The sequence below is a fragment of the Capsicum annuum genome, chromosome 12 (assembly GCF_002878395.1).
Source record: "Capsicum annuum cultivar UCD-10X-F1 chromosome 12, UCD10Xv1.1, whole genome shotgun sequence".
NCBI lineage: Eukaryota > Viridiplantae > Streptophyta > Magnoliopsida > Solanales > Solanaceae > Capsicum > Capsicum annuum.
This window is the reverse complement of record NC_061122.1, coordinates 153,493,961-153,566,049: the sequence shown is the minus strand read 5'-3', so window position 1 is coordinate 153,566,049 and position 72,089 is coordinate 153,493,961. Positions and strand designations below refer to the sequence as shown.

The 72,089-nt window shown below is 33.2% G+C and overlaps 1 long non-coding RNA gene and 1 other non-coding gene across 2 annotated transcripts; one reads left to right on the top strand and one right to left on the bottom strand.

Annotated features, from left to right (window-relative positions):
- Nucleotides 1-24,284: 24,284 nt before the first annotated feature.
- On the bottom strand, nucleotides 24,285-24,389 carry LOC124889923. Its single transcript, XR_007048835.1, has one exon. It is a non-coding gene; the product is annotated as a small nucleolar RNA R71 (small nucleolar RNA).
- Nucleotides 24,390-29,435: 5,046 nt separating this feature from the next.
- Nucleotides 29,436-69,770, top strand: LOC107872601. The gene is made up of 4 exons (XR_007047963.1): nucleotides 29,436-29,824; nucleotides 41,738-41,846; nucleotides 54,442-54,519; nucleotides 69,407-69,770. It is a non-coding gene; the product is annotated as an uncharacterized LOC107872601 (long non-coding RNA).
- Nucleotides 69,771-72,089: the final 2,319 nt, after the last annotated feature.

The following is a 72,089-nucleotide window of genomic DNA, read 5'->3' as shown; positions in this document are numbered from 1 at the left end:
TAACCCACATAGAATTTATCACCCAACATCGAGTAGAATTCAATTTCTCATCATCCACATGAACAAGAGCAGCCCAATTATGAAATTCATAAGAAAATCCATAAACTTGAATTTAGAAAAGGGATTCTTGGGCTTCATCGACGAAAGGAGTCCATGAATAAACACTATGCATACCTTGGTTTGTAAATACATGAAGATTGACGGAGGAAATTCTTGATTTTGAATCTTTTATGAAAAGCCCTAGGTTGTTCTTGAGAGGTTTTTGAGAGAAGAGAGTGTATTTTAGGTGAAAAGTGGTTGAATCACGTGTTAAAGGGATTAAATAGATGTAGGAAATTGACCCTTTTAACCTTGAACATGTCTTGTAATTTCAGTAAAAATTTCCCGAATGGGACCTCTGGCGCGATGCGGTGCTATCGCGCCGTGTCACTGGAATTTGATAATTGGGAAACTGAGAGATGGCGTGACGCAGAGCCATTGCGTTGCCCCTTCTTTTATGACCTGGAACTTTGGTGCGATATGGATAAAATCGCACTGAGACACTGGAAAAGGACAATTTCCATTTTAGCTTGTGGCGCGGTGCGCCACTGACCAATATGGCGCTGTTTTACGATGGGAACTTGAAATAGTCATAACTTCTTACCCGATTATCGAATTTAGGCAGATTTTATATCGATGGAAAGCTTATTGAATTTCTCACATGATAACAAATAAAAATCTTTAAAATACCACATGTACAAAAGTGGATTCATCTTTCAAAGAAGGCTCCTAACATTTTTTAGACGATTTCAAGCTAGGAAAAGGTACGGGGTATTACAGAGAACCTCATGTATTACATCATCATAATCATCATCATTATCATAATTCTTATTGTATTTACTATATTATGATTGTGATGTGATTGTATATTCTATTTGACTTGTTATCTAGCCATTGTTCTATCTTCCCCTACTTGTACTTAATATTCCCCTACATGTTGTCTCTTTCCTTGCTCATATGTGGCATAAATGTATTCTTGTATTCCCTTATGGTGTTTTCTTGTGTTACATGTACATATTATAAAACTATTAGTGCAAGCGATATGGGCTACCATTGTGGGATATTTTTTGATTGCAAGTAACATGCCCTTGTTTGTACGTTGTATGTTTTATTTTCTACTTTGCTCGGTTGGCCTATTATACCTACTGAGTAAAAGTGGACCATATTCACTCCTGCCATACCCTTTCAGTGCAGATTCAAGTTCAGGTGCACCTCACGATATTTGATCTCGGGCATTATTTGGAACTTTTCAAGGTAGTGGTTGATTTTAGGCATCCGGAGTCTACTTCTATCATTCCTTATTAGACTATGTCTTTATTGTATTCAGAGACAGATTTATATCTTATTTTGGATGTCTTTTGTATTTGACTTTGACTTGCACAAGATATGTTCTTACACTGTGACACTAGATTTTAGAATTTTATATTTTTGATTATGTTTCTTTCCGCATTTGTTATAATTGTATAGTTTGTCCTTGCCTTGTGATCATTATTGTCTTTTCCCCCTTGTGTACCAGTTTGGATAATAAGGCTTACTTGTCAAGGTTCGTTGTGACAAATACCATAATGACCCTTATATTTTGGGTCGTGACATAAAGTGCAACTTTTGTTGAACTCAAAAAAGAAAAAACAGGGATAAACATCATAAACTATATCAAGTGCACGTCCAACTATAAGAAGGCATCAATGTACATATATGAAATTTAAAATTATTTAATATTTATTTATTTTTCCCCTAAAAATATTAAATATTCATAGTTCAAATAAGATATATGACAAACTACTTTTAGCTAAAGAAGACATACACATGTTTTAATGTATATAACTAAATCCAAAAGAAATAGTTAAAAGGCCTCATCTCTAGAAGCCTCATTCGTGAGACATCCTTGTAGTAGAGTTCAAACCCGCTTCACTCTTGTGACATGTTGGGTGTATGTTTTTCCTCTTATAGGTATATCTTATTAGTCTATTTGTAGATTGTGATCTCATACATTTATTCATATAGGTACCCGTGGTAGGCCGACCAAGTATAGTAATTAGCATAACATCATTGTTGTAATCATAATAGATGCACGCGTCAAGCGATCATTGATAATAACATATTCTTCCTTCGGACAAAACGACTTGTTAGGAGGTAAATCTATCAAAATTTGATCAATCAAACACACTTACTTGTGCATATATTATACTAATTATATCCTGTACACATTAATTATCATAAAGAAGGAAGTGATGCATATATGCAATACAATACTCTATATTTACTAACTTAATATGTTAATCCTGTTTGAAAACAACTGGCCGCTTCTCTAATAGAAGTGCTAGATTATACCTTTGGATTACCCTAAGAAATATGAAGCAATCTGAAGGAATATCGTGTTAACGCCGCCTATTACTCTAAAGAAAGAAGAGAAAAAGTCTATATAGAGGTTTGTGCTTACCACATGCAAATTACATAACCTAGAAGCTAACCGGATACAATAAGCTGATTGCTTTACCCAAAACCAAACCAAGTCTAGTTAAAACCTGTTACGAATATGGACTACTTAGTACCATATATACCCAAGACGGAAATGAAATATCCAATATACCAGAAATATATGATTCATTTAACCTATTTTTTATAAAATTTTACACGGCACCAGTAGAGATATTGTATGATGAAGTTAAATCACCTATACAAGTTGTAAAAATAGAAATAACCCGAGATATGATTATACCAAAAGATATTATTCCATAACCAAAAATACCTAGAATTGAGATACCAAATTTTTATGCAAATAAGAGAATTATCGGACTTTTCACAATTCTTGAAGAGTTAGCAAACACTTATCGCAACAGAAATCCCAAATGGAGTTATTATTCAAGAGGTAATGTAATAGTATATTCAAATTCAAAGGAACTGCGAGAAGTAGATATGGAAGATGTTAGGCAATGGATCTTGACGTTACTCAATCCAGAGAAAAAACCTATCGCCAGAGCCATTAGAGAAAAATTTATTTTGGAAGAATTATTAACCAGATATTGCAAGTTAGTTGGACATAAATATCCAGACCATCAATGTTCAAAATGTAATGGAGAGGATAATATTGCTCCAGAAGTTCAACTGGAATAGAAGAAGAAATCAACAGCTGGAAGATGCAAGTATGAAGCAATAATGGAGATACAGAGCAATAAAAAGAAGACGGAGCAATAATAAAAAGAAGACAAGTTAATGAAGTGACATAAAGAAGTTAATGATAGAAAATGACATATGGAAGATTAGATATCTTTCTTAATTCATTTACGTAAATTATTAGTTACTTTTTGACTTTTTGGCAAAATGTCATTACTAAGTTTTGTCCTTTTGTAGAAATAATTTAGGACCTTTGTAAAGTTTTTCTACTTTTATAGATAGGTATAAAAACTTTTGTAAAGTAGGTAGGTAATAGATTAGGACAGATGTAAAAATGTAAAATGTTTACAAGTTTTCTTAAAAATAAAAATAGAAGAGCATTTGCTCAGAGAAAGGCAAGCCTTCATACATTGAAGCAAAAAATCTCTTGTCCACAACAAAAATTTTTGCTTATTTATTAAAAACAGGTATATTTTAATGGAAAAATCTATGGAGGAACAAAGCTTAGAATTATCTAAACTACCAGAAAAGGTATATTCATTTAATATTATGAATAGCTAAATTTATAAATTCCTAACAATCATGATATGATAAAATAAGTTCATGTTAGTTGCTTTATAGTAGAATTATTCAAAAAATAGCATGTTAAGAAGTTTATTAGAAAAGTGGAAAAGGAGAAAAATCCCTAAGAACTATGCCATCCTAAAGGTGAAACCGGTGAGGCAAGAAGGCTGTGATAGGGGAGTAACCAAAGTAGAGGTGTTGTTTAAGGGAAAAGTATCCAAATTACCATGCTAAGAGTGACCGAAGAATATGTTATTTAAGAATAATCTAGTATATAGCAATCTAAAGTGATCATATTTTGTTATGTGCATGATTGAAGGAAATATTTTGAAAATAGCAATTTTATGAAAAATGGATAGTTATTTATCTGACGAACTGGTAGATAAATTTAAAATACTCGTTTTATATATACTTAAGGATATAGAAATAGTGATATAAGAAAAATCATACTGGAAAAAATATTTGATAGATATTTTATGACTAGAATTAATTATATACCACACCTACCGATCTACTCTTATAAATACTTACATGCCAAACCCACACACTAACTATGATAAATTATGTATATTTAGAATTTTGGAAAAAAGATATGAGAAAAATACAATTAGTAGAAAAACAAATAAAAACAAATTTAGACAAATACATGGAAACTAAAGATGTAAAATATATAGAATTCCTTAATGAAAATATGCAAAAATTACTTAGACTAAAACAAACAACTGAAAAATATTATGAAAAAGTATTTAATCAAGCCTAAATGACAGATGATATTAAAATACTTGTTTTATATATACTTAGATATATAGAAATTATAGACATAAAGAAAATAATATGAGAAAAATTACAAGGTTATGAAGAGAAAGAATTATTAAGCAGTATAGAAAACTTACGCATATATTATGAACAACAATATTATTTAGATTCAGATGATATTATACAGACTAAAAATGTCAGGATATATTAAAAAAATAAGAGCAAACCAAGAAAACCTACATAAAGAAATTAATTATAGAAAACAAATTAGAGAAATAATGGAAAATCTAATAGAAAAATTAAAATGGATAGACGAAACCTTAAAAAATCTAGAAAAAAGCAAAAATAAAAGTTTAGATAGTTTAAAAAATTCATTAAAAAGAGAACAAGAAGAAATAGTTAGTAGCATAAATAACCTCAAATAAGATATTAAATATAATACAAATAGAATAGATTATTATACATTTACTTTAGAATAAAATGATAAACTACGAATATCTAAACTATTGGAAACAAGAAATAGAAGAAATAAGGTTAACAGAAAACCTTATAAAAACAAATTTAATTGAATACTTTAAAACAAAAGATATAGAATATTTAGAATATCTTAAAAATAATATAGAAGATTTACAAAAAGTAAGAGAAAAAACTAAAGAATATTATAGCAAAGCATTTAATCAACTAGCATTTAATCACCCCCCAAAATATGAATATCAGTAAAATTAAATATATTAATAAAATATATGAAATTAAAAAATACAAGAATGAAGAAAAATAGTTAATGAATATTACTATAAAGAATTTAACAATTACATAAATTAATGGATACATCTTACGAAAAGAATAAATCATTAAATGAAATCGAAACCCAACTATATACTGTATACCTAGAATACAAAAGGTTACATAATACTAACGAGAATCCTAAAACACTAGATAATTTAATTACGAAAATATTTAATCTAGAATATAAATTGATAAAACATCTTAAGTCAAAAAGATAAAAATGAAAATTATTCCAATCAATAATATTCACAAAATATATTATATAAAAATAAATACTTAGTATGAATTTATTATCTAGTAAACTTACCGCGCCTAATTCGCACCCTCCTACAAATGGTATCAGAGCCAATGCTATTTAAAGTTACGGAAGTAGTATATATTTATATTTAGATGAATAAAGTACAAAAATTACCAAAATATAAAGAATTAAAGCAAATAATATCTAAGAAACGTAAAGAATTAAAAATAAGAATAGAAAGACTACAATATAACATAATTATCGAAGTTAGTAAAAACTCAATAAATGCACAAAAAGAAGAAATATCAAATTTAGAATCGAAAATAGATAGTCTAGAATATACATACCAACATGATCTATTAACAATTAAATAAAAAATGAACAAATAAGAATTTATAATAGATGAAAAATATATGAAAACCATGAAGGATTAAAAATAAAAATAGTATTTTGTAATCTAGGAAGAAGATATAAGAAAATAAGTGGACATTTATATTTAATGTTAGAAAAAGAAGAATTAAAAATAGAAGATAAATTGACAGCTATGGTAAGAATAGAAAAAGAAAATAAAGATATAGAAACAAAAAAGGAAATAGAAAAAATAAAACAACAAACTACCGAAGAAATACGAAAAAATAGAAGAAACTAAAAATAGTAGGATTGCTGAATTAGAAAGAGAACTACAAATGCTAAAAGATTTGTATGAAAAAAGACAGAAAGAAAAAGAAGAAAAAGATAAAGAACAAAAATTATTAAATGAGATAAATCAATTTAAAGAAAAATTAGAAATAAGCAATAAAGAAATAGAAACCAGGGAATTAGAAATAAATACAATAGATGTTGAAGAAACAAATAATTATGATTCGGAAGATAGTGAAACATATACAGAAATTTTAACAAATACAAAAAATTTAGAAATCAATGAAAAACAAGAAGTAATTAATGAAGAAAACTTAGAAAATAAAAACACAGAAATAAATACTCTTGATAAAAAAGAAGATGAAAATATAATACCTAGAACATCAGAAATAAGAAAACCTACATATTATAAGAATAAATTTAAAAGATATAAACTAAAAGATGAATATGGCAAATGGACACCAAAACAAATAGTTAATAAAAATTATAACTTTCTAGACTTAAATTGTGTAATAGATACAGAAAAAACAATACAATTATGGATAGGATATATGCCAAAATAATTATTAGATAATAATATAAATGTAACAGATGCACCAGAATATATAGAAAGAACACTAAAAGGAACAGTGAAATTATGGTTTTCAAATTTAACTAAAAATAGCAAGAAGATATTAAGAACTGATAAACCTACAGAAGGAACATCATCAACAACTACAACTAAATTAACACCGATAGAATTATTAAAAAAATATGAAATAGCTATAAAAGACGAATTTAGCAGCATGACAACAATAAAAGAAGAACAAAATGAAGAGAAAGATACAAATAGGAATTTAATATTAAAATTAGCAATATGTAATATGTGTTACATAGATGAGTATACTTGCGCATTTAAGGAATATTATTATAAATGAACATATAATACAGAAGAAAGTAAAGAAATAAAAAAATTATATTTTAATAAATTACCTGAACCATTTAGTTCAAAAATAATAAAAAATTAGGATGAAGCAAAAATAGTAGATACTTTAGGAGCAAGAATAAAATTTTTACAACAATGATATAGAAACCTATGTGAAAAATATAGAGAAGAAATAAAAATGGAAAAAACATTAATAAGAAATTTAGCATGTTGCAAAGATAAAATAGCACCTCAATTTGGATGCGAAGAAAGATATTATAAGAAAAGAAAAAGACATAAGAAATATAAGAAATACAAAAAATCAAAATATAAATATAAGAAACCAAGAAAAAGATATTATGTAAAAAATTACAAACATAAAAGACCATATAGGAAAAAGAAATCTATAAAAGAATGTACTTGTTATAATTAGGGAAAATTAGGACATTTAGCTAGAGATTGTAAATTACCTAAAAACCCAAAAAATAAACAAATATCAGAAATAAAAATAGAAAATACAGAATATATGCAGATAGATTATATAGATTACGAATTAGAAAGTGAAGACAGTATATATGAAATTTCAGAGAATGAAACAGATAGTGAAATAGATAGTGAATTAGATGAATTAAATGACTGAAGAAGATATAAAAATAATAACAAAGGAAGAATATTTAAGTGAAGAAGGAACAGATCAAAAAATAATATTTGATAGTCACATATTTGATGAAATAAAAGGAAAAGAATTAGATTTAAGTGTAAAAAAATATTTAAAATACCAACAATAAAAACATATTTAGTAAAAGAAAAGAAAAATACTACGTAGTAAGCCAAAAAGAACATGTAATAAACTGTAGATATGCAAAAGGTAAAACTAGTATACCACTAGTAACAAAAAGGATAATTAATAAAGAAATAAATGATATAAAAATTAGAGACCCAATAAAATACGTACACCTAGGAGGTACAGAGATATTAATAAAAGCATGTTTCAGAGAAGGAATAGATACACTAATAGAATTATACCTAGCAGATGATAGAATTATAAAACCTATAGAAAAAAGTATAATAACTGCCACAAAAGAAAATCTAATACACCAAAAATTTAAATTTATAATAAGTGTAAATTATTCAGTAGCAATAATAGATAAAAATATAGATAAATCATTAGTATTATATTGGAAAATATCAGGAATAGAACTAACCCCAGGAAGTAAAATATTTACAGCAAGATGTAAAAATCTATATGTATTAACAACAAAACATAAAATAACGGAAAAAAATAAAATTAACAAAATACAAATAGAAAGTTCTTTCGAACATTTTGTAAAAACAATTGATAATAATGATTATAGTTATAGAGACATAGATAGAAGAAAATTTAGAAATAATAAATGATAGAATAAGCACAACAAAAAGAATAGCTTATGAAAAACCAGAATCATCAAGTTCATCAAAAAGAACAAGTTATGAAACAAGTTCAACAACTAATTTAAACCAATATTACATAACAGGAAAAATAAATAAAAATGAATATTTAATACTCTTAAATACAGGATAAGAAGAAAATTATAGAGCAAGATATCTAATAAAAAATGAGAAAATAAAATATGACAATAATATATGCCCAGATCTACCAAGAAGCTTAATAAACACTAAAAATATAGTAGAAAAAGAAATAACAATAGGAGTTAGAAAAATAAAAATAGAATTTGAAATAAAGGAAGAAATGCAAAAAACAGACATAATATTAGGAATAAAATGGCTAGAACAAGTAAAACCATATAATATAGAGCATACGCAATTCACTATAACATATAATAGAGAGAAATTATTCTTAAGAAAAGCTTTAACGTGATATGAAAATATATGTATTAATGAAGATAGTAGTAGAAGGGTATTACAGTAGATATTATACGCCTATGATAGATACAGGAGTAGAAGCTAATTTATGTAGATATAATTGTTTACCGAAAAAGTAAATGGGATAAATTAAAGACACCAATAATAGTTAAAGGATTTAATAACGAAGGAAGCTTAATTACCTATAAAGCTAAGAATGTAAAAACACAAGTATGGGATAAAATATTAACAATAGAAGAAATCTATAATTATGAGCTAACATCAAAAGATATACTTTTAGGAATGCCATTCTTAGATAAATTATACCCACATATAATAACTAGAATGGATTGGTGGTTTACAACACCATGTAAACAGAAAGTAAGAGCAAAAAAAATTACTAATAATATAAGAAAGAAAACTGATTGGATAGAAGAAAGTGAAAAAATTACACAAAAATTAAAAAATATAAAAATACTAAAGATACAATAGAATTGGTCGTATTTTCAATAAATAAAAAGTAAATAACTATATTTTCAATAAGTAAGATAGAAATAATTAAGAAAAAATTAGAACAATTATATACTGAAGATCCATTAAAAGGATGAGAAAAACATAAAACCACTATAAAAATTGAATTAATAGATAAAAATAGCATAATAACTCAAAAATTACTAACATATAATTTTGACGATTTAAAAGAATTTAAAATTCACATCGAAGAATTATTAGAAAAACAATACATACAAAAAAGTAATAGTAAACATAATAGCCCAACATTTATAGTAAATAAACATAGTGAACAAAAAAGAGGAAAAAGTAGAATGGTTATTGATTATAGAAATTTACATGCAAAAACTATGACATATAATTACCCAATACCAAATAAGATATTAAAAATAAGACAAATACAAGGATATAATTACTTTAGTAAATTTGATTGTAAATCAGGATTTTACCATTTAAAGTTAGAAGAAGAATCTAAGGAATTAACCGCATTTATGGTACCACAAAGATTTTATGAATGGAATGTACTACCATTTGGATATAAAAATGCACCAGGTAGATATCAACATTTTATGGATAGTTATTTTAAACAATTGCCTAATTGTATAGTATATATAGATGATATACTATTATATACAAAGACCAAAGAAGAACATTTAAAATTATTAAAAAAATTTACGGATATAATAGAAAAATCGGGAATAAATTTAAGTGAAAAGAAAGCTGAAATTATGAAAAAACAGATAGAATTTTTAGGAATACAAATAGATAAAAGTGGAGTAAAAATGCAACATCATATAGTACAAAAAATAATAAATTCGAAAGAAGAATTAGATACAAAAAAGAAATTACAATCATTTTTAGGATTAGTAAACCAAGTAAGAGAATATATACCAAAATTAGCAAAAAATCTAAAGCCCTTACAGAAAAAATTAAAAAAGGATGTAGAATATAATTATAACGAAGAAGATAAAAAACAAGTTCAGAAAATAAAAATATTTTGTAAAGAATTACCAAAATTACAATTTCCAGATGAAAATAGAAAATTTATATATATAGTAGAAGCAGATGCTAGTTAATGTAGTTATGGAGGAGTACTTAAATATAGATATGGAGAAGAAAAATTAGAACATCATTGTAAATACTACTCAGGTATGTTTAATGAAACAGAAATAAAATGGGAAATAAATAGAAAAGAATTATGCTCATTATATAAATGTTTATTAGCATTTGAGTCATATATTGTATCTAACAAGTTTATTGTACGAACAGATAATACATTGCTACGTTGGTGGCTAACAAAGAAAAATACAAAACTCAGTTACAACAAAAGAGATTCGGAGACTAGTCTTGAATATATTAAATTTCACATTTACAATTGAAGTAATTAGTACTAACAAAAATGTTATTGCAGATTACATATCAAGACAAAGCTACACAGACTGATATAATAGAAGAAGATATTCTAGAAAAGATATTCAACACCCTAACTACGCTTTCAATGAAAGTGGACAGTATGGGTAATGAAATAGAAAAGCTAAAGACTAATGAAGTTAAACTGAAGTCTATAGCTACAAATCAGCTAACTCAGCATTGTGCAGAGCTATGTCGATCGGAAGACATTAAAATTCCTGAGCTAGAAGGAGACGTTGGGACACTCCATAAAATCCATAACGTTTATCAATCTACTTCTGCTGATACAAGCAAAGGAGTTAGGAAAAACACACATATGAACCTAAACAGACTATTTGATAAACCATTTATTCGAAATACACCAAAAGATCCTATGTTCATACCCTACAAATTACCACATACCGAGATAGTTTAAACCAAGACAAAAAAACCTACAACTATACAGCCCGAACATACATAGAAAATATTTACAAAATACAAATCTTCTTAAATACCAACCCCAGAACTATAAACATCCTCCTTCTGATATTAAATTACTGCAACTAACAAAAAGATAAATTCTCACATGGAAATATTTGATTTCGTGAAAGAATTGTCGATTTTCTATAGTTGGCTTATTTTCTTTTTTATAACTGTGGTGTCCGAACTAACTTTCCTATCAAAGATCCACATTTAGGATAATATTATGTTTTGTTTCTCAATTAAATAGTTGAATATGAAAATAAGCATCATGTATATCTTTGATGATTTAGATGACTAAATTATTATTTATTCCCAAATCAGGAATCTTTTCATTTTGCTAAATTTCCACTTCAATCTTGCATTTCCACAGTTATAAGAAGCCACTAATTATTTTTTTTTTGACATGTACTTTGCATATTAATGTGATTTTTCATATCCACAAACCACATCTGCGTGATTACTTTTCGGCAGTAAGGACAACAAAAAGAGAAGTACAAATTACATCGATGAAAATATGAAAATTTTGAAATAATACAACCTATATAATTAAGAGAAGAACTTACAAAAGCTAGATTTAAAAGCCAATACCACAAAATATTAGAAACGCCATTCCTAAGTTCTCAAGGCCTCTATATTATCTCAAGAGAGGAATCAATTTAACTTACCATGACAATTTCTCATAGCCCCGTTTTTGTTTTCTCTACTAATTGCACCGAAAAATAAACAGACTCAAAATTTATGTTCTTTCCTTCCGTATCATCAAACAGTCTCACACCACAAATTTAAAAATTAAATTAGGTATAGTCAAATCTTTATTAAAACGTTGCAACTCATCTTGTACAATTGTCCTTTGTTCCTCGTTACCTACAATAATTTTTTTTTTTTGAATAACATACTAGGACTAATCCTTCATAAGATCACCAACAGATCTAGTGAATCAACTCTAAGCACACTTTTAATTTCTTGAGTACAGTTGTAATAAACTATTGATCGATAAAGAAGACTTCAAAACAAAACTAAGATAATTAAAAAAAAATGGAGTCACGTGAAAGAGACACCATCTATGTTAGTCTTTCAATCCAATTTCAATGATGACTACCTCCAGTTGAAACAACACTTTTTAATATATATAAAATTAATAAAATAACACACAGTTAGACTCTAGTTCTAACAATAAAGTTCTTATAGTATCCCTATCGGAATTCCGTCATTCTTGTTTTCATTAGACTTATTGATATATATTTTTGGGTATATAGGTTAGTTTAGTTGTTGTTGATGATGTTCCTTCCATAGGTTTATTAGTTCTTAATACTTTTTTGCTATTTTCAGTTAAATTTGAAAACCATAGTTTTACTGATCCTATTAGTGTTCTTTCTATATATTCTGGTGCATCTGTTATATTTATATTATTATCTAATAATTGTTTTGTCATATATCCTATCCATAATTGTATTGTTTTTTCTGTATCTATTACACAGTCTAGGTCTAAAAAGTTATAATTTTTATTAATTATTTGTTTTGGTGTCCATTTGTCATATTCATTATATTTTTTAAACTTATTCTTATAATATATAGGTTTTCTTATTTCTGTTGTTTTAGGTATTATATTTTCATCTTCTTTTTTATCAAGAGTATTTATTTCTGTGTGGGTACTTTCTAAGTTTTCCTCATTAATTTCTTTTTGTTTTTCATTAATTTCTAAATTTTTTGTATTTGTTAATATTTCTGTATATGTTTCACTATCTTCGGAATCATAATTATCTGTCTCTGTCTCTTCGACATCTATATTATTTATTTCTAATTCTTTGTTTTTTATTTCCAATTTTTCCTTAAATTGATTTATCTCGTTTAGTAATTTTTGTTCTCTATCTTTTTCTTCTTTTTCTTTTTGCCTTTGTTCATACAGCTCTTTTAACATTTGTAATTCTTTTTCTAATTCAGCAATCCTATTATTTTTAGTTTCTTCTATTTTTCGTATTTCTTCCGTAGTTTGTTGTTTTATTTTTTCTATTTCTTTTTTCCTATCTATCTCTTCATTTTCTTTTTCTATTCTTACCATTGCTGTTAATTTATCTTCTAATTTTAATTCTTCTTTTTCTAACATTAGATATAAATGTTCACCTATTTTCTTATATCTTCTTCCTAGATTAGAAAATACTAAGCTAAGAAAGGTCAAAATTTACATAAATGCTCTACATAATTGCTAACTTATAATCTTATCGTAAGACTAAAAATCTGTACAATAAATGGTCCAAATATCTTGTCTTCCATTGATTGATGTTATCGTATCTGCTATATCTCCATTATTGCTCCTTATCTTATCTTTCCAGCTGGCATTTTGTCTTCTTAATTTTTATTCTAGATGTACTTCTGGAATAATATTATCTTCTCCATTACACCTTGAACATTGGTGATCTGGATATTTATGTCCAATTATTTTACAATATCTTGTCAGTAGTCCATCTGAAATAAATCCCTTTTTTATTGCTCTTGCGGTAGATTGTTTTTCTGGATTGAGTAGTGTCATTACCCATTGTCTGACGTCTTCCATATCTACTTGTCGTAGTTCTTTTGAATTTGAGTAAATCATTTGATGATCTCTCGAATAATAGCTCCATATTGGGTTTTCATTTGTATAATTATTTGCTAGTTCTTGAATAATCGTAGCTAGTCCAATAAGTCGTTTGTTTGCGTAGAAGTCCGGTATCTCAATTCTAGGTATCTCCGGTTGCTGTGTGATATCTTCTGGTATGATCATGTCTCTAGTTAGTCCTATCTTTACAACTTGTATAACTGGTTTTATTTCATCATATAGTATCTCTGCCGGTGCAGTATAACACTTTATATAAATAAATTTCCTTTCGTTATTCTTTTGTATGTGGTGAATATCTTGTATAATTCTTCCATAGCTATTAATTCTTCTCCGTCTTGGGTATATATGGTGTTTAGTAGTCCATAGTCAAAACAGGTTTTTACTAGGCTTGGGTTAGTTTTGGGTAGTGCAATTAGTTTGTTATATCCTTGTAATTTTTGGGTTATATAGTTGGTATTTGGTTCTTTGATGTTTGTAGCTCTGGGGTTATGGTTTAGAAAGGTTTGTACTCTGTATATATTTTCTATGTATTTCTGAGCGGTGTAGTTGTAAACTTTTTTATTTTGGTTTAGGCTATCTTGGTATGTGTTAACTTGTGGGGTATGAATAAGTGGTCTTTTTGTGTTTTTGGTGTAAATGGTTTCTCAAATATTTTATTCATATTCATATTCTGGTATCTTGGTCTATTAACTCCTTTGCTTGTACCTGCAGAAGTAGATTGATAAATGTTATAGGTTTTATGGAGTATCCCAACGTCTCCTTCTAGCTCTGGAACTTTAATGTCTTCCGATCGACATAGCTCTACACACTGCTGAGTTAGCTGATTTGTAGCTATAGACTTCAGTTTATCTTCATTAGTCTTTAGCTTTTCTATCTCATTACCCATACTGTCCACTTTCATTGAAAGCGTAGTTAGGGTGTTAAGTATTTTTTCTAGAGTATCTTTTTCTATTATTTCAGTTTGTGTAGCTTTGTCTTGATATGTAATCTGCAATAACATTTTTGTTAGTACTGATCACTTCAATTGTAAATGTGAAATTTAATATATTCAAAACTAGTCTCCGAATCTCTTTTGTTGTAACTGAATTTTGTATTTTCTTTGTTAACCACCAGCGTACCTGTGTATTATCTGTTCGTACAATAAATTTGTTATATACAATATATGGCTCAAATGCTAATAAACATTTATATAATGAACATAATTCTTTTCTATTTATTTCCCATTTTATTTCTGTCTCATTGAACGTACCTGAGTAGTATCTACAATGGTGTTCTATTTTTTCTGCTTCATATCGATATTTAAGTACTCCTCCGTAACTATATTCTTAGCTTTTTTAGGGTAGGTAGCTTTTTAGACCTATAGCCTTTTTGACTTTCTTAGTAATAGCTTTTGTTTTTCTTTATGTAAAGATGTAAAGATTGTTTCTTTCGTTCTATAAATAAAGAAAGCAGAAGGCATTGCAAAGGCAAGCCTTCATGCGTTGAAGCAAACATTCTCTCCGTTCTACAATAAATACTTTACTCAGTTAATTAAATAGAAATATTTCAATGGAAAAAGCTATGGAGGAACAAACTTCAGAAATACCAAAACTACCCGAACAGGTATATTTATTTATGATTATGAATAGCTAAATTCATAATTCCCAACAATCATGATGTGATAAAATAAATTCATATTAGTTACTTTATAGTAGAATCATTCGAAGAATAATATGTTAAGAAGTTTATTAACAAAGCGGAATCGGAGAAAGATCCCTAAGGACTATGCCATCCTAAAGGTGAAACCAATGAGGCAAGAAGTCGTGGCGGGGAGTAACCAGAGTAGAGGCGCTGTTTAAGGAAAAAATTATCCGAATTACCATGTTAATAGTGACGGAAGAACATATTATTTAAGAATAATCTAGTATATAGTAACCTAAGATGACAATATTTTGTTATGTACATGGTTGAAGGGAATATTTTGAAAAAAGCAATTTTATGAAAATGAATAATTATTTATCTGATGTGATGGTAGATAAATTTAAAATACTTATTTTGTATGCACTTAAAGCTATAAAAGTAGTAGATATAAGAAAAATCATATTAGAAAAAGCCTTTGGTAAATATTACATGACTAGAGTAAATTATATACCATATCTACCTAATTACTCTTACAAATACTTACCATGACAAATTACATAGAAAATTTAGAAAAAGATATGAAAAACATACAGTTACTAGAAAAATAGATAAAAATAAATATAGACAAATACATGGAAAATAAAGATATAAAAGACATAGAATTTCTTAATAAAAATATGCAAGAACTACTAAGGCTAAAACAAACAACTACAAAATATTATAATAAAACCAATTTTAAAAGATAGATCATTTAGATTATCTTAAAGTTTTAATCTTATATATACTTAAAGATATAGAAATTATAGATATTAAGAAAATAATATTAGAAAACGTAATAGACTACGAAATTGAAACTATGAAATGGCTAGAACAGTTATACGAAGAAATTTACCCAGAAGGATATTATACAGATTAAGAGATGTTAGAATATATTAGAAAAACTAGAGAAAATCAAGAAAATCTAAATAATGAAATTAATTATAGAAACCGAATTAGAAAAATAATGGAAAACCTAAAAGAAAAATTAATATGGATAGAAAAAACCTTAGAAAACTTAGAAAAAAGTACATGTGATAGTTTATATAATTTAAAAAACTCACTACGAGAAGAACAACACAAAATAATAAATAACATTGAAAATCTAGAATTAGATATATATTACAGTACAGATAGGATAAATTATTATACAGAAATTTGTAACTCTGCAATTACTACAGGATAAAATAATAAACAAATTAATGAATATATCTTACGAAAAAAGTAAATCATTAAAAGATATTGAAACAAAATTTAAGGAATATCCACGCACAAATAAAAATAGATTCACTAGAAACCTAATAAATCTATTTGAACTATTAAATATCCGCACCCCCTACAATTGGTATCAGAGCCCAGTAATTCAAAAAATACGAAAGTGAGATATATGTTAGAGTTATTAGAATTGTTAGAATTAATAGAATTTATGTTAGAATTATTAGATTTACCTAATTATTAAATTAATTATGCGAAGACCATTTAAAAATAGAGAAACTTTTAGAAAAATTAAAGAATCTTTAATTAGTAATTATTCAGAATATATAAGTCTAAATAAAATAAAAAAAAACCCACAAAGATTAACCTACTTAATTACATTAATATCTAGTATTGAATCAAAATTAATAATCCATTTAAAATCCAAAAGAATGAAATACATACCACCTAATTATGATAAAATAAGATTTAAATATCCACTAAGATATTATAAATATAATTTAAAATGAATAAAGTACAACAATACAAAGAATTAAAACAAATTATTTCTGAAAAACGTAAAGAATTAAAACTAAGAATAAAAAGACTACATTATAATATATTTGCCGGAGTTAGTAAAAACTCATAGATACATAAAAAGATGAAATATCAAAATTAGAATCACAAATAGATAGTTTAGAATATATATATCAACATGAACTATTCACAATAAAATGAACAAAAAAGAATTTATAATAGATGAAAAAATATATGAAAATCACGAAGGATTTTTAATATCTTATTTGGTATGGGATAATTATATGTTATAGTTTTTGCATTTAAATTTCTATAGTCAATAACAAATCATACTTTTTCCTCTTTTTTGTTCACTATGTTTATTTACTATAAATGCTGGACTATTATGTTTACTATTACTTTTTTGTATATATTGTTTTTCTAATAATTCTTCTATATGCATTTTAAATTCTTTTAAATCGTCAAAATTATATGTTAATGGTTTTTGGGTTATTATGCTATTTTTATCTATGAATTCAATTTTTATAGTAGTTTTATGTTTTTCCCATCCTTTTAATGGATCTTCACTATATAATTGTTCTAATTTTTTCTGAATTATTTCTATTTTATTTATTGAAAATATAGTTATTTCTGTTTTATTTATCGAAAATACTACTAGTTCTATTGTATCTTCAGTATTTTTTATATTTTCTAACTTTTGTGTAATTTTTTCACTTCCTTTTATCCAATCAGTTTTCTTTCTTATTTTATTATTAAGTCTTTTTGCTCTTACTTTCTGCTTACATGGTGTTGTAAACCACCAGTTTGTTTTGGTTATTATATGTGGGTATAATTTATTTAAGAATGACATTCCTAAAAGTATATCTTTTGATGTTAATTCATAATTATAAATTTCTTCTATTGTTAATATCTTATCCCATACTTGTATTTTTACATTCCTAGCTTTATAAGTAATTAAGCTTCCTTCATTATTAAATCATTTAACTATTATTGGTGTTTTTAATTTATCCCATTTACTTTCTGGTAAGCAATTATATCTACATAAATTAGCTTCTGCTCCTGTATCTATCATAGGCGTATAATATCTACTGTAATATCCTTCTACTACTATCTTCATTAATACATATATCTTCATTTCATGTTAAGGCTCTTTTTAAGAATAACTTTTCTTTGTTATATGTTAAGGTTAATTGTGTATGTTCTATATTGTATGGTTTTACTTGTTCTAACCATTTTATTCCTAATATTATATCTGCTTTTTGCATTTCTTCCTTTACTTCGAATTCTATTTTTATTTTTCTAACTCCTATTATTATTTCTTTTTCTGCTATATTTTTATTATTTATTAAACTTCTTGGTAGATCTGGGCACATATCATTATCAGTCTTTATTTCTTCATTTTTTACTAGATATTTTGCTATATAATTTTCTTCTTGTCCTGTATTCAAAAGTATTAGATATTCTTTTTCATTTATTTTTCCTGTTATGTAATATTGGTTTAAATTACTTATTGAGTTTGTTTCATAACTTGTTCTTTTTGATGAGCTTGATGATTCTGGCTTTTCATTAGCTATTCTTTTCGTTGTACTTATTCTATCATTTACTATTTCTAAATTTTCTTCTGTATCTATGTCTCTATAGGTATAATCATTATAATCTATTGTTTTTACTATTTGTTCGAATGGGCTTTCTATTTGTATTTTGTTAATCTTATTTTTTCCTGTTATTTTATGTTTTGTTGTTAATACATATAGATTTTTGCATCTTGCTGTAAATATTTTACTTTCTGGGGTTAATTCTATTCCTGATATTTTCCAATATAATACGAGTGATTTATCTATATTTCTATCTGTTACTGCTACTAAATAATTTGCACTTATTATAAATTAAAATTTTTGGTATATTAGATTTCCTTTTACGGCAGTTATTATACTTTTTTCTATAGGTTTTATAATTCTATCATCTGCTAAATATAATTCTATTGGTGTATCTATTCCTTCTCTAAAACATGCTTTTATTAATATCTCTGTACCTCCAAGGTGTACATATTTTATTGGATCTCCTTTACTTTTTATATCATTTATTTCTGTATTAATTATTCTTTTTGTTACTAGTGGTATACTAGCTTTGCCTTTTGCATATCTGCAATCTATTACATGTTCTTTTTGGCATACTACATAATATTCATCCTTTTTCCTAGTAAAAATATTTTTTATTATTGGTATTTTAAATATTTTCTCTACACTTAAATCTAATTCTTTTCCTTTTATTTCATCAAATATGTTACTATCAAATATTATTTTTTGTTCCGTTCCTTCATCATTTAAATATTCTTCCTTTGTTATTATTTTTCTATCTTCTTCAGTCATTTGATTCATCTATTTCACTATCTATTTCATTATCTGTTTCATTTTCTGAAATTTCATATATACTATCCTCACTTTCTAATTCATAATCTATATAATCTATCTGCATATATTCTGTATTATCTATTTTTATTTCTGATATTTGTTTATTCTTTGGATTTTTGGGTAATTTACAATCTCTAGCTAAATGTCCTAACTTTCCACAATTATAACAAGTACATTCTTTTATAGATTTCTTCTTTTTATATGGTCTTTTGTATTTATAATTTTTTACATAATATCTTTTTCTTGGTTTCTTATATTTATATTTTGATTTTTTATATTTTTTACATTTCTTATGTCGTTTTCTTTTCTTATAATATCTTTCTTCACATCCAAATTGGGGTGCTATTTTATTTTTGCAACATGCTAAATTTCTTATTAATGTTTTTTCCATTTTTAATTCTTCTCTATATTTTTCACATAAGTTTCTATACCATTGTTGTAAAAATTTTATTCTTGCTCCTAACGTATCTACTATTTTTGCTTCTTCCCAACTTTTTATTATTTTTGAACTAAATGGCTCGGGTAATTTATTAAAATATAATTTTCTTATCTCTTTACTTTCTTCTATATTAAATGCGCAAGTATATTCATCTATATAACACATATTACATATTGCTAATTTTAACATTAAATTTCTATTTATATCTCTTTCTTCATCTTGTTCTTCTTCCATTGTTGTCGTACTACCAAATTCATCTTTTATAGCTGTTTCATATTTTTTTAATAATTCTATAGGGGTTAGTTTAGTTGTTGTTGATGATGTTCCTAAGTACTCCTCCGTAACTATATTCACTAGCATCTGCTTCTACTATATATATAAATTTTTTATTTTCATCTGGAAATTGTAATTTTGGTAATTCTTTACAAAGTAATTTTATTTTTTGAACTTGTTTTTTATCTTCTTCATTATAGTTATATTCTACATCCTTTTTTAATTTTTTCTGTAGTGGTTTTAAAGTTTCTGCTAATTTTGGAATATATTCTCTTACTTGGTTTACTAGTCCTAAAAATGATTGTAATTTCTTTTTTGTATCTAATTCTTCTTTCGAATTTATTATTTTTTGTACTATATGTTGTTGCATTTTTACTCCACTTTTATCTATTTGTATTCCTAAAAATTCTATCTGATTTTTCATAATTTCAGCTTTCTTTTCGCTTAGACTTATTCCTGATTTTTCTATTATATCTGTAAACTGTTCTAATAATTTTAAATGTTCTTCTTTAGTTTTTGTATATAATAATATATCATCTATGTATACTATACAATTAGATAATTGTAACAAATAATTATCCATAAAATGTTGATATCTACCTGGTGCATTTTTATATCCAAATGGTAATACGTTCCATTCATAAAATCCTTGTGGTACCGTAAATGCGGTTAATTCTTTAGATTCTTCTTCTAGCTTTAGGTGGTAAAATCCTGATTTACAATCGAATTTGCTAAAATAATTATATCCTTGTATTTGTCTTATTTTTAATATCTTATTTGGTATTGGATAATTATATGTTATAGTTTTTGCATTTAAATTTCTATAGTGAATAGTGAGACCGGAACGTCGAGTTTCATGAATTTCCATCCTCGTGCATCTGTAAGACACCACTCAATAATTCATAATTTATAAATGTTAAAATAATTTAACTCAATTACAGTTTGAGAAGTTTAAAAATCAATACATTTTTGAATGACAATCTTGTATTGGGATCAATATCAATCACCCAAACATCATACTTCTAATATAAAACTCTAATACTAAATGAATAGAAAATTACCTCTAGAGAGATTGACTTATAGTAGATGTTTTGTATTACAATGGTTTCAATACGATGATATCATTTATATAGAAGTATTATTAAACCTAAATACAAAAATTCGATGATTTTTTTTTTCAAAAAAAAGTAGTGCAATTTTGGTGTTATTCATAGGAAAAAAGGACTTTTACAATTTTGGCTAGCCTATTTTAGTTAGGAAGATTTTTTCCAAATTTTAATTGGATGATGTAAAATATATTCATGTTTTTGCGGGAATGGTTTTTATATTTTTGGTTACATTTAATATTTAATATCATTAAAATAATAAAAAATAGTGAAAGCACGATTTTGTCTAAAGCAGAGAGTTTTAATAAAGGACAAAAAATTTAAAAATATTTCTAAGGCCTTCACACTTTTAATAAATTAGAGATAGAGATATATAAGCCATGCCAACTAATATATAAGCTCAAAATGTGTCGAAAAATGATATGGCAAATTGTTAGTTTTTAGGGGTATAAATGGTCTTTTTTATCGACGAGGATATATTTCGTCAATTCACATACAGAGGATATAATTGATGTATTTTTAATAGTTGAGGGGAAAATTTGATTCTTTCCCCTAAAAAAGGTTGACAGTTAATCTAAAATAACTTAACTACCAAAAACCTTTAAATGTTAAACATAAAAAATTCATATATTGATCCTATAAACAATCAATGGTGGATACTAGATCAATTATTTGATGGATACTAATCTTGGTCATATTTATACATCTAAGTGTCAATATTTATACTTATTTTACGAGCTAAAACTTGATAATTGTCATAATTATGAGCAAATAGACGTGAGTAGTGTTGCAAGACTTAATCATGATAAAATCGTACATGCATTGATGCATTAACATGGAGCGATTTGATCATGGTAGCTTTTGGACATGCATGTTGACCACGAAGACACCGGAAAAGGTTCGAAAATCATGAAACTAAACAATGAAGCAAGAAAATATACAGGAGATGAAAAAGGGAGAAAATGATAGAGCTCCATACCACAGACCTTAGGCTCCGCGTTACTCTCCATGGGATGTTGGTGAATTAAAATCAAGTGGAAAATTCCTGTGAAGGTCCACGATAGCCCAATTCTGCGGACCTTAGTGTCCGCGCCACGGAGGCTGGTAAACTTTAGATGGCAATTTCCAATGAAGGTCTACGATAGCTCCGTTCCACGTACCTTAGTGTCCGCGATAAGCTCCATGGCACGGAGCTGAGTAATTTTCATGTTATGCAAGCCAAGTATAAAAGGGACACTTAGGCATAATTGTAAATATCTTGGCATACGTCTAGCAAAGGCAAAAACAATCACAGGGGTTTTATCAGGGTAGTTTCATTTTTCATCTTTGAACATTGACTTTGGTATGATTAGTTTTATTTCTTTGATGTTACTTTCGAACATGAGTGGCTAAACACCTTTTTCTGGGGTTGAGGCCGATAAAATGACTATATTTTGATATTCTTAGAGTGGTTAATGTTGATTTATCGCATGTTTTGTTCTTATTCTCTTGTTTTTTATATTTTAATGAATGACCACCATTAGAATACATCTATAATCCTTTTGTGAACCCGAAAGGAGAATCATTGGGATAGACTAAAAAGTTTAAGGAGCAAGTTCGTATTCTTATGCATAACGAAGGATGTGAAGTAGTAGCTAGGATAGAAATATACCATGAAGCCTTGTTTGGTTCAATTGCAAGAACATAACTTAGAGCATATGAATGGATTATTGCATCCCCGCATTATTGCATCCCCGCTCGACGATATAGTTGCAATGTCCTTTTAGGTAGAAAATTAGAAGCTCGAAAGGCCATGATCATAATCTGAATCCTGCGAATTAATAACCTAATAATCCGCACGACCGCGATAAAGATAGGGATTTATAGGATTTCTAAGAGTGCCTCAATCCTGGAATTCTCTCTCATATTATTTACAACCTAGATTACATTGCGATTATCACACTTTTTTATTTAATTAGTTGTTAAATTATTTAACCCATTTTGATACTCTGAAACACTTGAATACATTATTGTCAAAACTGAAGTTAAGTAAATTACTAATCAAGTAGTCCTTATGGGTATGATATCTGATTCTTTGAGTCACTATATTACTTGTACGATCACGTGTACTTGCGTGTGAGATAGGTCATAATAAGTTTTTGGCATCGTTATTGGGGACCCATATAGTTAGAAATTTTCTAAATTTTTTGCTTTTGATGATAAATTTAAGTGTTAACAACTTGATCTTAGCAGCTAAATTTTGCAGGTTAAGTGACGTATTGGACTGGCACGAGCAAAAAATTGGTTGGGCCTTATTTGAAACCAGAAAGGATATTTCATCAAAGTCAAAGAGCAGTAACACTTCAATATTTAATTTGCAAATTCAAATGGGAGATCAGGTGAATCCTAATTCTGTTGTTCCAGTTGCTCCATCTCCGGTGGCTCCTATAGCTCCTACAAATAGAAAGCAAAATTTAGACTTATTCGTGAAGTGGAAATCCCACTTACGAATATTGCGACTAATAATATCTATAATCCAGATGTGGGTGGTCGGTTTGAATTGAAGCAAAATATACTACAACTCTTGCACACGCTTAGGAAGTTCATATGTTTATCTCATGAGGACCCACATCATTATATACAGAACTTTATTGAGATAAGTAATACCTATATTTCTACTTGGGTATCTACTAATTATGTCAGACTGAATCTCTTCCCCTTTTCTCTGTTGGGGAAAGCAAAGAGGTGGTTGAACTACCAAACTCCATCACTTTCTGGGATGATCTAGCTTGGAAGTTCCTTATTTGATTCTTTCCATCTAGGAAGGCAATATGTTTGAGATATGATATTCTATTTTAGGTAGAAATATGGAGAGAATCCTAACCACGCATGGGAAAGATTTAAGGCTATGCTCAAAATTTGCCCTCATCATTATCAAACTAATGATGTATCAGTACATACTTTCATTGAGGGTCTTGAGCCAAACACCAAGATTATCTTGGATTCATCAGCAGGTGGGTATGCTCTAGAGAAGACATATGATGAGTTATACACACTGCTAAATTAGATTTCACAGATGAATCCTTAGTGGCATGCTGACAAAAGAAGTGCTCCAAAGAAGGTTGCAGGTGTGCTGGAGGTTGATCAATTTATGAATATATCTACATAGATTGCTGCATTACAGAATTAGATAACTACACAGTTTACCAATATGAATATGAGGTCATGCAGTCCACACTAACATCAACAAATATAGTCCATCAGGATCAGACTTGGTTTAGGGTTTGGGGAAATAATGATCATACAGATGATGCTTGTGCAGCTAATCCAGAGTCTGTTAATTAAGTGGGAATGCTAATAGACAAGAACATAAAAACTTTGGTAATACTTACACTCCTAACTAGAGTCATCATCCCAATTTCTCATGGGTGAAAATCAAACATAGAATGTGAATCAATACCGTGGGCTAGTAAACCAAAATCAACAACAACATGCTCCCAGGAATCAATCCATAACTTAAACAAGTACTATTGAAGAGATACTGATGAAGATTACGGCTACTTAGGCACAGTTAGTAGTAGGTGTGAAGAACCAACAGATGATTACAAAGAACTTGAATGTTCAAATGGGTCAGATTGTAGGAGCACAAAATACTAGACCTCAGAGATGTCTACCCAATGATACTAATCCAAATCAAAAACAGGTGAGTGCAGTCACTACTCAGAGTGGGATGCTACTGAAGGAGTTAGAATCGAAGTAGGTGAATTACAAGGCTAATGATGATGAAAAAGCAAAGGATCAAAAACTTATTGTGGAAGATAAAGCTGGAAGCAAGAAAAGTAAAGTGGAAAGTGTGAATCTATTTCTTGCTTTCCCATAAAGGCTGAGGAAACACCAAGAGAAAATTTTTTATAAGAAATTCATTGATGTGTTGAAATAGGTTCATATTAACCTACCTCTAATTGACATTTTGCAGAGTGTTCCAAAGTATTATAAGTACATAAAAGACATAATGGACAACAAGAGTCGCTTGACTGAATATGTTATTATGGAACTTACAGAGGAGTGCACATCATGAATCCAAAATAGGTTACCCATAAAGCTGAAAGATTCAGAGATCTCCACCATTCAAATTACAATCAGGAAATCAATAAGAGCTCGGGGTCTATATGATCTTGGGGAAAGCATAAATATTATTCTCATATCCTTATTTAAAAAAATGGGGCTAGACAGCCCGAGACCCACCACAACTTTTTGTAGTTAGCTGACCGTTCCCTTGTAAGACTAGATAGAATTGTTGAAAATATATTGGTGCAAGTAGGGTCACTCATATTCCCTATGGAGTTTATTATTATTGATTTTTATGATGATCTAGAAGACCTATTTATTTTAAGACGTCACTTTTTTAAAAACTAAGTGTTCATTGATTGATGTAACTGCAGGATAGTGGACCATGTGTACTCATGAAAAGATCAAGGTATTTGACATATATAAGGGATTGAAATTGCCTGCAATATATGCAGACCTGTTCGTTATCATAGTCTTGGATCTCAAGTTTGACTTTTAACTTATTACGTCCAAGGATCTCTTGGAGAGAACATTGGTGGGATATGAATTTTTTGGTGATTTTGAAGTAGTTTAAATGGTTTAGAGTTTGGATATGGCAAGAATTGTCACTAGAAAGACCAAATTTGAGCTTTTAAATAGACTTATTAGCTTCTCTCCCAAGGCATTTATTCAGGAAGCACCAAAACTAGAACTCAAGGCTCTACCTTCTCATCTAAAATATGCTTTTCTTGATGATGATGATACATTGCCTGTGATTTGTCTATATGTTTATTTGATGTGTAGGTGAAAGAGGCACTGATAGTATTGAAGAGAAGAAAAAAGGAAATCAGACGACAAATATTGGATATTTAAGAAATCAATCTTGCCTTGTGTATGTATAAAATATTTATGGAGGAGAGATATAAAGAAAGTGTGCAATATCACCGAATATTGAATCCTCTGATGAAAGAAGTAGTCAGAAAATAAGTTATTAAGTGCTTTTATGCTGGGATAGTTTATCCTATCCCAGATAGTAAATGGGTTAACCCTGTGCAGTGTGTTCCTAAGAAAGAAAGGATACCTATTTTGACTAATGGGAATAATGATTTGAATCCAACTCGTACAATATAGCTTACAAGAAGTTAAATGATACCACTCGAAAGGATCACTATCCCATTTCTTTTATTGATCAAATGCTGGATAGAAATATTATTGCCTTCTGGATGGGTATTCAAGCTATAATAAGATAGCCATAGTGCCAGAAGATCAGGAGAAAACAATCTTCACCTGTCTCTATGGCACCTATACATTCAGACGTATGGCTTTTGGTCTATACAATATACCAACAACTTTCTAGAGATGCATGGTGACCATATTTTATGATATGATGGAGGATTTTGTCAAGGTATTTATTGAATATTTTTCTATTTTTGGTAATTTATATGGTGTGTGCTTGCGGAACTTAAATAGGGTCTTAGCTCGATGTGAAGAAACTAACCTCATATTACATTGGGAGAAATACCCCATTTTGGTCATGAAAGGTATCATCGTTTCTCAAAAGGTGTCACATAGAGTTCTTGATATGGACAGATCCAAAGTAAAGGTCATTGAGAAATTACCATATCCAGTGTTAGTGAAAGGTGTAAGAAGCTTCCTCGAACATGCTTGGTTTTATGGATGTTTTATCAAAGACTTCTCGAAAATATCAAGTCTCATATGTAAGTTACTAGATAAAGAGGTAAAGTATGACTTTGGTAAGGAGTGTCAAAAAACATTTGAGAATTTGAAAAGAAGAATAAAAGAATCACCCATTTTGATTGCTCCTGAGTGGGCATTGTCGTTTCAGTGACATGCTGTTGGACCAGTATTGGGGTAGTGAAAATATAAGGTATTTTACTATATATACTATGCAAGCAAAACTTTAGAAGTGATCTAGGTCAATTATACAGTCATAGAGAAAGAGATGCTAGTACTCATCTATGCATTTGATAAGTTTAAATCATACTTGGTGGGCACGAAGGTAATTGTTCATACGGATTATGCTGCTATTCGGTATAAGTTCACCAAGAAATATGTGAAGCCAAGTTTAATAAGGTGGATTCTTCTTCTCTAAGAATTTGATTTGGAGGTTTACAATAAAAAGAAAGTTGAAAATCTAGTGGCTGAATACTTATCGAGGCTTGAGAGTCATGCTTATGTTGTTGATGATACATTATGTATTCAGGAGGAGTATCCGAATGAGCAGTTGATGGCATACTAGAATTAGCAGAGGTTTTAAGGTATGCTGATATAGTAAATTTGCTGGTTAGTGGTATGTATCCTTCAGATGCCACAAATCAATAGAAAAAGAAGTTGTTCCATAATTCCTGCTCATATATGTGGGATGAGCCTTATTTGTTTAAATAAGATACTGATAGAATTGTAAGAAGATGTATTTCAGAAGATTAATCCAAATAGGTGTTGGAACGTTGTCATTTATCACCTTATGAAGGTCATCATGGAGGTGAACGGATGGTAAAAAGGTATTATATTATGGTTTCCTTTGGCCTACATTGTCCAGAGATATTATAGCTTATGTGATAGAATGCGATCAGTGCCATAGAATGGGCACTGTCTCGAGGCGCCATGAAATGCCCCTGAATAATATTCTTTAAGTTGAGACTTTTGATGTGTGAGGGATTGATTTTGTGGCCCCGTTTCCACCATCAAATAGTAACCTGTATATTTTGGTAGTTGTAGATTATGTGTTCAAGTGGGTAGAGATTGTAGTACTCCCCACTAATGATTCTAGGGTGGTGATGAAATTTGTAAAGAAAAAAAACATATTTTCTCGCTTTGGCATAGCCAGAGCAATCATTAGTGATGGAGGGATGAATTTTGTGAATCATTGGTTCAAGAACTTGTTAGAAAAGTATGGAGTCAGAAAAAAGACGACCACTACGTATTATCCACAGATGAGTGGCCAAGTGGAAGTATCTAACATAGAAATAAAGCAAATTTTGTAGAAGACAGTTAATGGTCTGTGTAAGGCATAGTCAGTTAAGCTGGATAATGTATTATGGGCATATAGGATAGCTTATAAAATGCCTATTGGGACCTCTTCATATTGCTTGGTGTATGGAAAAGCGTGCCACTTGTCCATGGAGCTTAAGCACCAGGCTTATTAGGTAGTAAAGAAATTAAATCTTGATCTGAAGATGTCAGGAGAGTAGTGGATGCTACAATTGAGTGAACTCGATGATATTTGCTAATATGCATATGAAAAGGCAAAAATTGTATAAAGAAAAAACAAAAAGATGACATGATAACAAAATTATAACTAAAGTCTTTGATCCTAGACAACAAGTGTTATTTAATTCTAGGATGAGACTATTTCCAGGTAAATTAAGGTCCAAGTGGTTTGGACCCTTTGAAGTTGTGAAAATGACTCCTCACGGGACTGTTGAAATTTGGCGTGAGGAAAAAAGCACTACATTCTTGGTAAATAGGTAAAGAGTTAAGCATTATTGGGCGAATCATATGGACAGGCACAAGAAGTCTATTACATTTGAAGAAGAATGAAGCTGAGCTTGGTCGTGCCACGACATTAAATAAGGAGTTGCGTGGGAGGTAACCTATGATTGTAATTTAACAGCTTAGTTTATTTCTTTTTTAATTGAGAAAAATAAGAGAAATGATATAAAAAAATTACAAAAAGATATATCAAGCCACAACCAAAACTAAGATGCTAGGTGTGAGGCAACTGACTTTTTCTTATGTGATCTTATTATTTTTATTGAGATTGCAGGAATGAGGAACTTCATGGCATAAGAAAGAATTAAAAGTGAGTAAAATTTTGCATTTTGGGGGCTATCAGTTACGTAAAATGTGCGATAATTTGATGAAAAATGAAGGCAAGAAAAAAGGAGGACAAAATTACCCCAAAGGCACAAAATAGTGGCACTGCACGATGGCTCCATGCCACGGACCTTACCCTCCATGATAAGGTCCGTGTCACGCTAAAGGAAAATTTTGCGGAGGCCAAAAATAGTAAGCCTCTGCGATATATTCATTTCATGAAGCCTATCACGGAGACTAAGATCTGTAACACGGAGGGGGTGCTTTTTTGGGTTTTTTCATATTAAAAGTCGGGTTTTGACTGAATTAAACCCATATAACGCGAACCCCTTTTTTAAACACCTCTGAATTTCCTTAAATCACCACATCATCTCCCAAATCTCTTAACCTAACATGCCACCTTCCCTAATTTCTCCAAATTCTCCAAGCGTGTTATGACTTAAGAACCAAAATAAAGAACTCCTCTTCTCTTTAAAATCTCGACACATGTAAGTATATCTTTATTTTTCTCTCTTATCCCCAAATACGTAGGTTAGATTCTCACCATGAATTATTTTTTTATGCATAGTGATGTGGTATGTATACATTAAGTTATAGGTTAATGGTTAACCACTACAATGTTCAATTTTATGTGCTTACCTCATTCCACATCTTTTGAATTGTAACCATGATATGTGTGTGGAAATTTAATTTAAACTGCTGCTTGGTGAGTTTGATGGATCATGTTACAGTGAATGGTTTTGTTTTATATGTTAGAACTGAAATAAAACATAAGGGTCATTTGGGAGTTCGGTGATGTTCTACAAAAACTTTCATCTGGTGTGAATTTAAAAAGGGAAGTCTGAGTACCTTGTATTCACATTTTACGCATATTTACTCATAGTTAAGGGTGGGGTGGCCCCCAAATCATCACACACATGGTGTTCACTAATCTAGTCGTATACCAATTGGCATATGGTGGTTAGTTTACTTTTTTACATATGAGCATAGAGTGATAGTTGCACCTATGAATAATATAACTTGAACTTATTAAGTTTGAGATAAGGGTTACATTGTAGCTATGGTGTTCTCATATTGATATAAAGTGTTTCATTGATGAGTATTTGAGTGTGATGTCTTAGTGCACAAATATAAGTCACGGCAGTTTGTGATGAATCATAAATGGTCGTAATTGTGCAAATGTGTTTCACACTTCTAGTAGCATAAGTATTTGAATAAGAAAAGAGTTTTGATTAACTGAGTCTATGATGAATACGATGTAAGATACTAATTCATACTCAGGGTTGAATATCTTATACCTGTAAGTATTACACTTGTGCTTTACCTGAAATTCTAATGTTACCATGTTGATGAGCTAAAGTAAAAGAAAATACTGATTTGATAATGTTGTGAGGCTAAATCCCGTGGAAGTAAGTGTGGTGTAAGTTTGAAATCTGATTAAACAACATCCAAGTGATATTAAATGTGTGCTCTGGTACTGTGAAAGTGAAGTGATAATGTTAAATAGGGGAAGTCTGAGTACCCAGTTTATGAATCTACGCACCTATGTTAACAACTAAGTGTGGAGTGGTTTTTATATCCTTCCACACTTAGTGTTTTCTAGTTAAAAAAGGATGCACTTGCTAATTTTTTGTTACATGTTTTGACTTACATGAACTTTAGACAATAGAAAACAAAAGGGGAAAGTTATGGCTGGCCCATCTAAACCATCTAAGAAAAGAAACAGGCTAACTGGACGGGTAGCGAGAGTTCCCACAGTCCCCCATGGGCAGCCACGATATATAGAATTAGATTGGTAGAGGAGGCTGAAAATAAATGGTATTCAGAGTAAAACAAGATCAAATATACCCTTGATGAGTTCATAAATTGGGTTAGCTTAATGAGAGAGTACCCTAGTGTGGTACAGAGGTTAGATAAATTGTATATAAATTTCCTATTTGAGCAAATGGAGTGCACCTTGCATTTCATCTGAGAGTTTTATGCTAACTAGGACCTCAGACCCTCGATTCTAAAGTAAAGATTTGTGGAAAGGTGGTGACCTTCTCGGCCCATGATTTGAATTATATTTTGGGCACTTCTAAGATAGATGTAGTTCCACTAAGGCAACTAAATACACCCCACCCTACATCGACATTTGACATCTATTGTGCTGCAATAGATCAATAAATAGGTGGGTTTGTCACAAAGAGAGAAACCTTCACCTGACATTACCGCATTCTCAGATAAATAGGGAGGCACACATATAGTTGAATATTATTTATCATTGCCTCTTTTCGGGAAAACACATGATAAATGTTACCCGTGACAAGGTTTTCCTGGTTTATGATTTGATGCGGGATGATATTGATATCAATATGGGTGCTGTTATCCTATCGTACTGAAGAAGATGCTCTACCATTAGGGGCGTAGATATGGATTCGGTGGGTTGTTGAACAGGTTTCTAAGAGGTCAAAAGATTTAGAAGGAGGCAATAATTTATAGGCCATTATCGTACACACACCCCATAGATGTGACTAGGACAAAGAGATTGGATATGGCTCATAGACCGGTGCTTACTTTTATCGAGCATCATGCTTGGGATAATAAGACCACAACCTTTATGTATGAGCTATAGATGCTATAACTGAGAGTAGGTAAGAGACTAGCCACGAGAGAGGAGATTCATGCAGTAGAGCTGGACTACCCCCTCGATTATTATGCTCGGACAATGCTTTGAATAGGCTCAGATTTTGTAGAGGTTATTTATGATAATGTTTCCACCAATGAGGAGAGGCAGATAAGAGAGTAGGATATCGGTCAAAGGAAGAGGAGGAAGTGGACCCAGATTTAGGAGCAGAGGCATATGGTCCAGATGTCGATGATGACATGAACGATGCTTGATCAGAGAGTGTTACACTACCTCACTACTTTATTTTTTCTACAAGCATTGAGGACAATACTTTATTTTAAGTGTTACGTGGTCTTTCTCATTATTTGTACCATTTATTTGCTACTTTTATCTTTTTGTTATTCATGGATATTTATATTTGGATATTATTATTGCTATTGATGTGGGCTTTGGTTGACATTCTAACTATTCATCCTGTATGTAACGCCTAGGATTTTTGGTCTTTGAAATTTTATCCTTACTATTCTAACTAAAACTCACCTGATGAGTTGTGATGTGTCTTTACGCGTCATAAGACCTAGTCGTAATGAGAGTAGAATGATTTACCTTAGTTACTACCTTGATAACGACTATACTTAACGAGTTGTATAGACTCTTAATGGGTCGTAAGAAAGGTATTTCATAGTGTGTCTAGTATAGTGCCCCTATTGAAACTATTGAGACTACGACCTAACCCTACGAGTCGTAGTATCTTATTATGAGACATTGGGTGCCAGTCGTAAGGTTCACAGTAAAGAGCCCAAGGGAGTTCTTTTTTGGCTATAACTAGATAGTCTAAGATATAGGGTGACCTTACAAGTCGTAAGGTCACCCATAATGATCGACGGGTTATTTTTCAAACTTTTAATGATGGTATTTAAGGCATTTTTGTCCTTTACCACTGACAACCCAAGACTTATAATCTTACTTGAGACCATATTCTCAACCATAACTTAACATATTTACACTGTCAAGATATTTCAAATTCTCTCAAACAACCATACTTAGGGTTTCTAAGAAGTAGGTCATCCAAGGTCTTAAGGGTTGAATTCCTTTCGTGAAACTTGTTATTTCAGGCATGTTACTCTTCCCTCCTTGTTAATTTGTTAAAGTCATATGTTTTAAAGTAATATTCATGAGATATTGATGATTAGTTTGAACCAAGGATTGAGGGTTTTGAATATTTATGGATTGAACAATGTTTCTCATGGTTTACATGTGATCAATCATGCTTTAATTATGGTTTTGAATTTATGGGCGCGTAGGTATGGTGAATGAATAAGGGAGTTGTGATTTTCCCAAACTTGTGACTTTTGAAGTGGTTATAACCCTAACCCTATATCGTGAAATTGGTTTTCAATTATGAGAAATGTGGGAATTTGTAAAATTAAACGAAGGGGGTTGGGAATTACCCTAAGTGATGTAATTATTTTGGCATGTTGTTACCTTGCAAGTATAGTTGGTTTGGCGAAACCAACAATGTATTCCTCAATGTTAAACATGGTTCAATGAATGAGAATGTGTGATGAATGTTTTTAATTGGTCTTTAATGGGAGTTGTGTAGCTGAGTTGTGAAAGTGAAGGTCCGAGTGACCTATACCAAAACCTACATTTATCAACGCAGGGGTCAAAACGACAAGGGAGGTTCGAGTTACTCTAATTATTATTACATAATTAAGGAGTTTCGAGTCTCCTGCACATCATTACATGATCGGGTGCTTAAGTCACCTTACTATATGATTGGGAGGTTCGAGTCCCCCATTCATATATATGAGATTGTGTAGCTGAGTTGTGAAAGTAAAGGTCTGAGTGACCTATACCAAAAACTACATTTATCAACGCAGGGGTCAAAGTGACAAGGGAGGTTCAATTTACTCTTATTATTATTACATGATTAGGGAGGTTCGAGTCTCCCGTACATCATTACATGATCGGGTGCTTAAGTCACCTTACTATATGATTGGGAGGTTCGAGTCCCCAGTGTATATATATGAGATTATTCTCTAGTTCGTGTGGCTACACACACTGAAGCCTGACCAGGGGGTAAGATCTGGGCCCACATAGCCCGTGGGTACATGTTATGATGGTTGAGCTACACAATCCAAGATAAAGTTTTAAGTGCATGTTAATCCTTGTTCCCTGCCTCGATATGTCATATACATATATGTATATGCATTTGATTATGTGCATTGATTTTGAATGATTTTGAACTGTTGACCATGACTTTTTTCACGCCCTGATTCACGAATCATGATGGCACCTACTAAACCTACTACTAGGTAAGATAACACCATAACACGAAGCTAAGATAATGGGTTACTTAAGTAGAAACGCCCAACAAGGGCCATACTAGAGGAAAACAATCATAAACAACAATGTTCCACAATAGACAAACAACTATGGATACCAATTCCCCCTACCTAGTACTATCAGTACAAGATCATCTTAGTTCGATAATAGGAAATACAACTCAAAGTCTAAGTAGTCTTATATATTAGTCTTGAATACAAAAGATTGAATAAAGATAGGAGAGAAGTGGGTGACAGAAATTCCAAGGGGTCACCTTATCTCTGGAAGATAAACACTATAAGATCTCAACTCAGCGGCGGCAACTATACTTGGGTCTGCACCAAAAAGGTAAAGAAGTGTAGTATGAGTACCAAAACAACCGGTACTCAGTAGGCATTATTGGCCGACTAAGCTAAATTATGATATAAAGATGATATAAAGCAAGATAACATCTCTAAGTCAAGATACAGAATCAAACCTGAATAATCTTTATCATCACAGTTACAATCAATATTCAAACTAGAACAAACTACGACATATTCATTCATCATTTGCCAATACCATTATATAGCTATAAAAGTACATGATTTAAAGCGTAAAGCACCACTATACAACCACAATAACAATAAGACCAAGAGGATATACAACATCCATTAAAGCATAAGTAAAAGAACTCACCACGGCGTCCTATACCACCGGGAAGTACATACAAGGAACAATAAAATAAAGAATTCATCACGATGTCTCATACCACTGGAGAGTGCATGAAAGGGTCAAACCATTAAGTAATTACATATGAAACCAACTCTCAATATCTGGGGTTCACCACTTTTCATATCCACGTTTTCCACAATTCCCATCAAAGGTTATTTTCCAAGATTCATAATTATCATCAATTACCACAATTGAATTAACACATATCAAGTACTCATAATCAAATCATATAGTCATTTAGATCTCTATGGTATCAATACACTCTATCTAGTCATTCTTAACTAACCAACACTTATTATTAAACTACTAGTTTGCTAGTCATCATAAGACCTCCAATCATTAGCCTAACTGATTCCTCATATACTCTTCCTTCATGAAGTAGAAACCAATTATGATTTACTAGATATACAATAGCCAAAATCCATATTTAGTTAAGATATACAACTAGACCATAATCACCATTTAACTAAAAACTCATTCCTAGTTATCATAGGTGCACTAGTTATTATGTAGGAAAAGGTTACATATTACCAAACACACTTATCTGTCTTGTAACCAACGTATCTCACTAGTTAGAACCATAAATATCTAAGTCCTTAATTAAGAAACTAACGACATTACCTACTAGACATCAGTATCACTAATAATAAACAACGCTTAGCCTATTATCATCATTAGCCATTTTACAACCATAATCACTAGTTACCATATTTTAACTAAACAAGGTCCACCAACTAGTATTCTAGGCTTCTAGCCATCAATCAATCTAACCCCATTATATAGACAACTAGTTATCACATAACCCATTTCACTAGGAAAAGTTCCATAATTTATCCACCTATTCAAGCCAATATATGCACTAGGTAAATCCTTAATTCTACACATAATTATACCTACTAATTAGTCTTAACTCAATATTCAGCATATTTTACTTCTATTCACTAATTAGCATAAACAAGAGCTATGCCACTCAACAAGTGATTAATGGTAATGAATTATAGACAACTTTCCAAGGAAAACATCATATTCTTAGTTAACATATGGGCGTAATCATACAAGTGCATAACCACACATAAACATATACATTCATATATTCTTACCATACATAGCATCACCATAATGTCAATATATTATCAGAGTTTACTGAGCATCATCATCACATCAATACCTCTTTCGAATTTACCGAGCATCATCATAGCATCAATATTTCCTCCGGCCTTATCGGACATTAATATAATATCAATATATCTTTCGACCTTACCGGGCATCAACATAATATCAATATATCCTCCGGCCTTGCCGGGCATCATCATAGTATCAATATATCCTCTGGCATTGCCAGACATCATCATAGTATCAATATATTCTTTGGCCTTGCCAGACATCATCATAGTATCAATATATCCTCTGCCCTTGACGGGCATCATAATATCATTAATATATCCTCTGGACTTACTGGACATCAACATAATATCAATATATCTTCTGGACTTACCGGGCATCATAACAGTAGCAACATTTACCGTAGCATCAATATTCATCATAACATCAATACATATATATATATATATAGATATGTAGCCAAATCATTGACAAGTACAAGCCCTACAAATAATAGAATGCAAGAGTAGAAAAGAAAGACGTATATTAGTATCTCACCTTTTATCAATATAATATAATAATAAGTGAATGAACAAACATATCCATATGTGTGAACACTCAATACACTATCGGGCTTAACATGAGTATTAGCATGGTCAATTATAAGTAATGACTATACTTTCTAGAATATCTTTTATTAGACATTCTCTACAATACTAGTACAAAGGGGTTCTTCAGCACAAATAGAAATTTAGTCACTAAGGTTGAGCATAATTTGATTTATAACATAATCCAAGGCACACATAGTGAACTAGTCAATAAATCAAGTGATATCATAATCATGCATTTAATTTACAAGACTATCCATTGCTATCAAAATAATGACAATAAGACAATCAATCAAGTATACACACTATTTCTAAGATCAACATCATGATTGAACCATTTACCGTGTTTAGCCATCACAATCCCAAAAGCATATTCTAGGCGTTAAACACATATCTAAGTCTCTAATGAAGTTACATAGTTCAAGCTTAATGTGGATCAAGTTCCCCTTTTAATATCCCAAACTATCTTCTTCAAGTCTAACCTCTATCCAGAATTAGACTAAACTATCTAAATCATGTCTCAAGGTTTAACAATCCACACTAGTTTTATAAGACAATTCTTCCTCAAGTAAGTCTCTTAAGTCATCCAAAAAACCTAATATCAATTCACAACTATGCATATATAGGCTAACATGCTCTTGAGATGAGTGAACAAGGTCACTCCCATCTAACTAGAGCAATTAGAGCATTCTCATGCTATTCAGAGATAACAAGTCCAACTAAACAAGGTTCCCAACTATGATTCAATTATCACCCTTAACAAGTTTAATAGCCTAATCTCAAGTATTACCATATACTAATTCAATGTCTAAGACCCTGCCCAAGCTTATCAAGATATCAAATTCATACCAAAATATAGCTCAATATAACTACAAGTAAGACTAAACTACCTCAAATCCAAATATAGCTCACAAACCAACTATCTTTGCTTTCCCTTTCCTCGAAGCTTTTTCAACGAGCCATGCTATCAAAAACATAATCTAAGCATTATTACAAGAATATCAACACCCTTATTGTACCATTGTTCTTTAGATCCAAGATGATACCAAAAACCCCAAAGTGGGTCCCATATGGAAAATGAATTTCCAAGACCAAACCATTATTCAAATACCATTGGGAATTTATAACCCTCAATAAATTAGTGCAAAAACAACCCTTTTTGTGGCTAAAATCAATCTTCAAGCCATTAGGGGTTTTTAGGTCTAACAATCAAGAATTTAACACTAAAATTAAAGGAACCTTACCTTAGATTTGATGCTAATCATGAATATGCAAGTTATTTAAGCTCCTAATAAATACCCAAGACTCACTTTGAGAGAGTTACACTCTCTATTAGGGGTTCAGAGTTTCAAAATAATGAAAGAATGGCCAATTTCTGGCCAAGAATACACATAAATTAACGTTGCCTAGGCCCTCAGGAGCAGCAATTATGTACATACACTTTTTGCAACCGTGGCCATCATGATCACACTCAATCCATGCGATCTTGATATCTCCAGCCATTAAAAAAAAGTTGAATGCCTTGGGATGCATCTGGAGTCTAATAAGAGCAAAAAATATGTAACCACAGTGATTTTGATGTTCCAAATATGTTGGTAAAGTTGGATTTTTCATCCGATATAATTTTACTAAATGTTTTGCTTAATGGCCATTTGGAACCAACAAAGACTTCTAAATGGGGAAATGGTTCTAAAAACCAAATAAACTGCCAGGTAATTGAACTATCAGTTCCATCAAGTCATAAATAACTTGGGGCAACTATGGGAGAGATCTAATGGCAGAAATAAGTGAAACACGAGAAATGACCTGAAGGGTTATTACATCTTTATGTAATCCTTATCCCTGAGTTACATGCTAGTGTTCACCCTATTAATCATCTCTGGATATTGTATCCCCATGTGATGCAGGAACCAAAGATTTTTCTACTTTTCCTGTGCAGAGTTAGGTCGATCAGTTTGGTTCATTCATTTGTGGTGTTGTGGTGAAGTGGAGAGATTTCATTCCCCAAGAGGCTTAGGCATTTCAACAACTTTCATTCTTAGATTTGAGTTAATAGTTATTTTATTATCATTAACATTATTATTTTCATTCTCATTTTTATCTATTAGAGTCAGGGACATGTCCTAACCAAGAACGGTATTGGTTGGTTGTTTGGATGGTCATCGATTGTTGATTATAGACTTGTTTTGATTTTTCTTAAACTTGATGCATGCTATCGTGTCATATGTTTGGAATTTATTCAATATTAGGGGATGTTTTGTTGGGTTTGGTTAGGTGAAGGGGGGTGATCTTTACTTAAGATATTTATTATATCTAGGCCCTGGTTTAGGTCATGACAGAGGTGGTATCAGAGCCTAGGTTTGGTGTCATTGGGTGTCCAACAAATTCATGTCAATTATAGTTTTATTTATGAATATGTAGTGCGTCACACATATAAGGAAGAGGCTACGAGGTATTTAGGAATGCTTCCCTTTCTTATTGTTCTATTTTAAGCTATAGAGTCTAAGGTCTTGAATCTTCTTTGATTTTTGAATGTTTTATTTTCAAATCATGCCTTCCAGAAGATCTAATATTCATAGAAACTCTTCTTTTCTATCTTAGGACAATGTGGATGGAGTTCGTCCTACTCAAGAAGTTCAAACCTGGGTTGGGGTCACTGTTTTTTATTGCACTAAGGGAGCTATATGGTTCCCTCTATCCCTCCTCAGGCACCCTAAATTGGTGTGTCTAATGCTGAGTTTTACCAGTTGATTTATTTCCTTACCCAGTTGGTGGCCTTCTAAACTAAGCTTGTTGCTTCTGTTGCTCTATCATCTGAGGTCGTAGGGTTGGCTAGTTTATAAGATTGAGTCGTCCTATTTTCACTGGCTCTAAAGTTGAGGGACATTCTCAAAACTTTATTGATAAGATAGAAAATATCTTTCATATGCTGCATACTTTGGACATGGAGAATATAAAGTTCACAGTTTATTAGTTGAAGGAAGTAGCATAATAATGGTATAATAAGTGGGATCAATCTAGGGTTGACGATGCTGAGTTTGCTTTGTGGGATAATTTCTCTAGTGCTTTCCTTGATTACTTATTTCCTCAGGAAGGAGAGAGGCAAAGGCCAAGGAATTTATAAATCTAAAGCAAGGTAGGATATTCGCAAAATAGTATGCCTTAAATTTTTATAATCTTTCTTGTTATGCTTCAAAATTAGTGTCTAAAATGAGGCTAGAATGAGGAAGTTTGCCTCTTGGTTTTCCCATAAATTAAACTTGAACTATAAGGCTACCTTATCGAACAAGGATATTGACATCTCTAGACTTATGGTGTATATGCAACAAGCAAAAGAGGAGAAGAAGAAAAAAGCATAGATGAGTGAAGAGCAGAAAAAGAAGTTTTGTTATTTGGATTAGGGTAAAGTTCAATAGCAAAGTGGTAAAGATGGTGGAAAGTGGCCTAAGAAGAAGTGGGATAATTTTGGTTCCTACTTTATAAATAGTGCTCCTTATCTTAAGTTGTTGGGTTATCGTTATTCTCAGTATGATAGTGGGTTTAGAGCAATGTGGGGCTCAACAATCTCCATTGTATCCTCCATGTATATATTGTGGTCAAGTGCAGCATGGTGTTTGAGAGCAAGAGTGGAACAAGTGCTTTAAATATTGTCAGATTGGTCATATGTAGAGTGATTGTCCTTCTAAGGTAGCACCTGGGGAAAATAAGATTATTGTATATACTTTGTTTACTCCTGCACCAAAAGATACTTTTTCTGCTTCTGTCTTTGGCACTGGTCAGAACTGTCTGTACATTCTTACCACTCACCAAGATTTTGAGGCATCCTCTAATGTCTTTACTGGTATGCTTAAACTTTTCTCTCATGTTGTATATTTTCTAATTGATCTTGTGTCTGCCCTTTCTTGTGTGACCCCTTATATGTCTATTCATTTTAGTTTTAATCTTGAGTGTATTTCAATCCCTTCTCTGTGTCCACCTTGATGGGTGACTCCAATATGGCTTGAAGGGTCTATAGGGATTGTGTGATGTCGGTCCATGGTAGGTAGACCTTGGTGGATCTAATAGAGTTGGACATATTAGACTTTGATGTGATTTTAAGGATGGATTGGTTGAATTTGTGCTACACGTCTCTTGATTATTGGACCCAAAGGGTCGCTTTCCATTTCCCATATAAGCTAATGATTGAGTGGGAAGGTAGTTCCCTAGTGCCTAAGGGAAATTTTATTTCATATCTTAGAGCCCAAAAATTAGTTTCTAAAATGTGACTCTATCACTTAGTGCATGTTAAGGATTCTAGATTTGAAGGTCCTTCCTTGCAAACTATCCCTGTGGTCTGCGAATTGCTCAAGGTATTTCCTAATGATCTTCCTAGTATTTCTCCTGATAGGGAAATCAATTTTAGGATTGATCTTCTTTTGAAACTTATTCTATTTCTATCCCTCCTTATAGAATAGCTCTTAACATGTTGAAATAACTCAAGGCGCAGTTGAAAGATCTTCTAGATAAGCGTTTTATCCACCCTAGTATGTCTCCATGGGGTACTCTTGTTCTTTTCGTGCATGAGAAGGATGGTTCCCTTCGAATGTATATTGATTACCACTAATTAAATAAGGTGACCGTGAAGAATAAGTATCCACTTTCGAGGATTGATGATTTTTTCAATTAGCTTTAGGGTGCTAAGTTCTTTTCCAAGATTGATCTTCAGTTAGGTTACCATTAGTTGAAGATTAGGAAGGTGGATATCCCTAAGACTGCCTTTCGAATATGGTATGTTCATTTTGAGTTTTTGGTGATGTACTTTGGTTTGACCAATGCCCCGACAACATTCACGGACCTTATTAATTGGGTTTTCTATTAGTTCTTGGATTTGTTCATGATTGTATTTATTGAGGATATTTTTGTGTATTCTAAATGCAAAGTGGATTATGCCGATCACCTCCACATTATGTTGCAGACCCTAAATAATTAATATTTTATACAAAGCTCTCTATGTGTGAGTTCTAGTTGAATGTTGTGACTTATTTGAGTCATGTTATTTCTAGTGAAGGGATTGGTGCATTCACAAAAGGTTACGGTGGTTAGGAAGTCTCTTGGACCCACGACTCCATCCAACAGTCGGAGCTTTTTGGGTTTAGCCGGCTACTATAGAAGGTTTGTGGAAAGTTTCTCTTCTATTGCTACCTCATTAAATATGTTGACTCAGAAAAAGGTAAAGTTCTTGTTATCTAATTCTTGTGAGGTTAGTTTCGAGAAGATGAAGGATAAGTTGACTTTGTCTCCAATTTTAACTCTGCCTGAAGGCACTGATGGTTTTGTTTTCTATTGTGATGCTTCCCAGGTCGGATAGGGTTGTGTGTTGGCATAGCATGAGAAGGTGGTTGCTTATGCTTCTAGACAGTTGAAAGTTTGTAAGAAAAATTATCCGACCCATGATTTGGAATTATTATCCGTGGTATTTACATTCAAAATTTGGCAACATTATTTGTATGGGGTCCATGTTGATATTTATTCTAATCATAAGTTCTTGTAATACGTGTTGATCAAGAGAGAATTGAATCTTAGGCAAAGGAGATGGCTTAAGTTTCTCAAGGACTATGACAAGAGTCTTTACTATTATCAAGGTAAAGCTAACGTGGTTGTTGATGTTCTTAGTTGGTTGTCTATGGGAAGCTTGTGTTATGTGAATGAGGATAAGTAGGATTTGGTGATGGATATTCGCCGTTTGGCTAATCTTGGAGTTTGTCTCCTAGATTCAGTGAATGGTGGTGTAATTATGCAAGAGGTGGTAAGATTATCTCTTGGTGCTGAAGTAACAGAGAAGCAAGTATTGGATCTTATTATGATGCAAATCAAGAATGATGTAGGCAGGCAAAAACTAACGGTTTTTGAGATTAGTGGTGATGGTATCTTAAGGTACCAAGGTATATTATAAGTCCCAGATGTTGATGGGTTGTAAGGAAGAATTTTGGATGAAGCTCATGAGTCGTGATATACTATTTATCCTTATTTGACAAAAATGAATAAGTGCAAGGTCTGCCAGCAAGTGAAGGTAGAACACTTGAGGCTCGATGGTTTAACTCAAGAGATTAAACTGCCAGAGAGGAAATAAAAGGTAATTAATATAGATTTTATTACCGGTCTTCCATAGTCTCACTACCAATTTGATTTGATTTGGGTTATCGTGGATAGGATGACTAAGTCTACTCAATTCTTACCAGTTAGGACTAATTTCTCTTCTGAGGACTATGCTAAGTTGTTCAATGGGGAGATTATGAAATTGTATTGTACTCCAGTCTCCATCATATTTAATTAGGGTATCCAATTCTCATCTCACTATTGGAAATCATTTCAGTGAGGTTTGGGGACTAAGGTGATGAAACACCCTAGGTTTTTATCCTTAAAAATTTCCTAGGTTTTGGATTATGGACATCATATGAATAGGGGTTACTAGTCGTATGATAAAGTATGATTGGTGGGTCTTGTTAGTATGTTAACTAGGGTAGGTTGGTTAGTTTCTGTCCAAGGTACGAATGGATCATACTAATCATATGTTAGGGTACTAGGGGTATGATGCAAATCGTATGTTGCCCAATGTTTAACCTAGATAAGTCTATTCTGCCTAATATACGGATTAAGGGTACTGGTCATATGGTTGAGTACTGATTGGCCATGGTGGTCATATATCTGATAGTGTTGTGGTCTAAGGGGAGGCCTAAGGTAAAATATAAGGGCACCACTCATACCCTAGGGTTCAGTTTTGGAAGGTGGTCGTACCCCCCATGGGAGTTTTAGACAATTTAAGTTGGGGGTAATCTGGATAATTCTCCTCTTAACCTCATAAGGGCCCACGGCTTATAACACTCTTGGGACATCATTTACCCTATTATTCTAATCTTAAACACTTAGAAACTCTCTCAAATTCTCATAAGGTTCTTGGGTCAAGGAAGGCTAAGGTTTCATTAATAAGGTCGATTTAGGGCTTACAAGGGTAGTGTCTCTCCATCATCTTCATAATCGAAGGCTTGTTACTCCTATTTCGCTGTTAGTTCCAACTAAAGGCATGTTTTATGTATGGTTTTTAGGGCATAATTATGGTATGGTTTAGGGTTTCGAATATATGTTGGGGGGTTTTGGGTTATTTATTATTTGGTTATGGTTTTCCCATGTTTTAATTATGGTCTTCATATTTTAATGGTGGTTTGAATATACGGTTGCATGGTAATGGTTAATTGGTACTTGATTTTGGTTTTGAATACTATGCCCTCAACATGTTTGATAAAATGCCTATGAGAATATTTCTACTATATTGTCGAACTTTCATTGAAAACTTTGCAAGGTATAAAGTGGTAATGGAATCGTAATTGGTTTAGATAGTTTTTAATGGTTTAATGGTAAGGTCTTGGGGGTCATGGTTATGGTCTAATTGAATATCCTTGTGGGGTACATGGGACTCCCCCAATAAAACTTAATAATGATCATCTTGTGGGGTACCTAGGAATATCTAACGAAACTTAATAATGTAATCTATGGGTACATGGGAATTCCTTCTTTAAAGAGGATGGCTAAGGACATTTCTTGCAAGCTATGGCCGGTATGACTATACCATTACTTATAGCCTTGGATAATAATAAATGGAGTTGGTAATTTAGTTGTGTTTTAATGGTTTTAATTGGGAAATAATGATGGGGTGTGATAACTAACCGTAAAGGTGTGAGTGCAATGGACGGACAGTAGAAATACATATTTCCTGACATAAGGATTAGTCATGGATACCACATATATAATACTTATAGGGTACACGGGAATCTCCTAAGTTACACTTGTATATATATGTCATAGAGAGCGAAGGGTACACGAGAATAACCTACTCCTATGGTATCTCTGATTTGTGCAGATACATACATCGAGGCCCATTCAGGGGGTAACACTGGACTCATATATATATATATGATTGTGTATGCATATGGTTGTTTGCTTGGTTTTGAAGGTTTGCATTATTTTATTCTTATTTTGAGTGCATGCTAGCAATCTCTTACTAACCCTTCTCCAGGAGTTGTATCCCCATGCAATATAGGAATAGACCATTCTACTCATCCTGATAATGCCCTTGTTTGGTTCATGTCAAGTTGGTATAAAAGATTTAAGTTCATGGTCAATTGGGAATCCACAAAGACGTGTTGAGTAGAGTCTCTCTTAAGAGTGTATAGCACGCTACACTCATTAGAGAGAGGATACAAGGCATTTAGGAATATTTCTCTTTCATGTGTTCTATTTTCAAGCTTGGAGTCTAAGTCCTAGGATTTTCTCTAATCCCTATTTGTTTGCTTTTCAGATCACGCCTCGACGATCTAATACACACAAAAACTCCTCTATCCTGATTGGGGATTATGTTGATGGGACACATTCTATCAATGAGATCCATACTCAGTCTAGGTTTCCATTTCCTAATCTTCTTAGAGTTCTACTGATTCCCTCTAGTCCTCCTTAGGCCAACTTGACAAATATGGAGTTTCGTCAGTCAACTAATATGATTTCTCAGTTCGTAGCTTTTCAAGTTGAGCAAGGTGCATCTAGCATTCCATCTTTTTAGGCCACAAGGGTTATCCAGTTCATGGGGATGAGTCCTCCAACTTTAATTGGTGTTAAGGTGGAGGAGGATCCTCAGGGTTTTCTAGATGAGATGGAAAAAATATTCAAGGTTATACATGCCATGAATGTGGAAGGGGTGGAGTTTGCTGCCTACTAGCTAAAAGATATGGCATACTAATGGTACGAGAAATAGGATAGGGCAAGGGGTGGGGTCGATGAGTCATCTCTGTGGGAGACTTTCTCTACTATATTTTTGGACCTCTTCTTTACTTAGGAGCTGAGGGAAGTGAAAGCAGAGGAATTTGTTAATCTTAAAAAGGGGAAGATATTGATCAAAGTGTATGCCTTGAAGTTTCACCAGTTGTCTCGATATGCTTCAAATATGGTGACTGTTATGAGGGGCCGAATAAGAAGGTTCACTTTGGGACTATCTCGTGAGTTGATCCTTGAAAGCAAGACTACATCGCTGATCAAGGACATAGATATCTCTAGGTTGGTTGTTCATATACAATAAGTGGAGGAGAAAAAGAGAAAGCAAGCTGAGATAGGAGAAGGGCGGGAAAAAAGTTTAGGTTTTCTAAGCAAGGTAGTGGGCAACAAAAAAATGGTAAAGATGGTGGTAAGTGGCCAAATAAAAAGTAGAGGAGTTCTAGTTCTTTATCCACAGCTAGAACTCCCTACCCGAAGCCGTTGAGAGATAGGCGTCAGGAAAGTGGCAAAAATTTTAGGGCACAGGGTGCCCAATCTCAGGATAACGGGGCTCAGTCGGGTTCATCATGTCCTCCTTATAGGTTTTTAGGTCGATTGCATTGAGTTTTTTATGATGAGGAGAGGGACAAGTGTTTTAAATATGGTCAACTAGGACATATGCTTAGAAAATATTTGACTGGTAAGGTCGCTTCGAGAGCGAATAGGGTTTCAGTTGCCTCTTAATTTGTTCCAACACCAAAGGGTGTTGCTTCTGCATCTGTTTTTTCTTCTGTACTAACACAGGTCGGAATTAATTATATGAACTTACTACCTGACAGGATTCTAAGACATCACCTATAGTCCTAATTGGTATGTTGCAGCTCTTTTCATGTGGTGTATATTGTTTACTTGAACCAGGGTCGACTCTCTCTTATGTGACTCCCTTTGTGGCTATGTATTTTGGTTTTGGTTCTGAGTGTGTTTCCGACCTTTTTCTATTTCTACTTAGTAGGTGACTCTGTGATTGCTATAAGTGTCTATAGGGGGTTTTTGGTATCTGTTGGTAATAAGGAAACCTTGGTGTATTTGTATTAACTAGATATGGTCGATTTTGATGTTAGTCTAGGGATGGATTGGTTACACTCATGCTATGCATCATTAGACTGTCAAACTTGTAAGGTTGTCTTTAAGCTCCCTTGTGAACCAGTTATTGAGTAGGAGGGTTGTTCCCGAGCTCTTAAAGGGATGTTTTATATCATATCTTAGAGCTCGGAGATTAATCTCCAAGGGGTGTCTTTATTATCTGGTTTGGGTTAAAAATTCTAACTCGCGGGTCCATTGATTCGGTCTATGTGGTCTATGTATTTCCTGAGGTCTTCCAGATGACCTTCCTGGTGTTCTTTTGGATAGCGAGATTGAGTTTGTGATTGATCTTGTTTTGGACACCTGTCTAATTTCTATTACCCTTTATAGAATGGCTTCGGCTAAGTCAAAAGAACTCAAGAAATAGTGTAAGGATCTTTTGGATAAAGGTTTTATCTATCCTAGTGTACCCCCATGGGGTACACCGATGCTATTCATGTGTAAGAAGGATGGTTATCTTCGAATGTGTATTAATTACCGACAGTTGAATAAGGTAACAGTGTACCAAATTCTTTTCTAAGATTTATATTTGGTCTGGGTATCATCGGCTTGAGATTAGGGAGATGGATATCCGTAAGACAACTTTCTATACCCGATATGGGCACTTTGAGTTCTGGGTAATGTCATTTGGTTTGACAAATGCTCCTGCGACATTCATTTATTTGATGAATAGGGTCTTTTATCAGTTTTTGGATCTATTTATCATTGTGTTCATTGATGACATTTTGGTTTACTTTAAGAGTGAGGTGGATCATGACAATTACCTACGTGTTGTGTTACAGACTCTGCAAGAACAACAATTGTGTTCCAAATTCTCTAAATGTCAATTTTTGGTTGAACACTATCACTTTTTTGGTCATATTATTTCAAGTGAGGGGATCATGGTGGATCCACAAAAGGTTGCGGCGGTTAATAAGTGGCCTAGACCCACGACTCCAACCGATATTCAGAGATTTTTAGGTTTAGCTAGCTACTATAGAAGGTTTGTGGAGGGTTTCTCGATAATAGTTTCTATGTTGACTAAGTTGACCCAGAAGAAGGTAAAGTTCTCTTGGTCCGATGCTTGTGAGAGTAGTTTTGAGAAGCTGAAGGATAAGCTAACTTTGGCTTCAATTTTGACTTTGCCTGAAGGCACTGATGGGTTTGTGGTTTACTATAATACATTTCGTGTGGGACATGGTTGTGTTCTAATGCAGCATGGTAAGGTAATATCCTATGCTTCTAGGTACTTAAGGTCATGAGAGAAATTATCCTACTCATGATTTGGAGCTGTTAGCAATGGTGTTCGCATTGAATTCCTGACGCTACTATTTGTAGAGAGTGCATGTGGACATCTTCTCAGGAGCTTAACCTTAGGAAAATAAGATGGCTTGAGCTACTCAAGGACTATGATATGAGTCTTCACTAACACCCAGGTAAAACTGACGTGATTGTTGATGCTCTTAGCAAGTGGTCCATAGGGAATCTAGCTTAAGTGGATAAGGAAAAGTAGGAATTTTTGAATGATATTCACCGTTTATCTAACCTGGGAGTTCGTCTCTTGGACTCCAAGGATAGTGGTGTATTGGTACAGGAGGTGGTGTGATTGTATCTTAGTACAGAGATTAAGGAAAAGCAAATGCTAGATCCTATCTTAATGAAAATCAAGGGTGATGTAGATAGAAAAAAGGTGATGGTATTTGAGATTAGTGGTGATGGTATCTTGCGGTACCAATGGAGGTTATGTGTTTTTGATGTCGATGGATTGTGAGAAAGGATATTAGCAGAGGCATATAAATCATGCTATGTTGTTCATCTCGGTTTGATGAAAATATATCATGATCTTAAGGAGATGTATTGGTGGAGTGGTATGAAGAGGGATGCGCCTAATTTTTTGGCCAAATGTATGGTGTGTAATCAAGTGAAAGTTGAGCACATGAGGTCTGGAGGGTTGTATCAAGAAATTAAATTGCCGGATTAGAAATGGGAAGTAATCAACATGGATTTTGCTATTGGTCTCCCTTAGTCTTAGAATCAATATAATTCGATTTGGGTCATCATGGATAGGATGGCAAATTTGGCTTATTTTTTGCCAGTGAGAACTAACTTTTCAGTTAAGGATTATGTGAGGTTGTATCTTTAAAGGATTGTAAAACTATATGGGGTACCTATTTTTATTATCTCTTATCGTGGTATGCAGTTTTCTTTTCATTTTTAGAGGTTATTTCAAAAAGGGTTGGGGACTAAGGTGAGTCTGCGTACTATTTTTCTTCCACAGTTGGATGGGTAAGGAAAAAGGACTATTCAGACATTGGAGGACATGCTTCGAGCGTGCGTGATTGACTGTGGTGGTAATTGGGTTGAGCATCTACCTCTTTTAGATTTTGCTTACAATAATAGGGACCATTCTAACATTGGGATGGCTTTTTTTGTGGCATTATATAGTAGGAGGTGTAGATCTCCTATTGGGTGGTTCGAGCTTGGTGAGGTGGATATGCTTGGCTCAAAATTTGTTTACTGGGCCATAGAGAAGGTCAAGGTGATTCGAGATAGGCTTAAGGCCACCCAAAGTCACCAAAAGTCCTATGCATATGGAAGGCGTAGGGACTTAGAGTTTGAGGTTGGGGATAGGGTGTTCCTGAAAGTGTCTCCCATGAATGGAGTATTGTGGTTTGGGAAGAAAGAAAAGCTAAGTCCCTGATATGTGGTTCCTTACTTAGTCTTGCGAAGGGTTCGTAAGGTTGCATGTGACATGGAGTTGCCTTCTAGTTTGAACTCCATTCGGTAATCCATGTTTGTATATTGAGAAGGTGTAAAAGTGATTCTTCATTGGTTGTTCCTTTTGAATGATTCGGTATCTCAAAATCTCTGTCTTATGAAGAGATCTCGGTTGAGATCTAGGATTGGCAGGTTTATCGATTGCGTACCAAGTATGTATCTTTGGTTAAGGTTCTATGGAGAAACCACAAGGTTAAATAAGCTACTTGGGAAATGGAAGAGGACATGAAGTTCAAGTATCTGCATTTGTTCTTTGCTCCTGAAATTTGTGCGGAAGGTATGTGTTCTTTATCATACTTTTATTTTCAAACTTTGTTAACGAAAAGATTGACTTCCTTGCATATTTGTTTTCTAACTTAGTTAAAGGTTAGAGTCGTGGAGTTGGGTTATAAATCATACTTGTACTGCCTTGTTCTATCATTCGGGGATAAAAGATCCAAGTGGGGGAGAATTAAAACATCCTTGATTTTGATCCTTAGAAATTTCTTGGGTTTTGGCTTATGGACATCATATGACTAGGGGTACTAGTCATATGATAGGGTAGGTTGGTGGGTCTTTGTCGTATGTTAACCCGTGTAGGTTGGTTGGTTTCTTTCCAAGGTACGAATGGATCATACTAGTTGTATATTAGGGTACTAGTGGTATGATGCCAATCTTATGTTGCTTAATGTTTAACCTTAAGGAGTCTATTCTGCCTAAGGTACGGATTAAGGGTAATAGTTGTATGGTTGGGTACGGATTCGACTTGGTGGTTGTATATCGGATATGTAGGGTCCAAGGAGTGGCTTAGAGTACGAGATAAGGGTACCACTTGTAACCTATAGTATGGTTTGGGGAGGAGGTCGTACCCTACTGCAGGAGTTTTATATAGTTAAAGTTGGGGGTAATCTGGGCATTTTCCTTCTTTACATCTTAAGGCCTTACAACTTATAACACTTTTGGGACATCATATACCCTATTCTCTCAAGTCTCTTGGGTCAATAAAGGCTAGGCTTTCTTTAATAAGGTCAATTTGGGGCTTACAAGGGTGGTTTCTCTCCATCATCTTCATAATCTAAGGTCTTAGAGGTCATGGTTATGGTATAATTGAATAACCTTGTGGGGTTCATGGGACTCCCCCGAGCAAACTTAATAATGATCATCTTGTGGGGTACATGGGAATCCCTCAAACAACTTAATAATGTAATCTATGGGTACATGGGAATCCCTTCTTTAAAAAGGATGTCTAAGGACATTGCTTACAAGCTATGGTCGGTATGACAATACTACTACTTATACCCTTGGATAATAATAAATGGAATTGGTGGTTTGGTTGTGGTCTAATGGTTTTAATTGGGCAATAATGGCAGGGTGTGATAGCTAACTATGAAGGTGTGAGTCTAATGGACGGATACAGGAAACTCATGTTTTCTGACATGAGGATTGGTCATGCCGACCACATATATAATACTTATGGGGTACACGGGAATCCCTTAAGTTACAGTATATATGTATCATGGAGAAGGGTATACGAGAATCTCCTACTCCTATGGTATCTTTAGCTCATGCAGTTGCTCACATCGGGGCCTATTCAGGGAGTAACACTGGAACCATGTAGCCTGTGGGTGGTTCTAGGATTGTTAAGCTACCCATATCTAAGTTAATGGTTTTAAGCATGCTAAACCCAGTTCCTTTCTCAGCATATATATATATATGTTTGTATGTATAGTTGTGTATGTATATGGTTGTTTTCTTGATTTTAAAGGTTGGCATTATTTTATCCTTATCCTAAGTGCATGCTAGCGTTCACCCGCTAACCCTTCTTCGGGAGTTGTATCCCTATGCGATATATAAATCGACCATTCTACTTTTCCTACTTAGTGATTAGACTTGAGATTAGTTTTTGTTGGTTTGAAGTGCTGAGCTTCCATATTTAAGAAGGCTCTATTTCATGTCATATATGTCCTTACATTCTTTGGTAATTTTATAGACTATGGTTTTGGCTATGGTTGGGGGCATGTCCCGGCCAAATTTTGTTTTACATTTGGTTAGAGGCTTTGTAGGACTTCTATGGATTGGTATGGGTGGTGTCAATGGTGGTGTCAATAGAGGTGTCAATCTTGGCATTAGTATTAGTATTGGGACTGATACTATATTACTTTATTTGATTTATGATTTTTCTATTTTATTTTGGATTATATATAAACACATTGGATTACTATTTTGCTTTGGTTGGTTATTGGATAGATTGACTTGGTTAGGTTGGTTTAGGAAATAGCCTTATCCCAAAATCAGTATATCTACAAACATGCTATCTGGTTATATGTTCAGAATTTATCTGATTTAGTATATGTGTTTGGAGGTTAGGTTGGGTATCAGGGATGGTCCCTAATCCTGGTTGGACTTGGGATGCCCTTTACGACTAGGCTCTGGTTTGGGTTATGTCAGGTGACCCTTAGCACCATTTTCCACCCGCAAAAGGATGGAAAAACAGAAATGACAATCAGATTTTTGGAAGATATGCTTCGGGCTTAAGTTTTTTATTTCGGTGGTAGTTGCGGTTACCACTTGCCTCTCATAGAATTTTCCTACAACAACAGTTATAACTCTAGTAATGGCATGCCTTCGTTTGAGGTCTTATGTAGTAAGAGGTGTAGATCTCCTATTGGGTGGTTTTAGGTTGATAAAAATAAGTTATTTGTTTTGGATCTGGTTCACCAAGCCATGGAGAAGGTGAAGTGATTTGGGATAGACTTAAGGATGCCCAAAGTTCCCAAAAGTGCTATGAGGATGTAAGGCGAAGGAAGTTGGAGCTCAGTGTTGGAGATTGGGTATTTTTTAAGGTGTCCCCCATGAAGGGAGTGATGCGGTTTGGTTAGAAGCGGAAGCTCAGTCCTCGTTATGTTGGTCCATACTTGGTTTTAAAGAGGGTTGGTATCACTTATGAATTAGAGTTGCCTTCTTGTTTGAGCTCTATTCATCCGGTGAGGAAGTGCGTCGGTGATCCTTCGATGGTTGTTCCCTTGAAGGAGGTTGGTATTTTAGATTCCTTGTCCTACGAGTAGGTTCGATTGAGATTTTGGATCGATAAGTCCATCAATTACGGACAAAAGATGTGGCTTCGGTAGAGGTTCTTTGAGGAACCAAAAGGTTGAGAAAGCTACTTGGGAAGCCGAAGAGGTCATGAATTCCAAGTATCCATTCTTGTTTCCCATTTTGGATAATCGTGCTTTAGGTATGTGTATTCCTTAATATCTTTATTTTTTTACTTTCTAAAAAGAAATGGTGATTTCCTTGGCATTTTTTTCCTGTCTTTGTTAAACGTAAGAGTAGTGGTATGTAGATTAAAACCGTGATAATAAATGCCTTGTCCTATCATTCGAGGATAAATGATCCTATAGGGGAAGTACGTAACGCCCCGAGTTTTCGGTCTTTGAAAATTTCAAAAAATTTATCCTCACTTTCCTGACTACGACTCACCTGACGAGTCATAATGTGTCTTTATGAGTCATAAGACCCAGTCATAATGAGCCTAGAAAGAATTGCCTAAGTCACTTCCTTGATAATGACTATACTTAACGAGTCGTATATACTCCTAACAGGTCGTAAGGAGGGTATTTCATAGTGTATCTAATGTAGTGCCCCTATTGAAACTATTGAGACCACGACCTAACCCTATGAGTCATAGTGTCTCATTACGAGACGTAGGATGCTAGTCATAAGGTTCACAATAAAGAGCCCAAGGGGGTTCTAGTTTGGCTACCACTGGATGGTCCAAGTCATAGGGTTAACCTATGAGTCGTAAGTCACCCATAATGATCAACAAGTTATTTTTCCAACTTTTAATGAGGGTATTTTAGATATTTCCCTCCTATACCACTAACAACCCATGACTTATAATCTTATTTGGGACCCTATTCTCAATCATAACTCAACATAATTACACTCTCAAGCTCTTTCAAATTCTCTCAAGCAACCATACTTAGGGTTTTCAAGAAGTAGGTCATCCAAGGGTTGAAGGGTTGAATTCCTTTCATGAAACTTATTATTTTAGGCTTGTTACTCTTTCTTCATTGTTTATTTTGTTAAAAACATATGTTTTAAAGTATTGTTCATGAGATATTTTTGTTGGTTTGAAAACAAGGGTTGAGGGTTTTGGATGTTTATGTATTGAACAATGTTTCTCATGGTTTACATGTGATTAATCATTCTTTAAATATGGGTTTGAACTTGTGGGTGCATGGGTGTGGTGAATGAACTAGGGAATTGTGATTTTCCCAAAATTGTGACTTTTGAAGTGGTTATGACCCCAACCCCATATTGTGAAATTGGTTTCAAATTATGAGAAATGTGAGAATTTGTAAAATTGAACCAAGGGGGTTGTGAATTCCCCCAAGTAATGTAATTGTTTTAGCATGTTGTTGGAATATTGCAAGTGTAGTTGGTATGACGATACCAACAATATATGCCTTAATGTTAAATATGGTTCAATGAATGAGAATATGTGATGAAAGTTTTTAATTGATCTTTAATGGGGGTTGTGTAGCTGAGTCATGAAAGTGGAGGTCTAATTGACCAATATTAGAAACCACATTTGCCGATGTGGGGGTCAAAGTGACCTGAGAGGTTCAATCCCCCTCATTATTATTACATGATTAGGTTAGTTCGAGTCCTCCGCACATCAAACATGATCGGGTGCTTAAGTCACCTTAGTATATGATTGAGAGGTTCTAGTCCTCCACGCATATTTATTAGATTATTCTTCGGTTCATGCAGCTACATATACTGGGGCTCGACTAGGGGTGAGAGATGGGTACCATATAACCCATGGATACATGTTACGTCGCTTGACCTATACAATCTAGGCTAAAGCTTTAAGTGCATGTTCCCTATCCCGACATGTGATATATCTGTATGTATATGCATTTGATTATGTGCATTGGTTTTGGATGATTTTGAACTGTTGACCCTGACATTATGTTATCCTTATCCCTGAGTTACATGCTAGTATTCACCCCACTATCTATCCTCGTACACTGTATCCCCATGCGATGCAGGCACTATAGCTTTTTTTACTTTTTCTACGCAGAGTTAGGTTGATCGGTTTCGTTCGTTGGTTTGTGCTGTTGTGGTGAAGTGGTGAGCTTTCATTCCCCAAAAGGCTTAGGTATTTCACCAGCTTTTATTCTTAGATTTAAGTTTATAGTTACTTTTATTATCATTAACATTATCATTTTCATTCACATTGTCATCTGTCAGAATCGGAGACATGTCTCGACCAAGACTGGCTTTGGTCCATTTTTTAGAATGCTTTATTTGGATTATTGTGGATATTGGGTTATGTTGGTCATTTGTTTGGTCATCAGTTATAGACATGTTTTGCCTTTATTTAAGCTTGTTCCATGTAATCTTGTTATATGTTTATAATTTATACGATATTAGGAGGTGTTGTGGTTGGTTTGGTTAGGTATAGGGGGTGATCTCCGGTCCATGTGGAACTTGAGATACTCATCATGGTCAGGCCCTGGTTCGGGTCGTGACACTATAACAGTTAGTAATTATGATATTTGCTGAATTGGTAATTCATAGTGGTTAGTGGTTTCTTTACTTTGCTTATTTCATTAATTTTAGTTCTTAATTTTTGTTTGATTATCTAAGTTTAATTTAATTTTAGGGGTAAATTTTTGCCCTTAAGGTGAGTTTGATAAATCGTCATAGTTATGTGCCTTCCTCTATGATGGATGAATGACGACTATCTTAAGGGGAATTAGTCTTAGGAAATAAATAAATGAGAAGAACCTAACCTCAACTCTAGGGCAAGGTACTTTGTGTTGGGCCATAAGGCTACATGACATGAGGCATTCTTCTTTTAGAAAGAAGCATGTCAAACTTAAAAGTGGGATGATAGTTTTAGACACTAAATGTCAATTGGGTAACTCTCAGTTTGTTGGCTTAATTCTGAATTTTTTCAATTACTAGGTCGAGAGTCTATTGGGATCCTACTTTAATCTAGCATGCACCAAGTGTGAGTGATATTATCTAGTTACCACATGCAGAGTGATGTCTAGAACTTGCTCGATGTGTTTACAAAGAGAAATAAAGGATGTTACATTTAGGAGATGATGTAGACATTTAGTTGATAGCCGTGTTTTAGACCTCTTTTACTTACCCTTACGATTATTCCTAGTCAGCCCAGTTGAGCCTATAACCTATTTTATTTGGTAGCCTCATATGTTTCCTATACCCCTTCTTTGTTTGACCTTAATTTGATCCAAATCTCCCAGGCGCTTTAGCGAAAAATTAGTTGAGTAAGAAGTTGAAAAACAAGTAGGAAAAGGCGATAGTGAAGCCCCAAATATAGCTATTGGTGTAAGAATTGAGGTACAATGGGGCCGGGAGTTAGATGATGAAAAGAATAAAGAATATTCAATAAAACATGAATAATGTGTTGAGTAAGTAGATTCCCTTCCACAGTATTTATGAATCAGCTTAATGAGATGGGGCCAAAATAAAAGAAATAGGGAAGATATATGAGGTGAAGAATTAGTTGTTAATTGAGTGTTTTTAGTGTTCTTGTGATGTATTAAAGTGCTTAGGGAGATTAGACACTATTTCTACCTAAATAGTTCCTACCCGTCTCTTAGTCTACATTACAACCTTTGAAGACCGATTTGATTTTTAATACTAACATTCGACTATTAGCGGAGTAGTACACTAAGGGCAAGCCTATGGTTCATCATGTATCATGCGTGAATTCCTTGTGAGAGTGAGCGAAATTCGTTCTCTATGTACCCATGCTTATTATACATTGCAAAATTGTGAGTGAATCGGTAATCATCTTGTTGTGAGGGTACATGTGGAGGACAGTTGGGTGACCTGTAAGAATGCTTGATTGAATAATGTGCATAAGTTTTCCAGCATGCTAGAGTCCACTTGTGAGGTTGGGAGCTTGAAAATTGTAATCCTGTGTTTTCATATGCTATATGAAGTGTTTGAGGTGAAAGTTAATGAGTCATGTGTAGCCTATGTGTTCTCAACAAAAGTGTCTTGTTCAGATTGTAGTATGAAGCCTAGTTGTGTTAAAATGATTGCCTGGGATTGCTCGAGGACGAACAAGATTCTAAGTGTGGGGTGGTGATCTTAGACGTATTTAAACATTCAAGTGCCAACATTTAACCATATTTATACTTGTCTGATGAGCTAAAACTTGTTAATTGTGTTATGTATGAGCTAAAATCGTTATGGTGAGCTAATGGACATGATTAGTATTGTAGGACTTGATCGTGATGAAATCGTACGTGTGTTGATACATTAACATGGAGATATTTGATCATGGAAGCATTTGGACATGCATGTTGACCATAAAGACACGGGAAAAAGGTTCGAAAAGCATGGAACAAAATATGGAAGCAGAAATATACAAGAGCTGGAAAAGGGAGAAAATGATAAAGCTCCGTGCCACGGACCTTAGCCTCCACTTTAGGCTCAGTGGCACATTGGTGAATTAAAATCAAGTGGTAAATTCCAGTGGAGGAACGAGATAGCTCCGTGCCACGGACCTTAGTGTCTGTTATAGACTTCTTGGCACGGAGGTTGGTAAACTTCGGATGACAATTTCCAGTGAATGTTTACGATAGCCCTATTCCATGGACCTTAGTATCTGCGATGAGCTCCATGGAACAAAGCTGAGTAATTTTGTAACGCCCCGCAACTGGGTACCGGAACATCACACCTGAAATTATTAGGACCATAGCTTTCAAAACACTCATACTTTCAAAACTTTGTAACTTTAAGACAAACTCTTTGAAACTTGGAAGACATTAGAACTTAGAGAACTTTAGGAACTTAGGGAGTTTCTCTTAACCGACATAAACCATGTGAGCTACATGGAGTCCAACGACTTACCCACATTGGGGAGAGCTGTTCTATCCCTGCCATCGGATAAAACCTTAACTTTAGTGATCACTATCTTAACCCACTTAGGGTATATCAAGAACCTACGGGAGCACGTAGTTCTGGGGCATGAGACCTCAGATTCAAGCCCAACTCGGTGCTAAGTACTACTCCCTTACTTAGCTTAGAACTTTAGAAAATCCACCTTAAAACAATTCAACAATATATATATATATATATATATATATATATAATGGGAGCCAAAATGCATCCCCTTTACTTCAAACTCAAGAATGTGGATTTCTATCTTATCTTACATTCAAAACTCACTTCTTGATATTCTTTAAAAATTGTTAACATCTGATTCTGAAACTCATGCTCTAACCATAAGGTTTAATTCACAACATAGGACTTGAAATTCTCAAACATGATATAGACGTTGAATTATGCAACTTAAACCATAAATTGACAATTTAAAATATTAATATGCATAATAATATTACAACACAAACCTTGGGTAAGACATAGTTTCATAAAACTCACAATATAATAACATGATAGGAATTCTCCATGAATTTATGAAATACTTTACGAAAATATGAAACTTTTGGGCACAAGAACAAAAGGGTGTTCTTGTTGAAAACCACATACCTTAAACTTGGAGCTTTTGGATGACTTCAAAAATTTTGGAAGGTTATTCACAAACTATTGGGTGTCCCTCGTATCCATCTTAACGGGGAATTCAAATATGCAAGAATTATTGAATTCTCATGGTTGAATCTCTAGATAATTGGGTTTTTATGTTGAAACCTTAACCTTGTGGTTGAAGGTGTGTAGAGAATTTTGAGATACTTAACTAAAGAGAAAATAGAAGAAAATACGTTCTTTGAGAGTTATAAGTCGAGGAAAGTGCAGGAAAAGGACCAAAATACCCTTACAAAAACATCATTAAATTGCTGAAAGAAATAGCTGATGACATTCGTGACAAGTCGTTACGAAATGTCGTCACAAAAGGGTGGATTTTATGATTTTTGTCTTAAGGTTGACAACATTTTGTGACAAGCTGTCAAACTTGTGACAAGTCATCACAAAATGTTGGATTTTGTGATTTTTGGCTTAAGGTTGACGACATTTTGTGACAAACCGTCAAACTTGTGATAAGTCATCACAAAATGTTGGATTTTGTGACTTTCTTCTTATGGTGATGATATTTTGTGTCAAGCCATCAAGCTTGTGACAAGTCATCACAAAATGTCGTCACGAAATTTCTAGGCTGATACACTGGAGTAAAATGGGCATAACTCTTTGCTCCAATAATGGATTTTGGCAAAATTTGTATCGTTGGAAATATAATTCAATTATCTATATTTTGGTGGGTCATGAGCTCAGAAATTCATAATATAACGAGATATATGCTCGTTTGAAGTTGACCATACCAATATCCATCACAAGAATTCAATCAGCAAGGAATGTTTTGATTCGTCTAATAGCTAGGACACTTTTGAGGCCCTAATACTCATCAAGCTAGATCATGTAGCTACCAAATCACTAATATTTCTAATGAGCTTGAAACAGGGTTCTACTATTAGTTGAAATTCTTGGGGTATTACAATATCTCTCCCTTGAAAACATTCGTCCTGGAATATCACTAGTTAAGCTAGGAATGCAAAGAAACTGAGGATGCACAGTTGGAATAGTTCTCTGAATTGAATCTATGTCATTCTAAACTTTCAAGTATTTCTGAGAGTACACAAATTTGCAACAAAATAGCTATATAGCTGAATCTTTGGTTAGATAGAGGCTGAATTAAGAAAAAGTAATACCTTTGGCTTACTCTAAACTTGTGAAGAAAAGGTGTGGGTACTTGGATCGCATATCTGCTTCGGCTTCCCAAGTAGCACCCTCAACTGATTGGTTCCGCCTTAAAACCTTGACCAATGGAATTTCTTTGTTCCTTAGTCTACGGACTTGGTAATCTAGGATCTCAACTGGAACCTCATCAAACGAAAAGTTATTTTGAACATCTAAGCTATCTGAAGAATCAACAACGATAGAATCACCAATATGATTCCTAAGCATGGAAATATGGAAAATAGGATGAACAGTTGACAACTCTGCAGGTAGCTCAACTTCATAGGCTACGTTCCTAACACGACTGAGAATTCTGTAAGGGCCAACATAACGGGGACTAAGTTTCCCTTTCTTCCCAAATCTTTTCACCCTTTTCATGGGAGAAATTTTTAGATACACCAAATCATTAACTTCGAACTAAAGGTCTTTTCATCTCACATCTGCATATAAATTTTGATGACTTTGAGCTGTCTTTAACCTTTCTCTAAGCAACCTCACCTTCTCCATCACCTCAACTACTGCATCAGGTCTAACCAAAATAGCTTCATCCACTTCGAACCAACCTATGGGTGATCTACATCTCCTACTATATAATGCCTCAAATGGTGCCATCTTGATACTAGAATGGTAACTATTATTGTAAGCAAACTATATCAACGGAAAATGCTCATCCCAACTACCTTCGAAATCAAGGGCACATGCCCTCAACATGTCCTCTAAAGTTTGGATAGTTCTCTCAGCCTGACCATCTGTCTACGGATGAAAAGAAAAACTCATATGAACTTGGGTACCAAGACCCTTCTGAAACGCTCTCCAAAACTGAGAAGTGAATTGAGTACCCCTATCCGAAATGATAGACAAAGGCACTCCATAAAACTTGACCAACTCCCGAATATACAATCTAGTCCTCAGCTGTATAAGATGTGTGTACAGACAAGAAATGTACTGACTTAGTCAGCCTGTCGACAACAACCCAGATGGAATCATGGTGGCGTTGGGAAAGAGGTAAGCCAGCCATAAAATCCATATTTATCTCTTCCCACTTCCAAGTTGGAATACTAAACTCTTGCATCACACCACCAAGTCTTTGGTGCTCAACCTTAACCTGTTGACATATTGCACACTTTGCCACAAAATTAGCTATATCCTTCTTCATACCACACCGCCAATAGATTTCCCGCAAGTCACGGTATATCTTGGTAGTGCCGAGATGAATAGAATACCGCGCAACGTGTGATTCAGCCATAATTCTCTGCCTCAGATCACCAACATCAGGAACACATAATCTACCCTACAACCTCAACACCCCATCTTTCCCTTGAGAGAACACCTCTACCTTTTGGTCCTTGACTGACTTCTTCAGTCTGACCAAGATAGCATCTAAGTCTTGCTTCTCCTTCACTTTCAAAACCAAAGAGGATTCAGAACTACTCTGCACTAAAATATTTCCCTCAGTGGAATCAAGCAACTTAACACCCAGTCTAGCCAGACGATGCACATCACGATCTAACTCTTTCTTACCTTCCTCCACATGCAAAATACTACCCATAGACATCCTGCTAAGGGCATCTTCCATAACTTTGGCCTTGCTCGGATGATACAAAACGCTCATATCATAGTTTTTTTACAATTCTAACTACCTCCGCTGCCTAAGATTCAACACCTTCTGAGTCAACACATACTGCATGCTTTTGTAATCAGTAAAAACATCAACATGCACACCATAGAAATAATGTCTTCAGATTTTCAGAGCAAACACTACAACAGCCAACTCTAAGTAATTGGTTGGGTAATTCTTCTTATGAGGTTTCAACTTTCTAGAAGCATAGGCTATAACAGTACCCCTCTGCATCAACACACAACCCAAACCAACTCTCAAAGCATCACAGTATATAATAAAAACATCTACACCATCAGGTAAAGTCAACATAGGGGCGAAAGTAAGTCGAGTCTTCAACTCCTGAAAACTCTTCTCACAGGAATCCGACCATAGGAACTTAACTTTTTTTGGGTCAACCGAGTCATGGGAGATGCAATGGAAGAGAACCCTTCAACAAAATGAAGGTAATAGCCAGCTAGACCCAAGAAACTTCTAATATCAGATGGAGAGATAGGCCTAGGCTAATTTCTTACAGCCTCTGTCTTTTGGGGATCAACTCTAATACCTTTAGCTGAAATAATATGACCCAAAAATGCTACGGACCTTAACCAAAAGTCACATGTACTGAATTTAGCGAACAACTTATGATCTCTAAGAGTTTGCAAGACAATTCTAAGATGGTTTGCGTGATTACCCTCACTTCGGGAATACATAAGGATGTCATTGATAAACTCAATGATGAACATATCAAGATATGGCTTAAACATTCGATTCATTCAGACTATGAAAGCTTTTGGGGCGTTAGTTAGCTCGAAAGACATGACAAGAAACTCAAAATGACCATAGCGGGTTTGGAAGGTTGTCTTCGAGATATCACACCCCCTTACTTTAAGTTGGTGATAGCCGAATCTAAGATTTATCTTGGAGAAATAACTCACACCTTGTAACTGATCAAACAAATCATATATTCTCAGAAGAAGGTACTTCTTGACTGTGGCCTTATTAAGCTGACGATAGTTAATGTACATATGCAATGAACCATCTTTCTTTCGCACGAAAAGGACAGGTGCGCCCCAAGGAGATACACTGGGTCTTATAAAACCTTTGTCTAAGAGATCTTTGAGTTGTTCTTTTAACTCCTTAAGCTCTGCAGGTTCCATATGATATGGAGAAATGGAAATAGGCTGAGTGTCGGGAAGAAGATCAATCCTGAATTCTATCTCTCTCTCGGAAGGTACCCTTGGGAGATCTTCTGGAAGGACATCAGGAAACTCATTGACAATGTTGACTGAATGGATACTTGGGGTTTCAGACTTAGTGTCCTTAACTCTAACCAAGTGATAAAAGAAACCCTTAGATATAAGCTTCCTGGCCTTAAGATAAGAAATCAAATGACTCTTGGGAGGTACTGAACTCCCTGACCACTCAAAAACTGGTTTATCAGGAAACTAAAATTTGACTACACAAGTACGACAATCTATAGACGAATAGTAGGAGTAAATCCATTCCATACCCAGGATAACATCAAAATCAACCATCTCTAACTCTATCAAATTAGCAAGTGTGACTCTATGAAGGACTTTAATAGGACAATTCTTGTATACTTTCTTAGCAACAGCAGACTCCCCTACTGGGGTAGAAACTAGAATAGGCTCAGAAATACTTTCAAGACTCTTCTTAAACTTCACAGCAATAAGTGGGGTCACATAAGAAAAACTTAACCCGGGGTCCAATAAAACATATATATCAAAATGAAATACACGGAGCATACCAGTAACAACATCGGGAGAGTCCTCCTGCTCATGATAGAAAAGTAGGGTATAGAACCTATTTTGGTGCTGACTGCCAGCAATACTAGAAGAAGCGCCCTGAGGAAGAGCTGGATGGGCTGCGGAAGCAGATGCACTAGTGGCCTGGGTCTGGAGCCGGGTATCTCTGCTTCCCTGCCAGGCATATAGGAACTTTCTAAGCCTGTGGCCTATCTTGCCACACCTAAAAAAACCACGTTGTTTAGCCAAACACTCACCTGGATGGGTCCTACTATATTTGGCACAAGGAGGGAAGTTGGGTACTACTCACACTCTGCTGAGGCCTGGACATAGAAGACCTGTTTCCCTGTTCTAGCCTACCTCTAGGCACTGGGGCACTAGCAGATGAGGGTGCTGGCATAGAAGAACAACTTTGGAACTGAGGACAGGTCCCTCCCTTGGATCTACCGTACTCGTTTGTTTAGACCTGGCTCTCTTGTTGCCTCTCGTTCTATCTCTTTCCCTTATCTTATCCTCCTCTATTTACTGTGCATAGATCATCAGCCTAGACAAATCCATCTCTTTGTTCAACACAGCAGTTCGGCATTCTTTTAGTACTAAGCCTGACACACCTATGACAAATTTTCTCATACCAGTTTGGGCATCAGAGATCAAGTCAGGCACATATTTTTCTAGCTGATTGAACTTTAAGCAGTACTCCTTAATAGTCATGGAGACCTGTATCAAGTTTATAAACTCTTCAATCTTTGCCTCTCTTACCTCCAAATGAAAGAACCTATCAAAGAATGCATCTTAGAACATCTTCCAGGTAATGGGAGCATCATCCTCCCCTCTACCCTTCCTCCAAGAAACCACCCAGTCATACGCAATGTCCTTCAACCTGTGAGATGCTAACTCCACATACTCTTCTTCAGACACACATATTACCTGTGTGATCTTCCTTATCTACTCAAGATATAATTGCGAGTCTTTCCCTACTTTTGACCCATAAAAATCTGGCTGACTCATTTGCATAAAGTCAGGAATTCTGGCAGTAGCTAAGTCACCTCCCTACTGTTGAGGAGTTGTTTCCTTATTATCCTGGACAGTGATAGCTTGGGCTAGTGCCTGGAAGGCTGCCCTGAATTCGATGTGGAACACATTTTCATTCAGAGGATCAGTGGGCTGAGGTTGCTGATCGTTGGTATTTCTTTGAGCTCGGTGGGGAGGCATATTCTGAAATAAGAGAGAACAAATTAATAGCTCAGAGATACAACTTGAGCATGATAGACTTGAGAGGAAGAAATAACTTGTTCCTAAAATGTTTCGTAGCCTCTTGCTCATAGATGTGGAGAGCTATACACCGATGATCAAGACTCTACTTAACGTGGCTTGTCAGACTCCCTAGGACTCTCTAAACCTTAGGCTCTGATACCAACTTTGTAACACTCCACAACCGGGTCCCAGAACGTCACATGGTGCTTAAGGCTACAAGTAGCCCCAAGCTAACCCTTTGAGCCTTCTACTTCATATATTAGCTTACTTAAATATAAAAAGCATGAACTCAACATTGTGACATCATAAAATTAGAAATATGAATGAAATACTTGGTCTAAAAAACTACAACTCAAAGAAAATATCGAAGTGCTGATAATTTGATGACTAGTTTGACAAACCACTACTACTCCAAACTAGAGAGCCATTAGGACGGGTCCCCAACTAACTCATACTCAACTAAAAAGAATTAAACAGCTACTACATAAAACTGAAAGTCTGAGAATAACCGGTCCCTAAAACTTGAAGACTCACCACGGCTGATATGTAGATAGAAATGCTCGAAAGGATCACTAGTGAGGCTAAGACTGAGCACCTAAACCTACATTACGAGAATATATAGCACACAAATAAAATATGTTGGTCAGTACTTTGGGAGTGTACTGATCATATGGGGGAGTGTGCAATTAAAATACTCAATATCATAAGCTTTTATAGAAAACCTGCATGGTGTAAAACATACTCACATAGCTTGAAATAAATATATGCCACAAGACTCATAAATCATCATGCTTTTACTTAAAACCTCAAATTACCATGAAACCTAAAATTATTAGGACCATAGCTTTCAAAATACTTATACTTTCAAAACTTTGTAACTTTAAGTCTAAAACTCTTTGAAACTTGGAAGACTTTAGAACTTAGAGAACTTTAGGAACTTAGGGAGTTTCTCTTAACTGACATATCTTACCCACGTTGGGGAGTGCTGTTCTACCTTTGCCATCAGACAAAACCTTAACTTTGGTGATGACTATCTTAACCCATTTGGGGTATATCAAGAACCTACGGGGGCACATAGTTCTGGGGCATGAGACCTCAGAGTCAAGCCCAACTCAATGCTAAATACTACTCCTTTACTTAGCTCAGAACTTTAGAAAATCCACCTTACAACAATTCAACAATATATATATATATATATATAATGGGAGCCAAAATGCATCCCCTTTACTTCAAACTCAAGAATGTGGATTTATATCTTAACTTACAATCAAAACTCACTTCTTGATATTCTTTAAAAATCTCTAACATCTCATTCTCAAACTCATGCTTTAACCATAAGGTTCAATTCACAACAATAGGACTTGAAATTTTCAAAACATGATATAGACGTTGAATTATGCAACTTAAACCATAAATTGAAAATTTAAAATATTAATATGCATAATAATATTACAACTCAAAGCTTGGGTAAGACATAGTTTCATAAAACTCACAATATAATAACAAGATAGGTATTCTACATGAATTTACGAAACACTTTATGAAAATATATAACTTTTGGGCACAAGAACAAAAGGATGTTCTTGTTGAAAACCACATACCTTAAACTTGGAGCTTTTGGATGACTTCAAAAATTTTGGAACGTTATTCATGAACTATTGGGTGTTCCTCGTAGCCCTCTTAACGGGGAATTCAAATATGCAAGAATCATTGAATTCTCATAGTTGAATCTCTAGATAATTGGGTTTTTATGTTGAAACCTTAACTTTGTGGTTGAAGGTGTGCGGAGAATTTGGAGATGTTTAAGTAAAGAGAAAATAGAAGAAAATACATTCTCTGAGAGTTATAAGTTGTGGGAAGTGCAGGAAAAAGACAAAAATACCCTTGGAAAAATGTCATTAAATTACTGAAAAAATAGCTGACGACATTCGTGACAAGTCATCAGACTTGTGACAAGTTGTCACGAAATGTCGTCATAAAAGGGTGGTTTTATGAATTTTGGCTTAAGGTTGACGACATTTTATGACAAGCCATCAAACTTGTGATAAGTCGTCACAAAATGTCATCACAAAATGTTGGATTTTGTGATTTTCGGCTTAAGGCTGACGACATTTTGTGACAAGCCGTCAAACTTGTGACAAGTCGTCACAAAATGTTGTTACAAAATATTGGATTTTGTGACTTTCTGCTTATGGTGACGACATTTTGTGTCAAGCCATCAGGCTTGTGACAAGTTGTCACAAAATGTCGTCACGAAATTTCCAGGCTAATACGCTGGAGTAAAATGGGCATAACTCTTTGCTCCGATAATGGATTTTGATGAAATTGGTATTGTTGGAAAGATAATTCAATTATCTATATTTTGGTGGGTCATGAGCTCAGAAATTTATTATATAACGAGAGATATGCTTATTTGAATTTGACCATACTAATATCCATCTCAAGAATTCAATCGGCAAGGAATGTTTTGATTCGTCTAATAGCTAGGACACTTTTGAGGCCCTAATACTCATCAAGCTAGTTCATGTAGCTACCAAATCACTAACTTTATTTCTAATGAGCTTGAAACAGGGTTCTACTAGTAGTTGACATTCTTGGGGTATTACAAATTTTCATGTTATTCTTCCCAAGTATAAAAGGGATACTTTAGCATAATTGTAAACATCTTGGCATACGACTAGCAAAGGCCAAAACAATCACCGGGCCTTTATTAGGGTTCCTCCATTTTTCATCTTTGAACATTGACTTTGGTATGATTAATTTTATTTCATTAATGTTAATTTCAAACATAAGTGGCTAAACACCTTTGTTTTGGGGTTAAGGCTGATAACAAGGCATATTGTGATATTTTTAGAGTCGTTAACATTGATTTATCATATGGATTGTTCGTATTCTCTTATTTTTACTATTTTAATTAATGGACATCATTAGAATACCTCTATAATCTTTTTGTGAACCTGAAAGGAGAATTATTGGGATAGATCAAAGAAGGACAGATTCGGGTTTTATTTCTTTCTTAAGGGCATTTTGGTCTTTCACCACTCTTTTAAACCTTTATAAATACCTCATTCAGCTGAGAACTTGTATTATTTTCCTCTTATTTCTCTTATATGTATATATATATATATATATATATATATATATATATCAAGTTAAGGTTAGGGTTAGGGTTTTGAATTGGGGGAAATTAATTGGAGGCTTTGATTCAAAAATTTCTTCCGTCAATCTCTTCTGGCCATGAAATCTAAGGTATGTAAGTGTTTATCTATGGGCTCCTTTCGTCCATAGAGCCCACAAATCCTTTTTCAAAGGCTCAAGATACATGTGTGTATATATATATATGATTATACTTTCTAAAATTTCATTGTGTATGTGTGTAGTGTTCATATGATGGTTGAGATATATGTGTGGGATGATTATGTGTGTTGGTTGAAGTATATGTGTGTAGTATTTGTGTGATGGTTGGTGATTATGTTGTTGAAGTTGATGATATCCAAGAAGGGATCTTTGTATGTTTGTGGAAACTATGGTGGTGTGTGATGTATAAATATATGAAATGGGTGATTGAATACTTGTAATCCCGATTAATCCACCTATGCCTAAGAAGTGCATGTAAGGTGTTTGTGAAAATAACTAAGAGACTAGAGATTTTGTTTTTATAATATAATAGGTCCAAAATTAATTGATTATGAACATATGATGATTTAAATTGTTAAGCCTTGATTTGTACTATTATTCCATTATTTCCTTGTTATGACTTGATAATTATTATTGGGAATTATATATCCCCACTATTGATTGATATGTCAAATATTTTTTAAATGTGAGTTGGATTGTGAATTGAGAAATGTGGATGTTGAAGTTGAAGGATGATGGTGTTGTGGTACATGAAATTGAGCATTAAACCTATGCCATAAATGGTGCATGTAAGGTGATTTCTAAAATGCCTATGTGAAGAAGAATTAAGTATTTGACATGTTTGTTATCCAAATTATGATTTCATGCCATATCCATATGCTTAACTTATGTCTACCATATGTTTGACAAAATATTTAAGAGAATAGGAAACTATGCATTGTGGTTCATTAGGTCTTAAAAGATAAATTCATGCTTTGTTCCTATGGATAGTTGATTTCCTTGAATTTGTGGTGCGTTGTGGGTGTATGATGGAATGCCATGATGAATTGTTGAGGTAACTATGATGTTTGTGCGTAGTATTTGCTGTGGACCCAAAGCATGTTCCCCACGTGTTCGATTGGATACTTATATGAAGAAATAAGGCCATTTGATTTGCTAAGTGTGAAGTCCTCAATTATGTGTTGCGTATGATGGCCTATGGGTATGTTGTGTATGAGTTATCTATCTTGTGTTACTTTATGCCATTGTGTACTAGGGGTACATATGCCCGAAATAGTTTGTTGGTCTAGAGCCGAGGCAGTTTCACGGTAATCTCAATCGAGCGATGAACAATGAACTCCCGATTAGTTTTAAAACTTGGGGAAAAGTCTGTAATCTTGGAAATTATTCTTTATCGAATACTCGGGCCATGAAGCTCTGAAATCTTACATATCAATTCACTCCATTACAGACCTCTGTATATTTTGTGAGATAGTAAGCTTAACTTAAAAGTAAGTGGTATTTAGAAATACTCTGTCAGAGAACGAAATCAAGTGAACTCTATCATATTGATAAAGTATCATAATGTGAGAACAGATTCAATTCAGTTGAGTATAGTTAAGAACCGGTTAAGTGTCTTTCAGTTGGGAGTAGGATTCAGCACCGAGCAAGCTAAGGATGGGAACATTCCTGCGAGTAAAGGGTTTGATTCCTGGTAGCAATCCTTATGCTCTAAAACTACGCCGCCAGCATAGGTTGAGACATCTATCCTGCGAGTAGAGGGTTAGATGAGGTAGTTGTCCTGCGAGTAGAGGGTCCCACCATTCTCGTTTGAGGTCCTGATAGTAGAGGGTTCTATGCAGTTGTCTTTACCGGTGGTGCGGTATTGACACCCTTCCAGCTGGGGTACAGGTTGGATCCCACTTGTGGTAATTGGGGCATGTCGGTTAAATGATCACTCCCACAATTTCAGTAACAGTCTCAGAAAAGAACTCAGTTAATGTGCAGAAGTTAAGGCTGTCAGATACAGGCCTCCCAGTATTGTTATTATTATCATTGAGTAGAGATACTTCCTGCGAGATGAGGGTTGCTCTCAAACTTATTTACCCATTATCATTATCATTGAGCATAGAGACTTCCTGCTAGATGAGGGTTGATCTTAGATTCAGTTGTTCAATGTTCCAGAGTTGGTGAATTTGAATATCAAATATCAGTAATATCAATTATCCGATTTCTCAGTATGGATAAGTACAGATGTCAGGTCTAGTAGCTTAAGATACTCACTATCTTATTGTCAATACTATTATTTTTGGGTGCCAGTGTTCAAAATGTAACATTCGGTGTCATGATAATTTCAGTTGTAATTTATGCATCCATGGGTGTATTGTTGATCAGACATGTTTCAAAATTGGTAACTTCAGAGTTTCTATATATGTTTATTCCAGCGAATACATATTATTCAGATTGTTATGTTTATGCATAAGCCTTATATTTCACCTTACCCTATCCTTACATACTCAGTATATTCTTTGTACTGACGCATTCATGCTATGGTGTTTTCCCTACCATAGGTTCAGAAGAGCGAGATTCAGAGTATGTTTAGCTGTTAGATCTTGTAGCAGTGGGTGCAATAGTGAGTCATCATCATCCAAGGATATTCTATTTTAGTGTTTTGATGATTTTAGTATACGGAGTTAGTTGGGGAATTGTCCCTTTAACTCCACAGTTCAGACAGTGTAGAGGCTTTTCAGACAAATGTATTGATATTTAGTTTTCAGTACTGTATATTTAGATGTTTGAACCTTATGGCCAGATTTAGCCAGTTTCCGCATTTATCGTATTATATTATACAATGAACAGATACGGATATCAGTGAAGGGTTAGCTTGTGGTCCTTCGGGGTCATGAGCACCGTATGAAATTTCGGTTCATGGGAATCGGGGCGTTACATAAACATGCCTGCTTTAGCTGCTTCAACTGTAATTTTACTATATCGCTCCCTAATTAATTATTATAAGTCATTTATGTATTAAAAATTAATAATATTTAATAAAAATAAAATAGACATTTATGACATGTTTGTTTCAGTTGTTTCAACCATAGTTTTACTATATCACCCCTAATTAATTATTATATTCCTAATTAAATATTATAAGTCATTTACATATTAGAAAATTATTAATATTTAATTAGAAAAAATAAAAACTCATGACATGCCTGGTCCAGCTGCTTTCAACTGTGATTTTACTATATCACCCCTAATTAATTCTTATAAGTCATTTGTGTATTAAAAATTTAATTATATTTAATAAAAAATAAAATAGACATTTATGACATATCTGCTTTAGCTACTTCAACCATAATTTTACTATATTATCCATAATTAATTATTATATCCCTAATTAAAATTATAAGTCATTTACATATTAGAAAATTAATAATATTTAATTAGAAATAAAATAGACACTTATGACATGTCTGCTTCAGTTGCTTCAACCGTAATTTTACAGTATCATCCTTAATTAATTATTATAAGTTATTAATATATTAAAAAATAATAATATTTAATAAATAAACTAAAATAGACATTAATCACATGACTGCTTCAGCAGCTTCAATCGTGATTTTACTATATCACTCATAATTAATTATAATAAGTCATTTAAGTATTAAAAAATTAATAATATTTAATAAAAAGGTAAAATTGATATAAAATGATAAATTAACTTTGATCTTTTAAATTAACTTGGCTTCTTATATGGGCTCACTTAATTTTTTTCTCACGTATTTTTTATAATAATTTTACTATGTCACTTCTAATTAGTAGAATAGAAGAAAATTATTATAAATCACGATAATTTCAAATTTAAATTATTTAAAAAATATAATTGACTCTCAATGCCATAAAAGTTTGAACGAGAAGAGTAACATATATTATTTAAAAATTACATAAAAATATTAAAAATTATAATAGTTAATAACTTAAAATATCTAAAAACATATTAAAAATATAATTAATTATCTAAATTTTATTTATATCATATAAATTAAATCCCAAAAATAATTTATATTGCATGGGCCCTCCGTATCTAGTTATATTCATAAGTAAAAGATAAGTGGATGACAATATTTACAGAAGACTCTATAATATTTAGTGATTTTGACAGAGAAATAATAATATCGTAGATTCATAATTCTAAGTTCTAATTAGTTCAACACATATTAATTAAAAATCGTGTCAAAACAAACAAATTAAAGTTAAATATTTTAAATGTTCAGTATTACCATAGTCCGTCATAAATCAATTAATTTTACATTAATTATTAGTCTATCAAAAGGTTTTTACTTTGTATAAATTTGAGATCGGTACTTCAACCAAATCAGAGAGATGAAGTTAGTCTTTTATAGGATCATTGATAATCATTGATGATCATGAAACCTTTGCAAGACCGCTCCCTTTACACTACAATGAATTTTTCTCTCCTTTATTTTCAAATTTTCCTAAAAGTAGAAAAAAAATTCTACTTTGAGTTGTTAGAAATGGCTCTCTATTATTTTAATTTTCTTGATGGACATTATTAGTATTTAATTTTCTATTGACAACCTACAACAAATGTTTAATAATTAATATATCATTTGCAAGCTCTATTGTATGATTGGGCCTCATTATGATGTCAACATGAGAATTCAACAACTAAAGTTGATAAAATTTAAAATATTAAAACTGCAGACATTGTTAAAAGAACGTGTAAAATTAAAGTAAAGATCAAATTTGAAAAAGAAAAAGCACGTCATATGCATACATCATAAGCAAAGAAAGAATAAGTAAAATTAAAAGACAAGAAAAGCTTATCGAACCAAAATAAGAAGAAAACCTAAAACCAATAAGTCGTATGTTTGTATAAGTAAAAGAATTTGTATAGTTAAATAGATTTGTAGAATTTAATTTTTTTATATATAAGGTAAAATTTTAATTAATTTTAAAAGTATTAAATACTATGAGTTTTTACTCAAATAAGAATTTTAATTAATGTCAAGATCTTAAATTATGGAGAATTACTAAATGACAATAATTGGAGAAAAAGGTGAAATATGATTTTGTCTAAAGCATGAACTTTTATTGATGGTCAAAAAGTTCGAATCATTTTTGAAGAATCTTCACACTTCTAATATATTATAGATATAGATATAAATTATAGTTCTAGATGTTGATTGTAGATGTATTCCTCCACTCAATCAGTATCCGCTGATGGTC